The 60,644-nt window shown below is 31.8% G+C and overlaps 1 protein-coding gene and 3 long non-coding RNA genes across 4 annotated transcripts; all 4 read left to right on the top strand.

Annotated features, from left to right (window-relative positions):
- The first annotated feature begins 14,266 nt into the window (after positions 1-14,266).
- On the top strand, positions 14,267-16,544 carry LOC117688199 (uncharacterized). Its single transcript, XR_010712053.1, has 3 exons — positions 14,267-14,376; positions 14,596-14,665; positions 14,770-16,544. It is a non-coding gene; the product is annotated as an uncharacterized lncRNA (long non-coding RNA).
- A 16,581-nt stretch (positions 16,545-33,125) lies between these two features.
- On the top strand, positions 33,126-38,675 carry LOC136273805 (uncharacterized). Its single transcript, XR_010712054.1, has 3 exons — positions 33,126-33,255; positions 37,192-37,258; positions 38,439-38,675. It is a non-coding gene; the product is annotated as an uncharacterized lncRNA (long non-coding RNA).
- Positions 38,676-39,127: 452 nt separating this feature from the next.
- Positions 39,128-41,173, top strand: LOC136273806 (uncharacterized). Its single transcript, XR_010712055.1, has 3 exons — positions 39,128-39,374; positions 40,509-40,646; positions 41,046-41,173. It is a non-coding gene; the product is annotated as an uncharacterized lncRNA (long non-coding RNA).
- A 2,376-nt stretch (positions 41,174-43,549) lies between these two features.
- On the top strand, positions 43,550-56,030 carry LOC105344437 (receptor-type tyrosine-protein phosphatase T). Its single transcript, XM_066067357.1, has 20 exons — positions 43,550-43,679; positions 43,939-44,036; positions 44,849-44,964; positions 45,429-45,478; positions 46,021-46,289; positions 46,510-46,597; positions 46,884-46,957; positions 47,102-47,138; positions 48,085-48,182; positions 48,716-48,844; positions 49,189-49,334; positions 50,049-50,184; positions 50,532-50,678; positions 51,066-51,159; positions 51,460-51,533; positions 51,938-52,072; positions 52,439-52,558; positions 52,749-52,888; positions 53,410-53,545; positions 54,166-56,030. Exons 5-20 carry the CDS (start codon positions 46,023-46,025, stop codon positions 54,241-54,243), a joined length of 1,899 nt encoding a protein of 632 aa, XP_065923429.1. The 5' UTR covers positions 43,550-43,679; positions 43,939-44,036; positions 44,849-44,964; positions 45,429-45,478; positions 46,021-46,022; the 3' UTR covers positions 54,244-56,030.
- Positions 56,031-60,644: the final 4,614 nt, after the last annotated feature.

Genomic DNA, 60,644 nt, shown 5'->3' on the forward strand with positions numbered 1-60,644 from the left:
TACCGGGGCCACTAACAACAACATTTTTGGTTTAATATTGTTCAGAACATTATTTTGAACAACTTTTGTTCTACGTTGCTTTTTAAAATATTTATCCTTTTTCAGATATTAATGATCATAGTTTTGAGTTCTGGCCCCTTGAAACCCCTAATTACGTAATATATGACTTAGGTATGGTACTGTATAGATGAACAGCTGTACACTGAAAATTTTTGCTTCTGTAATTAATAACAAAATATTGTTCAGTAAAGAGTTATTGTAAAAAGACATTAGAGCCCTTTTGGCCCCTAATTTGTGGGGCCAGCCCCTTTTTCTTGATATCAAATAAAAGGTCTCGCTAATTTAAACATATTTTGTTCAACAAGTGTTCATGAAATGTCAACCGTTCTTGAGATATCTGTACGAATGTGTTTTAGGGGCCGACCCTTTAACTCCTAAATGGGGTCATAAACAAAAACATTTGAGGTAGCATATTGACAAGAACACCATTTTAAGCAAATTTTGTTCTACATTGCTTTTAAAAATATTTCTCCTTTTTCAGATATTAATGATCAAAGTTTTGAACTTCTGGCCCCTTTAAACCCCTAATTACGTAACATATGACTTAAATATGATACTGTATAGATAGACAGCTGTACAATGAACATTTTTGCTTATATAAGTATTAACAAATTATTGTTCAGTAAAGAGTTATTGTAAGAAGACTTTAGAGCCCTCTTGGCCCCTAATTTGAGAGGTCAATCCCTTTTTCTTGATATCAAAGGAAAGCTCGTGAAAATTAAAACAATTTTTGCATTACATATTTTAACAAATTATGTGCACATCGAAAGGTATTACAGAAAATGTGCAAAAATTTCGTGGAAAAATTTGGTGCTAATTTTCAGGTTCAGGCGAGCTTCGAGGCCTTGAGCAATTTTCATAATTGGAAGCATGGGGGTACATCTACAGACATTCATCTACAACCCCTGAAAATGTCAAGCTTCTATCTTGATTAGTTTCGGAGGAGATGCGTGGACAAAATGACCCTTAAAAATTTACAAAATCGTCTATATCTGAAACCGGAAGTGACGTCATCATGCGAAAATTTAATAACATGTAGCGACGACGATGTTCTATCACTCCTAAAAATTTCGTGCAAATCGGTTGGGTAGTTTTTGAGACATAGCGCTCCAAAAAAGTCAGAAAAAGAAAAAAAAGAATAATAAGAATAAAGAAAAAGAAACCGTAGAATAACAAGAGGGTCTTCCGTTGGAAAACGGAAGACCCTAAAAAATAATAATACTAGAGCAAAGCTCGTTGCAAAGCAACGAGTGGGTCTTCCGTTAATGTCGGAAGTAAAGCTGGAAGTTCCTGTAAGAAGCACATCTCTTAAACCAATAACAAGAGTAACTAAAATAAAAAGATGGAAAAAATCGAATTATACCTGGTACGACTTAACAAAATCCGAATGATTTTAAGTACGACTTAACAAAAACCTTTCTGATTTCAAGAACGACTTAACAAAAAAATCCGAATGTGTCCAAGTACGACTTAACAATTATTTTTGGTACGAGTTAACTTTACTTTGAACATTACGCTATTTTTTAAACCAAAGACGCGGAAACAAAATTTCCGGAAAAATCAATTTTTAAACCCCGATATCTCTTTCATGCATTGTCCGATTTTAAAACGGGTTTCAGTGTTAGATTCAGCTTGATAAGCTTTATAAAACACATATTCATTTTTGATTTGATCAGAAAATTCATTTTTTCGAAAAATTTGTTTCACTTCCGGTTTCGACCGGAAGTGATGGATTTTTATTTCCAGCCTTATTGCACATGTAAATTGCTAAATTCATAACCACAGAAAATTTCAAGACTCTATCTTAAAGCGTTTTTGAGAAATGTCGCGGACAAAATGACCTTTTTAAAAGTTTAAAAATGATGTAACGTCAAAACGGAAGTGATGTTGTTATGGAAACTTTAACATCTTTGAGGCATTATAATTGCACATAATCCCTGAAAGTTTCCTTTAAATAAGTTGAAAACTTTTTGAGTTATGAAGCCAAAAAGGAGCTCATAAAAAAATTAAATAGTAACTAAAATATAAAAGATGAAAAAAATCGAATTATTCCTGGTACGACTTAACAAAATACGAATGATTTTAAGTACGACTTAACAAACACCTTTCCGATTTCAAGAACGACTTAACAAAAACAATCCAAATGTGTTCAAGTACGACTTAACAATTATTTTTGGTACGAGTTGATTACGCTTTTTTAAACCAAGGACGCGGAATCAAAATTTCCGGAAAAATCAATTTTTGAACCCAAATATCTCTGTAATGCATCGTCCGATTTTAAAACGGATTTCGGTTTTAAATTAAGCTTAATAAAAGCTTCTTTGCTGCTTTATGATTAATATCAAATTATTGGTCAGAAAAGAGTTATCATAAAAAGACTTAGTAGCCCTTCTGGCCCCTAATTTGAGGGGTCAGTCCCTTTTTCTTGATATCAAATAAAAGGTCTCGCTAATATAAACATATTTTGTTCTACAACTGTTCATGAATTGTAAACCGTTCTCGAGATATCTGTACAAATGTGTTTTAGGGGCCGACCCTTTAACCCCTTACCGGGGCCACTAACAACAACATTTTTTGTATCATATTGTTAAGAACATTATTTTGAAGAACTTTTGTTCTACATTGCTTTTAAAAATATTACTCCTTTTTCAGATATTAATGATCAGAGTTTTGAGTTCTGGCCCCTTGAAACCTCTAATTACGTAATATATGACTTAGGTATGGTACTGTATATATGAACAGCTGTACAATGAACATTTTTGCTTCTATAATTAATAACACAATATTGTTCAGTAAAGATATATTATAAGAAGACATTAGAGCCCTCTTGACCCCTAATTTGAGGGGCCGGGCTTCATCAAATAAAAGGTCTTGTAAATATAAACATATTTTGTTTAACAAGTGTTCACAAAATGTTTACCGTTCTTGAGATATCTGTACAAATGTGTTTTAGGGGCCGACCCTTTAACTCCTAAATGGGGTCATCAACAAAAACATTTAAGGTAGCATATTGTACACAACATTATTTTGAACAACTTTTATTCCTACATTGCTTTAAAAAATATGTCTCCTTTTTCAGATATTAATGATCAACGTTTTGAACTTCTGGCCCCTTGAAACCCCTAATTACGTAATATATGACTTAAGTATGGTACTGTATAGATAAACAGCTGTACAATGAACATTTTTGCTTCTATAGTTGATAACAAATTATTGTTCACTAAAAAGTTATCGCAAATAGACTTTAGAGCCCTCTTGGCCCCTAATTTGAGGGGACAACCCCTTTTTCTTGATATCAAATAAAAGCCCGTGCAAATTGAAACAGCTTTTGCATTACATGTTTTAACAAAATATTTATACGTCAAAAGATATTACGGAAAATGTGCGGAAATTTTGTGAAAAAATTTGGTGCTAATTTTCAGGTTCAGGCGAGCTTCTAGGCCTTGCGCATTTTTCGCAATTGGAAGCATGGAGGGAAATCTACAGACATTCATCTACAATCCCTGCAAATTTCAAGCTTTTATCATGATTAGTTTCAGAGGAGATGCGTGGACAAAATGACCCTTAAAAATTTACAAAATCGTTCATATCTGAAACCGGAAGTGACGTAATCATTTGAAATTTTAATAATCAGTAGCAACATTGATGCTTTATAACTCCTAAAAATTTGGTGTAAATCGGTTGAATAGTTTCTGAGAAATAACGCTTCAAAAAAGTCAGAAAAAGAAAAAAAAGTATAACTAGAGCAAAGCTCGTTGCAAAGCAACGAGTGGGTCTTCCGATAATGTCGAAGGTAAAGCTAAAACTTGCTCTAAGAAGCAGAGTTCTTAAACTAATAAACATAAGTAAATGAAACAAAAAGAAAAAAATCGAATTATTTTTGGTACAAGTTCATAAAATGATTCTAGGTACGAATTAGCAATAACATTATCAATTTCAAGAATGACTTAGTAAATACAAATCCGAATGTGTTTAAGTACGATTTAACAATTATCGAAATAGTTTAGGTACGAGTTAATTAAACTATGAACATAACACTATTTTCTTTACCAAGAATGTGAAATCAAAATTTCCAGAAAAGTCAATTTTCAAACACCTATATCTTTGTAATGCATCGGCCGATTTTAAAACGGATTTCAGTTTTACATTAAACTTAATAAACTTTTATTTTTACTTTTATGATTTATAACAAATTATCGCTCTAAAAAAGGTTACTATAAAAAGACTTTGTAGCCCTCCTGGCCCCTAATTTGAGGGGTCAGTCCTTTCTCTTGATAACAAATTAAAGATCTCGCAAAAATAAACATATTTTGTTCAACAAGTGTTCACGAATTGTTAACCATTATAGAGATATCGGAACAACTGTGTTTTAGGGGCCGACCCTTCAACTCCTAACTGAGGCCACCACCGAACATTTTTTAGGTATCACATTGTTAACAACATTATTTTCAGCAACTTTTGTGATACAATGTTTTTCAAAATATTTCTCCTTTTCAAGATAATATTGATCAAAGTTTTGGACTTCTGGCCCCTTGAAACCCCTAATTATGTAACATATGACTTGAGTATGGTCCAGTATAGATGAACAGCTGTAAAATGAACATTTTTGCTTCTATAATTAATAACAAATTATTTTCAGTATAGAGTTATTATATAGAGACTTTAGAGCGCTCTTGGCCCCTAATTTGAAGGGCCAGTCCCTTTTTCTTAATATTAAATAAAAGATCTTATAAATATAAACATATTTTGTTTAAAGTGTTCAGAAATTGTTGACCGATTTGGAGATATCTGAACAGCAGTGTTTTAGGGGCCGACCCTTAAACTCCTTACTGGGGCCACAAACCATAAATTTTAAGGTACCATGTTCTAAAGAACATTATTTTAAGGAACTTTTGTTCAACATTGCCTTTCAAAATATTTCTCCTTTTCAAGATATTAATGATCAAAGTTTTGGTCTTCTGGCCCCTTGAAACCCCTAATTACGTAACAAATGTATAAAATAAGGTACTGTGTAGATAAACAGCTGTACAATGAACATTTTTGCTTCTATAATTAATGACAAAGTATTGCTCAGTAAAGAGTTAAAATTAAAAGACTTTAGAGCCCTTCTGGCCCCTAATTAAAGGGGCCAGCCCCTTTTTATTAAAACAAAACAAAAGCTCGTGTAAATCTTAACAACTTTTGCTTTACATGTTTTAGCAAATTATCTACAGGTTAAAAGATATTTTGCAAAACGTGTTAAAATTTTGCCAAAAATTTTGTTGCCAATTTTTGACCTCGGGCGAGCTTCAGCGCCGTGCGCATTTTCCACAATGTCAAATACAGAGGATCATCTACAGACATTCATCTACATATTCCTGAAAGTTTCACTTTTCTATACACTTTAGTTTCGGAAGAGTTACGTGGACAAAATGGTCCTTAAAAATTCACAAAATCTTCAAAATCTCAAACCGGAAGTGACGTCATCAGCTCAAAATTTTATATTTGCAAGCACGTTGTATGTTCTATCAGTCCTATAAATTTGGTGAAAATCGACCAAATAGTTTTAGAGTTATAGCTCTCGAAAAATGTCAGAGGAAAAATATAGAATAACTAGAGCAAAGCTCGTTGCAAAGCAACGAGTGGGTCTTCCGTTAATGTCGAGAGTAAAGCTTGATGTTCCTGCAAGAAGCAGAGTTTTTAAATCAATAACAAGAGCAACTTAAACAAAAAGATAAAAAAATGAATAATTCTTGGTACGACTTAACAAAATACGAATGATTCTATGTGGGAATTAACAAAAACCTTTACGATTCCAAGAACGACTTAACAAAAAATTCCGAATGTGTCAAAGTATGACTTAACATCAACCAAATTATTTTTGGTATGAGTTGAATTTTACGCTATTTTTTAAACCAAGAACGCGGAATCAAAATTTCCGAAAAAATCAATTTTAAACCCCTATATCTATTTAATGCATCGTCTGATTTAATAACGGATTTTAATTTCGTGTCCGAAGTAAAACAATAGTTCTATCTTCTCTGTTAATGTCATAACTTTATCTTTTATAAAAAATGAGAAAAGATCTGGACAAAATCACTTTTTAAAACGTGAAAAACGTCAAAATGTGAGGAATGTGATGACGTCATCAAATAATTTTCTTCATATCAGAGATCTTTTAAATACCCATAAAATCTGTAAATTTTAAAGCAATCGATGCAAGCGTTTTTAAAATATTTGAGTTGGAAAAAAATAATAAGACAAGAATTTAATACATAACTCTGCGATTACCTTAATCTTATGCCCATAAATATGGTTCAAGATCACTGCAAACCCTTTACCCAAAGGCACTCTGTGGATGAGTATGAACCAGATTGAGCCAAAGGGAGAGAATCTATGCTCCGGATAAGTAATCTTGACAGAGATCGGGCAGATAAATATGCCTTTCTATCTAACTATGAAATAGTTTTCGTGCTATCTGCTATCGGTGAATAGTCATCAAAACCGTTCACCAGCAGCATTTATTCAATTTCTCTCATTTTCAAACTCAGAACACCTCTGATGTAATCCGATCGCTGCATTAAATTCTTAGTCCGATAACTCTGAGTTGTTTATCATAGAAAAAATTCTGCATTGCCGACAAATAAAGTTTTTTTTGATAATAAAATACATATTTACTATTTGGACAATAGCAAGATTATTATCCCCCTCGACAGCAACTATTTCTCTCGGCTTGGCCTCATGATATAGTTGCTGTCTTGGTGGAAAATAAACTTGCTACATTCTCATAGCCAGTAAAAAGGTATATAATGTCCAATCCACCTACATTCCGAGTTATATAACCTGCAATATCACTGTGCAGTCAACACAACAGTCATAGCCGCAAGTTTCAAAATTTACTCCTGCTTTTCATGCACTTAACATTAGGAGCCTTCATATTGCATACCAATTCAAACAGGAGACACCCCTCTAACTAAAGATAATCATTAAAATTCATTTTATGAATCATTACAACACTCATAAGCCTTCAAGTACAGCAAATCTCAATTTTACAAAATTATTAACAGCCACTTTATTCGAAACTGTCCCTTGCTCCCTTTAACTTAGTACATTATCGTTTAATGAAAAGATGTTTTGTCTTAGGCTTAGAAAGCTAATGCAATTCTGAGAAAAAGTATACCAAAAAGTCCCAATTCCATTGAAGTTTAAGAAAAATATGGCCATTGAAGTGAACCCTCCATTTCAACTTTCCTCTATTCAACACAGCCTTATTGGGTTCTCCATTATAAAACATCTTTGCCTAACCTTTTAGAGGTCAATTGTTTATCAACCTCCTTCAATAAGAAACCTTTCTCAATACAACATACATCTACATGATATTATCATGATAAAAGCATCACATCACTTAGAAATGCCCTTACATGTACACTGTATACCCCCCCCCCCCAATCTTTTGATTTTCATAAAAAGTCATTGTTTGAAATTTTTTACCTAATTTTATGAAACTTGTGGCAATTTTCACACATATTTGAAAATAATCATCAATGATACTAAATTTTGATCTTTTTTTTTGTTTATTGAATTATCATTATAATTAACAAATAGACATGTATTCCTGCATGTGAATTCTTTAATCCATTAAAAAAAGTAAGCTAACAATCATATTAAGTGAATATTTAATCTATTCTGGTTTCTGGTCTCCTTTCAACTATGCTAAAACAGTAAGACCTACAAGTTCAACATCTGCCTTATAATAAAGTTAAATTCAAACACACCTGGGTAGCTGGAGACAAGGGAGACTTCCATTAAAAATGATCAAATTTTACTACAAGTTTTCCTACATTTGTATGCATGTATACATTATAAGGTAAGAGTTCTTTGTTTCTTATTCATTTCAAAAGTAATTATCATGGCAGATGTTATTTGAAGGTCAAATTTACATTCACATATCCTTCATGTAATCTTAATGGTGACAATTGGACCGGAAAGAGTGAGGTGATTTTTAAATTATAATTATAAAAAACAAAATAAAGGAAACATAATTGCATACTTTTATTGAAAACAAATTTTCACAGCTAACAATTGTAAATTACTTTAAACACTAATAAACAGCCTTAATTTTGTTTGTTATAATTTCTTATCAAACACAAACCACAACAAGGCATGATGCTTAACTTAGAGTTCCATTACAGTAACTGTTCATGAATTATCCGATTTAATTTGAATTACCGGTATTAAATAGTCTGTAGAACACAAGGAATATGCATGTGGGTAGAGGTGACAGGTTATCCTCAAGAGCTGAAAAGAATCAACAGGTAAAAATCCATGTGGCCACCAATTGCTGAAATAAAAAAAAAAATCAATAAGCTGTGTTAACATACATGTACTAATAATAGATGTGTTTATATTAACATATTCATAGTATTTCTGAAAAAATACACTGACCATGCAGTGTAATTTGTATGACATATCCCGATACATGACATTATCATTTAGTCACTACAAAAACAAAAAATTGCATATCAAGTCTTGATATACCATTTAAAAATTTTCTTAGGCATAGACATATATCAAATTGAGAGAGAGAGAGAGAGAGAGAGAGAGAGAGAGAGAGAGAGAGAGATAGAGAGTTTTTTTCTCATAGTCCAACAGTCAATTTTTCAATTCGTAAACTACAAAGAATATTGTAGATTGGCAAATAATCACGATGGTCTAAATTTCACTACGTTTGCGATTTAATATTTTCTTGCGAAATTAAAGGACCCAGCAAGAATAATATCATAAGTTTTAAAAAACGTTTAAATGCTTATATTCTGATCAATTGAATTTTTAAGCACCGTGAAATTAAAACCATCACAATTGGTACTTTAGTAGAAATCGTGAAATTTTAACACTGAGGAATTAAACGACTTACAGTATTTCATCCGAACATCGTCAAAGTATAATTTTCTGCTATACCATGCATTTCTTATTAAATGAATTCTACTGGGTTTTTGTTGAGGCACATGCAGTAAAAATTATTACATACATTTGTCGTACTGTAAAAATTGTTTAGATGTGTTATGCATGTAAAGTTTACCTAAAATGAATAAATGAAATTCAATATATATAAAAGATACCGGTAAACTAATCTTAAAAAAATACAATGTTTCTGTGAAATAATAAAATCTTGAGAAGAATATTTTATAAATATCAGGTAACATTAACCTAAAGTCTGAACTTGAAGTTCTTTTCATCTTGCACTCTGTTTTACATGCTCTTTCACAGACGATAACCACATATGACGGAGAGCCAGACGAAAGGTCTAAGTTTAATTAGATTGAATATCTACAATGTCAAATATATTTATTTAATTAAGCACAAGACTGTCTGAGTTTTTTAATTCATTAATTAAGTGAAGGCGATATGGAAAAGATCTGGTATATTCAAATATTTAGGGCTTAGTTATCATCATGCAAACATGCACTCTAATTACAACATTCTAATCTTTTGTACTTTAGGACCCCCACCCCCTTTAATTGCACTGTTTTACAGTGTGTGGAGTGTTGTGCAATACAAAATAAGACATGCATATACATAATAATAAATAGAAATTAAAGAGTGGTGTGCAAAACATACACGTGAAAATACACTGGACAGATAATATTCCGAGATTCCCCTGACTCTAACGCCCGCTTTTAAATTGTGCCGCACGTCAAAAGCAGAGGTCAGAGTCATCTCGGATTAGATTGAAAAGTGCAAATACTTTGAAAAGAAAAAGTCAATACGACATATCCTATATTGAAACATACCTTTATAATCTGTCATATGTTAGCTGAGCTGAAATTTCCACTATCGACGTCTTGCAGGCCATGCTTCTTTTAAAAATGTTGACACACCGCTATCAGCTGTTGTTCGCAGTCAAAACATGGCGAGTTGACATGAGGGATCGTACGATAATTATTTCGATTAAAACTTATAAGACTAACAAAAACTAACAACGTAATTATCGATCGAAGTAAGGAAATCGTTTCGATAAACACTCTGATTAACATTTTAAAAAAAGGAGTTCGGTTTAATGACATATACGAATTGTTTTCAGCAGGAGTTACTTTCAGTGAGAAGTTTGCACTATTTTTTAAACCAATAACGCGGAATCAAAATTTCCGGAAAAATCAATATTTAAACCCCGATATCTCTGCAATACATGATACGATTTTAAAACGAATTTCAGTTTTCTATTTAGCGTTGCAAACTCTACCATATGCATATACTTTTATGCTTTCTTATCAAGTTTTTTTGATCAGTACGAATCGTTTTCAGTACAAGTTACTTTCAGTGTGAATTTTGCACTATTTTTTAAACCAAGTGCGCGGCATCAAAATTTCCGTAAAACTCAATTTTTAAACCCCAATTTCTCTTTAATTCATCGTCCGATTTAAAACGGGTTTCAGTTTTAAATTAAGCTTAATAAAAGCTTCTTTGCTACTTTATGATTAATTTCAAATTATTGGTCAGAAAAGAGTTATTATGAAAAGACTTAGTAGCCCTTCTGGCCCCTAATTTGAGGGGTCAGCCCCTTTTTTTTTATATCAAATTAAAGGTCTTGCAAATATAAACATATATTGTTCAACAAGTGTTCACGAATTGTTAACCGTTATAAAGATATCGGAACAACTGTGTTTTAGGGGCCGACCCTTCAACTCCTTACTGGGGCCACCAACAAATTTTTTTTAGGTATCACATTGTTAACAACATTATTTTCAGCAACTTTTGTTATACAATGTTTTCAAAATATTTCTCCTTTTTAAGATAATATTGATCAAAGTTTTGGACTTCTGGCCTCTTAAAACTCCTAATTATGTAACATATGACTTTAGTATGGTCTAGTATAGATGAACAGCTGTACAATGAACATTTTTGCTTCTATAATTTATAACAAATTATTTTTCAGTAAAGAGTTATTATATAAAGACTTTAGAGCGCTCTTCGCCCCTAATTTGAGGGGCCAGCCACTTTTTCTTAATATTAAATAAAAGATCTTATTAATATAAACATATTTTGTTTAATAAGTGTTCAAAAATTGTTGACCGATTTGGAGATATCTGAACAACAGTGTTTTAGGGGCCGACCCTTAAACTCCTTACTGGGGCCACAAACCATAAATTTTAAGGTACCATTTTCTAAAGAACATTATTTTAAGCAACTTTTGTTCAACATTGCCTTTCAAAATATTTCTCCTTTTCAAGATATTAATGATCAAAGTTTTGGTCTTCTGGCCCCTTGAAACCCCTAATTACGTAACAAATGTTTAAAATAAGGTACTTTGTAGATAAACAGCTGTACAATAAATAGTTTTGCTTCTATAATTAATGACAAATTATTGCTCGGTAAAGAGTTAATATTAAAAGAGTTTAGAGCCCTCCTGGCCCCTAATTAAAGGGGCCAGGCCCTTTTTGTTAAAACAAAACAAAAGCTCGTGTAAATCTTAACAACTTTTGCATTACATATTTTAACAAATTATCTACAGGTTAAAAGATATTTTGCAAAACGTGTTAAAATTTTGCCAAAAATTTTTGGTGCCGATTTTTTACCTCGGGCGAGCTTCGGCGCCCTGCGCATTTCCACAATGTCAAATACAGAGGATCATCTACAGACATCCATCTACATATCCCTGAAAGTTTCACGTTTCTATACCATTTAGTTTCGGAGGAGTTACGTGGACAAAATAGTCCTTAAAAATTCACAAAATCTTCAAAATCTCAAACCGGAAGTGACGTCATCAGCTCAAAATTTTATATTCGCAAGCACGTTTTATGTTCTATCAGTCCTGTAAATTTGGTGAAAATCGACAAAATAGTTTTTGAGTTATAGCTCTCGAAAAATGTCAGAGGAAAAATATAGAATAATAATAAAAAGAAACCGTAGAATAACAAGAGGGTCTTCCGTTGGAAACGGAAGACCCTAATAATAAAAAGAAACCGTAGAATAACAAGAGGGTCTTCCGTTGGAAACGGAAGACCCTAATAATAAAGAAAAAGAAACCGTAGAATAACAGAAGGGTTTTCCGTTGAAAACGGAAAACCTTAAAAAGAAACCGAAGAATAACAAGAGGGTCTTCCGTTGGAAACGGAAGACCCTAATAATAAAAAGAAACCGAAGAATAACAAGAGGGTCTTCCGTTGGAAACGGAAGACCCTAATAAATTGTGTTAAATCTGAAATATGTGTTATTTAATAATTAAAAGACAATGTTTTGGGCGTTAAAATATTCTCAGTAATTATTAGCAATTCTCAGTACCAACAGTAAATCTCAGTAAATATCAGTAATTATCAGAGCTCACAGCAAAAGCATCAGTAAATATCAGTAAATATCAGAACCAACAGCAATTATCAGTAACAGCAGTAAAATTATCAGTAAATATCAGCAATTCTCAGCACTAACAGTACAATATCAGTAAATATCAGAAATTATCAGTAAAAAATGGCACTTTCAGTACTTTTTAGAGCCAGTAGTGAATTTTTGAGTTTATTATGCAGCATTCTATGATGTGTTGATTCTAAATTGTTGAAAAATCTTGACCTCTGGACCAATACTGATATGTTTTAATTTATAATTTATGAATATTTTAATAATCCTGCTAACAACAAAAGGCTCGAGATTAACCGGTTGGTAAATCTTAGGCAAGGCGGGGATTATTTTGCAAGCCATCAGGGCATGGTCCTTTAGCGCTCAGGAACACCAATTCTATTTTCACTGCGAAGTGAACGATATCAACGATAATGTTATTTATTGCAAGTGTATACGTGGCCGTGGTCAGAACATACACAACACACATGTAAATGTTCATGTTGTACTAGTGTTTTCTATACATGTAGGAGTAGAGAGAGAGAGAGAGAGAGAGAGAGAGAGAGAGAGAGAGAGAGAGAGAGAGAGAGAGAGAGAGAGAGAGAGAGAGAGAGAGAGAGAGAGAGAGAGAGAGAAAGAGAGAGAGAAAGAGAGAGAGAGAGAGAGAGAGAGAGAGAGAGAGTTTGCATTGATTTTGAATTAAAATTTACTAACAGTTTATCCGGGAATTAATTTCCTTAAAAGCTAACATGCAATCCAAATTTCTTTATTGCCAATTCTTTATCATTATATAGATTAATTTAGAGCGATCAAATTGATTTTTATCTACCAATGTTTTTTTTAACGCCAGATCAATTGATCAACAATTTTGAAAACATATGATTAACAACCTGTTGGTTGATGTTACAGTGTTTAAAGGAGGGCTGTTGACATGGGGTTTTTTTTATTCGGTCAGTAGTTATCTAATAACAACTGTACACAGCCCTTCTTTACAATTTGCAGTGCACGGTAGCGAGGTATGGAAAATGAGACACATTTGTACATGTATATACACACACTTCCTCAGATCTGGGTGGTCCCTCAGTGATGATTCAATAAATATTGTACACACCCCTTTTTGACAATTTTTTGTGTGCACGGTAGCGAGATTGGGAACAATGAGGTGACAGACACACGTGTACTTGTATATGAACACACTTCCTAAGATCTCAATGCTTGGTTGTGATAAACAATTATGCAATATGTTGTTAAAACACCCCATGTAAGTTTCTTTTACAGTCTGTCAAGTAAAGAAAACAGAAATAAAAAAAAAATGATTTATCAGTTCTAAAAATTTCAAACATTTAAATGTGAAACATTATTTTACACAGTCATATGAATTAAAATGTATTGCTCTCTTATATTTTATTTTTCATTTTTCAAATCAAATCTAAAAAACTGTAGAATATTTTTTTCTAATTTAAAAACCAGTACATTGTTTTAGGTTTATGCATGTGTGTCATTACGTTACCCGTTACAAGTATTCTATACAGGTATTAAAATGCATGAACTGTATCCTTGCGTTATATGTATGAGGATAATTCTACACATGTACAGTAATGCATATGAATTACAAAACTGAAATATGCACACTGAAAAAAGTTAAAAGTATAAAAGAACCGGACTTACACCCCCCACCGAAAACAATCAACAACTCTCTCTCTCTCTCTCTCTCTCTCTCTCTCTCTCTCTCTCTCTCAATTTATCAGAAAAGAAATAGAAACAATGGCTGACAGCAAATACCATTGATTGCGATGTGTTCCTTTTTGTATCACAAACTGCTAGATAATTATATTAAAAAAAAACCCGATAACATAATTAAAAACTTATTTTTAACTTTAGCAAGCAGTTAGAGACATTACAGACATTATGGACAGGGGTTTCCATACCCAGTAGTGTTATACATTGAGACATAGAGGAATAGGATTTGTCAGTTGATGCGTCTTAGATCTGAGATATGACGTCTAAAAAGTAAGCTTCGTTTTCTAAGGATTGTTCAAGGTATTGTCAAATATTGGAATACCTGAGACTTATATGATATTTTTAAAGAGTTTTATATTTAAACATTTTAAAATAGAATGATACAAGACTTATTGTGTAGGTAATCGATGTGGACCATGGGCCTCTCGTTTTTGTTTTTATTTCCTAAAATCATATAAAAATTACCATTGGATTTAATTATACATAAAGGGGTCAATTGGAAAAGAGACTTTGCTGCAAAATGTATCAGCCGCCGGCAGTACACCAAAGACATTTGCAGGTAGAACATATTTAAATATGTGTATATGATACTAATTCCAGAATACATTTTATACAGTTCTCTTTCTTTCATTTTTATCGTTTTATGTTCACCTTTTTTCTTAGGAAACCAATTGTAATTGAAGAACGGTTGTCTTTACCTGAACACAAATCTTTACTTAGAATAAACAATATATTAGTTTATACTTCTACACCAGAAGCCCTTGGAAGTTGGAAGTTTGGAGAGCAATTACAAAATATTCTGTGTGACCAATAACGGCCGTATTTCCAGACCGATGTGGACAGTATATTATCATCTTTTTTTCGTACATGTTTAGTTTAAGAGCAGCTGTGTATAGTTTCAATGATTATTTGCAGTATTTTAACTTGTTTGAACGTTTTGTAATAAAAAATGACTTTACAGAATAATGTTTATGTGTATTTAACACATATTCGTAATACACTTAATCTAACATTTTCTTGAATTTCTTAACGTCCTCTGGTAAAACTTTTTTTTTCAAATATCTTTGAATGATTGCCATTGTACACCTCCAATATGTAACATACATTTTATGCATGTGAAGCGGCAGCTAAGTTTATTTGTTTGTTTACACTTAATTTAGAAAAAAATAAAATGTGTCTCTTGTAAAAACCGCTGAATATATATTTAGTTGTTTTGGTAAAATGTTTTACCCCATGTGCTATTGCACATAAATTGAGTTTAATTAAAATTGCATTTGCTGACAAGCTCGTTGTATTGACAATAGAACTTACCAAAAGATGACGTCAATCGAGACTGTTCACATATGATCTGTTTTGTTTGTGATGTGACGTCAGAGCGCACGAGCAAGAAGACAAGTATCGCCTGCGAAAAGAAAACCGCTCTAACATTAGAGAGGAAAGACGCTTCTGAAACTTCAGTAATTTGACCATTGACCGTGTGGAAACTGACTGTAAACTGTTTCGCCAGGCACTCTATTTTTTCTGTGAACTGATATTGAACTTGTGATCCGCCAATGCGCATACCATTCCATCAAACTGTTCTGTATTATCGCACCAACCGCCTATCAGCTGCCAATGTTCAAGATCTTTAAGATTGCGTGATTTATATCTTTTTTTATCATTATTATTTGTTTATTTGTCTATACATGTAATCTGTTGAATATCTAAAAGTTAATCGGTTTTTTCACTAATGTCTTTCATACGTGTGTCTTTTTTAGATCTGAAAGTTACATAAACTATTTTTAGATTTCTGCTTTCGTTGCATGCTATATTTTTTTTTTCTCAAATTTTAATTTATATAATTGATTATTTTAATAGTTTGCAGAAAGTTTGCAAATTCAAATTATCTGAATGTTCATGTGTTGACCACCAATCCTCCATTGCACTACTATTTCTATCTGTCTTAAAATGTTTAAACATTGATATTTTGTCAGTTCAATGAAAATGACTTAAAATAACACCGGAAAAAGACCGCTAATCGTATAGAATTTAGTATATTTTTGACAAGTGTAGAGATAGAAAAACTTTTTATGGTCAATGGTGAACAATTTACGATATTTGAAAAATCATGTACTTAAATCCCTTCACCACATTCAGCCACAGGATGAATCTCTGCCATTCAGTCAATTAAAAGGTGACTGAATGGTAACTGAAATGTGACTGAATGACATATGTGTACCATTCAGTCATCTTTCAGTTATTATTCAGTTGATAGCAGAGATTCCTCCTGTGAGCATTACTATGACCAGAGTGAACAATACAGAAGTAACCTGCATCATTGTTCTAATAACATGTAAATCCTAGCTCACAATATTAGAATCGTCTGATAAATAATCTACTTACATCAGCTCTGTCAAATTACAAAGTATCTTTATGTCTTTTTAAAGTATATGGCACATGGACAATACGCTATCCAGTTTAGTTTATTGTAAATTAATATATTTGAAATATATATTTTGTTGGAAAGTTTTGAATAAATCAAATATAACGCAATATGAAGTGAATATTGTAATTCTCGGGAGACAAAAAAATAACATCATGGATATGTACATATAATACGTTTTTTAATGTGAAAGATGTTTATATCATCCAATGTAAAATTGTCATTCCCTTCAAGAACGTCCGTGTATAACAATGCGATTAGCGTTTATTTTAGAAGCATGTAGGTGAACACTTATTTTTTTTTTTTATTTGTGACGTTAAAATGAAAAATAGAGCATTACAAGGGTCAACCAGGTGATAAAATGAAACAACACAACAAACACATATGTTCATTTTTTTATTCTACAAGAAGGCAAACTAACATATATCTTGTTCCACAATTATTAGACTTGTTTACTCATTTTGAATACATTGTATGAATTAAATACACACAATAATTAATTAAAGAATAACCCTTAAAAAGAATATATGTTCAGCTCAAAAATGTCCTGTAAATATGCATTTACAGTGGGGCCCCAGTTATCTAAACGCATCGCTTCCAAGTTGTATCGTCCGGACAAGTGAAGCGTCCGGATATCTGAAATATGTCTATTGTTGTCATTAATGATATTTTGTTCATAATGGCCCGCAAAGTTTATACTGTTTTCGTTGCCTTCCATACTACATGTAAATAGCAATACATTAGAGTTATTTGTTAAAATGAACAATTCAAATATAAATAATCCGTTTTACTGTTTTATTTTGTCATGAATTATTAACCGAAGTAATAATCGAATCTAGCTAAATTATTTGTGTTCAAATGTATTATTTGCCCATAAAATTTACGCTATGTTTTTTAACTATCGTTTTCTAGAAAGGCCAATTTCAAAAAATAATTTAATTATTTAATTTTCTTTTCATTCCAAAAAAAAGTCAATTTAATTGAAAAAAATAACGTTCACTAGCTGGAAAATCGCAAAATACACCAATGCACTTTCGATGAGTTGATCCTCTTTCATTTTGTTTTCTTCCGGTTCTTCCGGTTTTGCGGTAATCTTACTAGGCCTTTATGAGACAATTTGATTTAAATAACATCTGAATACGGATGATAAACTACAAACTATGTAAATCTTCCAAGTTTTCTTGATTTAAAAAGCACATTCTTTATTTGAAATAAAACGGATTTTAAACAAGAGGCCTATAGTGAAAAATTGCTCACCTGGGAAACAATGACTTTATGTGGGCGTTCAAAGGATAATGTGCCATATGACCCCTCGGTAAAAAAAATAAAAATAAATACTGTAAAGTATCCGAATTTTACACTTATTTTTGCATACCCTTAATCTTTAAAATTGTATCTTTTTTTAATACATTTTAATCAAAAATAAGAAGATCATTTGCAAGATATAAATATAAACTTTTGGTAGGAGTACACTCCTATAATATTATTTACTTTATTTCTGTCCTGCTCACCACCTTTCCCCCACTTTATAAAGCAATCAAAATATTTTAGAGCATATAGGGACATTTCCTTCTCAACTAATTTCTATTTACTGTTTTTTTAAATATATTATAATAGTTGTTTATTTCATTAAAAGCAATCCTTTAAGAAAAAAAAAATGTTCTTCAATGCACTCAATTCCTCAAATTAAAAACATTCAAAAATTGAATAGGTTTTCCCCATTATAATTGATTGCAGTTTACCTGGCCTGAACTCGTGTGACATTTTACAATCTTACTCAACCCAGTCACCAGCATCAACCATTTCACCACCTACTGTGATAGATGTAGCTGATTCTCTCTGAATTTTGTCATTTTGGAGAGTGAATGTTGGAGGCCAGCAGGGAGAGCATCTCGTCAGTAATTTTCTCAGTCATTGCGTGTCTGTTTAACTGACGACATAGTTTTTGGACTGTACCATTCTGCATCTTTGTGTCTAAGATTACCGACTCTTCCATAAATTTCCGGATCTCTGTCATGCCTCCAAACTGCATAACATGTGATAGGGCATTTTTCCTGAAATAAAATATTTCTGGTGAACCATGTAACTTAATCCATTTGTCCTTTCAATTTTCTTGTAAATTAAATACTACCTAATACTAACCATTCTTCAGACTCCATAAAAAATCCCCCATACAAAATATGTTGGCATATTGTATGCTTTGTTAACTTTTTACAAATGTACCTGCTACGCGCCTTCTGATTCTGAAGGTATCCGCTATGTAGAATTTAGGGGGACAATGTTTTCTTATGTCATCAACCTAAGGCAACAATGTGTATAACGTACCGGTATTTGGAGAGAATCATAAAAATTATAACAAACATTCCTTTATACATTTAATTGAAAGTCCTGATCTACTTATATAAGCATCAATCATTATTACTAGTCTACGAGCAATGTAAGAACAGAATGCTTATTTAGCACATTTAATATATGATCTGATTTATCTCTCGGCTAACAATATCTTTGTGTATAATTGGGAGTAAGAACACGTGTGTCCTAATTAAACGGGTCTCCCATTAGCATTACACTCTAAGTTTACACAAGCATTCCATACACTCTTGTAAAAAGAGATAGTCTTTCTTCACTATGTGAAGAAGGAGATGTGACTTCGCTTTTTTTGGAGTTAAGGTGTATGAACTTTGACATAGGATAAATTTGTGTCAATGGTTGACGGTAGATACTGCAGGTCATCATTATCATCATCATCATCATCATCATCATCATCATCATCATCATCATCAAAGTTATCACTATGCAGTTGTAGCTGAATCCAAACATTATCCTTAAAGCAAATTTCATGTACATTTATTGCTAAAAGAAGAAAATATATGCTCCAGACAAGTGAGAATGGCAGAGAGACAGACTAATACAATATAGCTTGCCTGCAGAGCATGGACCAGGCTGATAAAATACCAGGAATCAATATTCATAAATTGGATTTACCAATGACAAGCAGGACATCATACTTACATGTTGTTGAGGAACTCCACCAAACATCATGTTGAAAATTGCAATCTGCAACTGTTATAATCATTAATGTAAAATACTTGAGACAATATGGATTGTAAATTAACTCAGTTTATAAAATTTTGGTACATGTATTTTTTCTTGAAAAATATATCACGTTCTCATACTATTTTAAACAATAATATATTGTAATTGATATACGATGACAAATATATAATCCCCTCAACCAGCCCCCCCCCCCCCCCAAAAAAAAAATAAAATAAACAAAACAAAAAACTAATATCCAAAAAATTAAACAAGAAACACTTACATAATACTAAAAGTATTTTCCTTGGCGACTATGCATGTTTTTGAAGAGTTCAAAAAATCAGCCATCAGGAACAACGGCATCAAGATGTGCAAACATCTTCTTAAATGTGTTGCTGTCCACACTGTAAACAATACATTTGTCAAGGTGTTTTTCTAATCCCAAAGGGATTAAATGGAGTAATCGTACAGGAATGTCACTGTAATCAAATGAAAAAAATAAAGACAACTGCTGGTTAATTCAAATATGATGACTGAAAAATATGGGTTCTTATAGAACAATAACCAAAACTATTCATCATTATCGAATAAGTTATAGATGAAAAAAAACTTTATTTTATTTTTCATACATCAGCAGAGAAAAGTTAATATTTCCATGAAAATCCACCCAAGTTAAAGTACATATTTGATACTATATTCAGGACGAATCCTCTTTTACAGTTACTCGAGGTACAGTTGTTCACAGGACTAGTATTTTCTTTTATTTATTTTTTTTATTTTTTTTTTGTAGCCGGGATATACTTTGGAGAAAATAATAATATTTGATATACATGTATCTGTGAGGATTTATGACATCCCAAAAGCAGTTGTCGTGCTCAATAATCCCTTTTCTGAACGAAGCATTTGCTTGTCCTTCTTTAAACTTCTCATATTCAGGATATTTAATGAGTGTTTTGTCTCATTGGTCTCTCTTTTTTGACAGATATGATCAAAATTGTCAGCATCTGCCTGAAATAATCAGTTAAGATCTTAACACTTGCTGATTTAGTTTAATGTCTGCATATAATGCACCTAGTGACCCTTGGTTATCTCTGATGATTTTCTGAATAGTGTCTGAAAATTAATACCCGGAAATGATTAGAGTAAGATAGGGGTGTCATTTTCATGTGTGATCAAGTTTCAGATTTTTTTTATCACAGGGGTCGGTGGTCAGCCAAAATGCGGTTTTTTTTCCTCACCTGAGCTGAACTCTCAAGTGAACTTTTCTTATCAAAATGTGTCCGTTGTCTGTCGTCGTTGGTGTTGTCGTTATCGTTGTTGTAAACGTTTCACATTTACATCTTCCTTTTAACAACCACTTGTCAGAACTCAACCAAACTTGACACAAAGCATCACTGGGTAAAGGGGATGCAAGTTTGTTCAAATGAAGGTCCACACCCTATTTTAAAAGGGAGATGATTTAGAGCTACTGAAAATATGTTGGTATTTTTCAAAAATCTTCTTCTCAAAAACAGAAAAGCTGTAATTTGTATGAAAAATGTTCAGGTTGTGTGAATTCAAGTTTGTTCAAATCATGGTGCCTATGGGTAGGGCGAGGCCACAATGGGGGGATGAATTTTTACATAGAAATGTATAGAGAAAATCTTTAAAAATCTTCTTCTTACAAACTATAAGGCTAAAGAAGTTCAAATTGGAGTGAAAGCATCTATAGATAGTGTTAATTCAAGTTTGTTCAAATCATGGTCACTAGGGGTAGGGCGGGCCCACAATGGGCGCATGAATTTTTACATAAGAATATATAGCGAGAATCTTTAAAATTATTCTTGGAAAGTTTTAGTCAAAAAAGCAGTAACTTTTGTGACAGCACGAATTTTGCAGGAAGGGGCATAAAGTGGCGGGGGGGGGGGGGGGGGTGGGTTATATAGGAATAGAAAAAAAATCTTCTTACAGGTACAACATCAAAAGGGGCTTGATATTTACCATAGAAAATGATCTACTGTACTAGTTGTCAAGATATTTTGATTTTTTGATACTGTGATGCTTATTTGATCAAAGTTAAGGCAATTGTTGCTGAGATGAGCAATGTGGCCCCTGGACCTGTTGTTTGCAAAAAGTATGGTTCCCAGAACTTTCTTACAACTTTAGGAGTATCTACATCATCTCTCAGGGACTGTCCTTGATGAGCAATACGGTTTTTATAAATTTAAATTTCTTCAAGGGATTCAAATAAAAAGCAGACAACTTTTTTTTGTCTTAAAATAAAAAAAACCCTTAAATTTATTTTTGGTCAGAAAAAAACAAAAAACAATCTTACATTTACTTTCATCTTAATTGTCAAAATGGTCTATAAAAATCAGAATATAGCTTGGGATCTAAAAAGTTTTATAAATTGGCAAACAATGTTTTTCTTTAAAAAAAATCAAAAACAAAAACAAAAAACAATCACACTTTGCATAATTGACAAATGATCTATTAAGATATGATCAGAAGTCTTATTTTCTACCTGGGGATCAAAAACTAATGTTAAAGTTAAACTATTTAACAATAAACGAGTAAAATGTCATCCATTCCTCCACACACCCCCTCCCCCCAAATCAAACCTGGTAGTAAAGATTTAGTCTCTAAATTTTTACATTTGTACAGAAACAAATTTTTAATCATTTCTTGATTGTTATTTTTCTCTAGACATGCTTGATACACATTAAGATTTTAAAAATTGCTCTATTAAGTTTTAACATAAACGAAATGTTATATGAATTTGGGGCAATTGTTAAGTCTCTTAAACAAGGCAGGGTCATAATTAGGCTAGGAAATATTAACCACATGGGCTATACACTACATATAGATAAGATAAAATACTTTATTATTTACAGTTCTGGAAAGTCAGGGTTTCTCCAGAGGGGCAGAACATATATACCACTTGATGTGCAAAGACACAAAGGTAAGAATATACATGGTTTAGGCAAACTTTAGGGATAGGGATCTCAAAACTTATCAAAATATATTTGTATACCATCATCTCCTATTTCGGGGGGTGGGGGGGCTTAGAGACAACTCCTTGGTCATGTACTTTAAACCATTTGTTTCATCATAATGACATTAGAAACAAGAATATACATGGTTTTCAAGATATTTTGTATTTTCCTGTTTCATGGGGTCAGAACAATCCCATAGGGCCATGGACTACGTTATATTTGATGCATCATGATACATTAGGAAAAAAAGGCCCTTTACCATTATTATGACTCATATAGACATCATAAGTCCCCAACACTTATTCACATGCAATACACAAATTTTTATACAAAATGTCAACGGCTCAAAACGGGGTCAACTCAATAGTGTAAGTGTGACAAGTAAAAAAAAAATTATAACTTTTGCAATAAAATGCCAGAAACTCCGCAAATGTGATCAGAAAGGTACCGATGATAAGCTTATTCAAAATTCAAAAGATGATGATACATGTGCAGTATGCTGGCAGAGGGGGATCACTTATTTAGAAAGTGAAAGTAATACTTATGTACACCGGTGTCTCATAATATTGTGCTACTACATGTATGATGCTTACCTGCATTGGTCATAATTTTAATCCAATTAGAGCAAACCATGATTCCCTTAATCTGATCACCACAAACAAACGGTTTATGCCTGTTAATTAATGCTATTCTGCATTTCAAAAACACATATGCACTTGTACACCACGTGAAACCCATTTAGCCTTGTGCTGGGTAGAACGAGGACCGGATGCTGTTGAGGTGCAAAGGCAAATATAGCGCCAAGTTTATACTAAATATTTATTTAGACCATAAAAGACCGGTAATGTGTATCTCATCCTATATGAAAATCAAATTATTTAAAAGGAACCAGAAATAGCATGTAGCCTTCTTTTCGACCAAAACTATTTTACAATAGTGTTATTGAGGGCCAAACATTTCGTGCAGATATTGCTGTCTAATAACAAAATCTAGTTAACATTTTAGAATTGCGCTGTGTTCACGTTTGAAAGTGGATTGACACTTGAAGTTTTATTCAGCATTGTCTAAATAATAATGTTTATGAAAAATCACACGCATTTTTAAACACTTAGTAACTATTTTTGTATGTGGAAGTCTTCTTAAATATCAAAAATGAAAATAAAATGAAAAAAAAAAAACAATCCGAAAAATATTTTTGAACCTGGTACATTTGGGATTTGTATTTACTGTCAATGAGATTTATCCACAAACCTAATAAAAAAAACCTATTATCTGTTTTTTTTTAACATAATTCATGTCAAGTTTCTAAACTAAAACGTAGTTCCAATTAACATTTTATCCTTTTATTCCACAGAAGTTTAATGATATCGTTGAAATTCATCGCCATGCGCTCTGACGATGACCTTACACAGGCAGTTCTTCTTTCAAACTGCTTCTACAATTCATGCACTGCTAGCCTCGCCATCGTATTGGACATCACTTGATTTGAGTGCAAAGCCAAACCGCTGGAACAGGCAGCTATATTTGGTGGCATCCTGTCAAATATGAGGATGGTTAATTATATAACAAGCATGTCTTGAACTGTTTTAAAAATTACTCCATAATAGTTATACCCCAAAAAACTTGTTGCTGAGGATAGATTGTTTTTTACATGTCCGTCAGTCGATCGGTCCTTTTTTCATGTGAGCGCAACTCATAAATTGTTACAAAGATTTGTCCGATACGTTGTAGGAAATTAGAACACACTATGCAGATGTGCATATTACCAGAAAATGCTGGTTCCATTTTTTTACGGGTAATTTGTCACCTTTGTTGATCTTAAAGGCAACATTTTATACATATGTGCATATTTCCTGGATGTAGAGCACGTGGTCACGAGCGTTAGGACAGTAACCGAAAGGTCGCTGGTTCAAACTCCGCGGTGGTCACTTGCTTTTTTCAGTTATGCACCCAGCTGAAATTGGGTACCGACTTACGAAGGCGGTTTACCTGCGATGAACTGGTGTACTATCCAGGGGGAGTTAATGACTTTCATCTGCTTAGCACCACGGAAACTGGGGATAAGAACCGGCCTTGTGCGCCTTCATGGCACTGAGAAGGATTTAACATAACTTTAAGAGCGAGCGCAGATTAAGGTTTGAATACACGTTCTAAGTACCGCACAAGCTTTGATGAGAACCAAGACATTTTTTACATGTTTCCATTACTTCGTATTAAGTGGACAAATGTAAAACAAATGATTCTAGATTTTAACGTATGACGTCACAGTGGCTCGTGCTATATTTCCCGAGGCGGATCAAACATCGGTAATGCGTGTACTAGCAATTTTTAAGGTAAAAACTTGACACCTGTCTCAGGTGATGTTTTTATTTTTTTATATTTTTCTTTTGGTATTGATAGACAGATTATATATATATACTAGCAAGAGCCATATTTTACTATCATATCGATCCAACGTTAAGCTAAATTTGCATGCATGTAGAGTAAGTATAATAAGGGGAAATTGAAAAATAGGTCATTTTGAACTCAATAAAAAAAAATATGAAGAACAAAAACAGTTAAAATATCTATACAGATATTGCATATTGTCGAACCATGAAATTAGAAAATAGGAAATTACACACTTACAAATAGCTAAGGACCGGGGGAACGGCTGCAACGTACATGTATGTAATTAGAATGCAAAAATAATTCAAAAAATTATAAACCAGGAAAAAAATAAATTCAGATAACAAAGTTACAAAACAAATAATGATACAGTATTCATCGTTAACAATTTTGACCAAATAAACACAGAATACGTTTGACAGACTGATCAAATCTCTTCAAAATTAAAGAATGGTTTTAGGTGTAAGCAAGCCTATGAAAATTGTAAAAATTTTAAAAATTATAAATCTTATAATTCTCTGTCTCAAAATTCTTTGTTGTTAGTTGATAAATAAATGACAGTAAGTTGACAATGATGCAATGCATGTGTAATTCTTGCTGCGCTCGCCGAAACGGTAGCATTGGAAGTTTTGTTCTGTTGGTTGTTTGGGAGTAATGCCCCTTTATTTACATGTAACTATTTCGTGTATTTTATGCTTACTTTGCAATTTATTATGTGTAGCAAATTCAACTATTTAATAATTTACTATTTACAACAAAAATGTGTGATGTATTTTTAATTTGCCTCGTATTATCTTAAGCCACTAAATGTTTCAGTTTTTATGTTTTGCATTTAAACACATAATTTTCAGAATGATTTGAAAAAGGCAGAAAAAAAAATGAAAAAAAGAAGATTATATGTATTTGTTTTGCTAAATAGGGTTCATAGTTCAACTTATCTAGTCAAATTTATAACAATGTTAATTGCTTCGTGGTGGCTTTTGATAAATGCATGTTTATATCATATTGGTGATTTGACTAGGACGGTCAAGAACATAACACGATTGAATATTGGCAATTTAATTTTAGGAATTAAGAAAAACAGACTGAGGGGAACGTCTTAACAGTAATTATATTTCTTAAGGTTGATCATCAGACATTGGATGTATAGATAATGTCGAATAAAGTACGAAATGTGACCTCCCCTGCACACAACTTGAATATAGCCTGTTTTTCTATTTTAAAGGTTAATAGGATAAACAACGTAACACTGAGCTTCGACCATAACGGAACGAATATCAACTTTTCATTAAACAGAAAGAAAACAGTTTATCCTAGGTAGTACTGCAAATGCAATCACTTTCATACATATGCACGCTTATGAAATGTTTTGTAATGTTCTAATGTAATGTTTACAATTTTAACTTACTTCGCATATTTTCTACCAAATTAAGACCAGTATATATCAAAGGCTAGAAAGTTGTTTCATGTGTTGATATTTGTAATTAAAACTAAATGTGTGACAATTTTGAATAGATTTAAAAAACATTCGAATTCAGATTTATATGTTTATATGTTGTAGTTCCATGTAACACTAATGTTTGTGCCTTATTGAAGTGTCATATGACGGCAATGTCTATTTTGCTCTTCCATATGTTTTTTTTCTTTTCTTTTTTTTTTTTGGAATGGGGGGGGGGGGGGGGGTTAACGGCATCAATTATTCCATTTACGCAGATCATTGCAAATAATATTTTGAATCAAAGGCGTTTTTCTTTAATGTTGAGAAATTTTAATTTTAATTGTTTGTGAGGAGTCTTATTTTTTATAATTATTTATTGTTTTAATTTTTCATTTTTGTCTTAATTTATATCGTTTTTATGGTGATAAATAACACAGTGTATTACAATTTGTCAAAATAATAATAATATTATTGCTGTAATATTGTAGGGATGGTTCTTTTAAGGCAGACTGGGATTGTTATTGATGCGGGAAGAATGTAGAACAATTTTAAAGGATATATTGATCAGGTAATCAAATCAAAGTTAATGCAATTTGTTTAAAAGAATGGTTTTATTTTATTCAGGAAATTTTATATTTTGGACGGTAGACAAAAAAAAATTGGAATGAATGAAATATTTTTTTCTTAGATGTGTATAATAATACAGAATGATGTTAACAAAATTTGGAGAAAAAAAATACAAGTTAAAGCTACACATGTGAATGTTGTATCAAACAGAATGTTGGCAATGTTTAAAATCATGTTTTGTATTTTGCTCTTGTAATGAATTATTGTAGCACCTGAGTTTTCAATGCATAGTTATTTCGGTATGTAAAGAGCTAGAGCCACGAAGCATCAAAAATTGCCCTATCATTAAAAATTACCATATTTTGGTATAATATAGGGTAGAATCTTAGCTTTTCATAACTGTTTTTCTTTTTTCGATATCTGTCATACTTTTTTATAAACGGAGTTTACAATATGGCATTGTTTTGATGAAAAATGTAGAACAGACGTCATTTTTGTTAAGTAACGTCACGAAATGATAAAACTACGTATGACTTGAATCTAATGAAATAAACAAAAAAAAACAAATAAAATTATCATGTAGACATTATAATTAATTTATGAAAATCAATTTATTGATGAAAATACCATGAAAAGCTTTTTTACAATAAAGTTTCAAAAATATTACAGGGACCAGTGCTGAAGGTCAATATAACAGCGGTACATTTAAATATGTCGGTGTGTTAAAAGTTCTTTTTTCTGCAATTTGAAACTGCCTGAAGTAATGCTGATGATGCGCAGTGTATAACTGAGGATTAATCATTGAATTCTACCAATGTAATAACAAATTATTAAAATTAAATATATATAAATATGACAGAGATACGGTAATTGAATTTAATAGAGATATATGTAATCTCGAATTTTGATCATTACTGTAAAAGTCTGTGTACATTATTTTCATGATTATTTTCCTTGTTTCAAGGCTTCAATATTTTCACCCAACCCTGGTGCTTTACAGCAGTTAGATGCCAGGGTTCAATCCTTTGAAATGTTTTATTTTCCCATTTCCCGTGGGATCACCGTGCGTTCATGTGCGCTCACCTTGCGTTCAGTTGCGCTCTCCGCTCCGCTCCCGCTCATCGTTCACAAAACGCCCACCGTGCGCTCACAAAGATTTCGCCATGCGCTCACTGCTTTCGTTTTGTGTTCACTTATTGTTTAGTCAGATAATATTATATTTAGGCTTATAACAATACAAACATGTAGTTTATTGTTATTATTTCCTGATTACCAACGAAAATTACCTCCCAGGGCACTCCGAATAAATCGTTTATCTTGCGTTCACATAGAGTACATATATCGTTCAACGTTCACTTTGCGCTTGCGTTTGCGCTCTGCGTTCGCTCACAGTTCACCGTTCATAAGCGCTATCCAAATTCGGCTCAGTGTGCACTCACTGCGTTCGTTTAGAGTGCACTCACTGTGCGCTCACCGTTCACGAACTGTTCAAGTGAAAAATAAAACCTTTTAGCGACTGTGTATGTGTAATGGATATACTAGTATGCCGAAAGCAGTTCTGTATGAAATAATATAAAACAGTTTCGAGGCCCGCTAGAGAACTGTGATATTTTTGATACATAAGTGTTTGAGGCATATATCGTACTTAAATCACTCTATTGAATATCATTGTTGATTCCTGAGACAGTCCGATTTTAAAGAATAACAGTATTATTAAGAAGCTCTTTAATAATCGGACTGTCACAAGTAAAAATTTTGACTGCTGGAACAAGGGAATGACATTACAGCAGTGTTTTAATGTTCATTAATTAACTGAAAAAAGAATATCGATTTCTTTAAAAATATTCTCATGAGTTAATTATTCCTTATAAATGCCATAACGTCTACTCATTCACATTTCATTTTTTCTAGTGATATTCATGTCTTTTGAGAATTGTTCCAAGTGATAAGGTATCCGTAAGAGAGAGAGAGAGAGAGAGAGAGAGAGAGAGAGAGAGAGAGAGAGAGAGAGAGAGAGAGAGAGAGAGAGAGAGAATGTGGGTTTACTATTTTGAAGCGAAGATAGGTTGAAATGAACATTTTTATTTAAAACATCAAGCAGTAGCACATAAATAATGTCGTAAAATTGTCTTGAAAAGTCGAATTCATAGCAAGCATGTAGAATTTGTGTTATCATTTATATAGATTTGTTAGTAATGAACCCGGCCGTAAATCCATTTTTTTCAGAGGGTAGGGAAGGGGGGGGGGGGTGGTTGAATGGAAACAAATACCGTTTTAAATCTCTCTGTACTCATCGCTTTTTTTTTTAAAGAAAGGGTCCGGCAATCTGAATTTATTTTTATATGCAATACAAGAAAAACTTTAATTAGATTTAATACGCATAAATTGATCAAAGATAATTTCAATCGAGAATTTTATAGGCAAAGGTAAGTCACCAATGTACACACGTTTAGGGTGTATTTTTTATTTTATTGGACAAATGATCAACAAAGACATCGCAATTAGGATTAGATTTCTATATAGTGCACATGCTAATAAAGTATTATAAGCTGTGTTTACCAAAAGCCGTCTTCATCGAAACGGACACAATCGATCTTTTTAGAAAGGAGTGTAACTGCATGTAACGGTTCACCGGAAATACATTGACCACGCGACGAATCAACACTGAGCAACAGTGGCTGACAAAGAAAAGACATATGGCATGCATTGGCAAAATGTTTTTATACAAGGGGCGATGGCTTAATATTCAATTACAGCTGTACTGAGGAATTAAATAATCAAGTTTTTTGACGGAATAAGTTAAGTTTATCATATATGTAGGCCTACATGTTTACCCGTGATGTCGACTGTCTTTCTCCCGCGGTATTCAGGAACACATACTTGTGTAAAAAAAATCGCTTGCATCTTTCCTTTCATTTAATGCATTTCACCGTTTGACAAAAAACCCACAACTAGCTACTTATACATGCTATCGCTTATTCTAAAATTATAAAGGTATATGAATATATATTTACTTACGTACGTACAATGTTAACTTTGCCAATTTAATTTTTTCTGTTTGTTAGCAATGTTCATGTATCTCATACTCTACTGAAATTGAATATTACCGTGGTACATAGAAATAATGCTTTTTAAAAATGCAGACTTTACTGGTAAATTCTATTGGCAAAATACTGAAAGAACTCAAGATTCCATGTACAGATTCAACTGACGTCGCAAACGTCAAACTATGACGTCATTGATGATGCACGTTGTAAGCATGAATCCACAGTATAAAATTACTAGATAAAACATGGTAAAGTTCAGTTTATATGCAATTCTTCCTCAAATATTTAATAAAATAAGGATTTTGTAAATAATCACAAATAATTCTTTATCATTATGAATTAGATTCTGCTATTTCAATAAAAAAGGAAGCAAATAATTACCCTAAAATAGAGTGGTCTGTTTTATTTTCTGTTACTAAAATTTTCAAAATTTGTAAAATACACATTGGCCACACTTGAGTACCTCTACGAAATTTTGCAGGCAGAAGCATTTATGCAATATCTCTCAGTTTTAAAAGTTTCAAAGAGGTACTCAAGTGTGGCCACATTCAAAATTGGGAAATACTGCAGTAAAATCTACAATTTTCAGCTATTTTTAACGATCATAGTATGTTTGATGATGCGCATGTGCTAAACGGTGGGGCCGAAGTGAAAAAAATTCATATGCATAGATGCAGAATATTGTGCCCTACATTATAAGTAATTACAATTTGTATTGTTTCAAACTTGAGTTTTGTGAAAATTTTAAGGCACATTTTGATGCTTCGTGGCTCTAGCTCTTTGTCTTGACCGATGAAGTAGCAGTAAATGATGTTTTCTTGTAAGAAACATTGAATCAAAAATAGATAGAAATGTCACAAGCGTGTAAACACATGTAAAAGCACAGTTAGTGTTCTTATGCTAAAAATTATCAGTTTTTTGTCAGCAGTATAGCATACAATTTTAAACGCGTTCATTGAATCGTGATAACAGTATTTGTGAGTTCGTGACGGTAGCACATAATTAGGGTTTTGTTTTACTTCTTACTGAAACTCTCATGGAACGGATGCATTTCTTTATAAACCCTTAACAAAATATTCTTTGTAGATCAGAATACATCATTGTGATGGAGACCTGCCGACAGAAATTGAGGAAGGATCATGACGACTTCTTTGCGCTGATTTTTTTTAATGTTTTTAAAGTTGATTTATAAACGAAAGACTAAATTTTCTATTTCAAAACTTAAAGGCTTGCTGTATTTCTATACGCTTTTATCTTTTAAAAAAAAACACATTTTTTGTTTGTTACTGATTAAGAAGTAAATTTGTGAACCGACAAAAAATAAATAGAAGTTAATTTATAAAAGTGTTGAATATTTCTTTAACTTTATATAGCATATCATTACTGTCTATTGATATTTTATACTTACAGGAAACTGTTTATGCATTTTGATGCAATTCTCGAATATTTTATTTATTTATGTTTATCATTGTCCAATATCTACTAAAAAGAACGTTATCAATGTACTTGAAACTACACCTTTGTCAAATAATAAAGGAAATATCAATTCAGTCTTAAGTGTCATATTTTACTTCCTTTTTCTGCCACAGTTTTCACTGCTCTAACCATCATCTTATTATAACCTACTTAATTGTACTCTAAGCCTATTAACGTCGTTAGAAAAAATGCAAGCACTTATGTACTCTCTTTTAATTGCTGTCTTAAGGAGTTCTTCATTAAAAACAAAGTAATGAATCAGCAAGAAATAGTATATCATGTGAAAGAGGGACAATCTAACACACGTACAAAAAGTAATAAAAAGCAAAAAAAAAAAAAAAGTTAGTAGCTCCACTCATCCACCCATTCCCCCCAAAACTGGATAATTATTTTTGTTTTAAAAAAAAAGAAGACACTATCTCAAAATTCCAATCATTATTTTTCCTTGGAAAAAGTGCACGAAGGTCAAATAAAGAATAAGAAGACTTTGACTGTCTATCATATACTTTTTAAAATAGTTATAACTAACATTAATGTATGCACCAACACTTATTTGATTGATCTATGAAGTTTAATTCTATTTGATGAAAAGGTATTTTGATAACCGATTTTGAAAACAACATGTTTTGTCCTCACGCCGTACGGTAACGTTGAAAACATGACGTCAAGATGACGTGCACAGTTAATAGAAATACCCAATCTTGGTATCACCCTGAGTATTTTGTACTTTTTACCATACAATTGAAACTAGCACTGTGTCACTTGACATCTAATTTGTTCACGTTTGATCTTAAGTTAGTTCCTCCATTCTTTTTAATTGTTTTACCGCATGTCTCTTCGTTTACTGTAAAAAAAAACAAAAAAACCTTTAACGTCAGATGACGTTGTTTATTCTTTTGAGCAAATATTTACAACTATTCTACTCTCTTTCGCACTTTGATTTTCAAAATACAAATACCATCACCACCAAGCAATTAATACAGTTAAACAAAAACGTGCAAATAATTTTTCTCTCAATATGCAATGGTCATTCACTACAACAAGGGAATGGCTAATAATGCTACAATTGTAAAATTAAGAAATAAACTCAATGTCTACCCAAGTTATACGAGTATAACCTGGGTTGGGGCATTTTTTGCATTATGATCCGCGAAGCAGATTATAAAAAAAAACCGTAAATTGCACCAACCCAGGTTATACTTGTATAACTTGGTGAGATATTGGGTTTATTCCTTATAATTTAATTTGTTGTAATTTGCTGTATAAATTGAGTCCGTTTTACTTGTATAAATGATATAAATCTGTTCAAAATTCAAACGTAACGTCAAACGGATTAGTACGTTTTTCACTTTGGTGCATTGTGACGTGTCTTGTGACGTGCAAACAACGTTGTACAAATTTAACTTATTTTTTCTATCAAATCAATGCTACCTTACAACCAGAATTAAATTATTACATAACAATGCACAATATAATGAAAGTCGCCAGACCCTAGGTAAACAATCGATTTAATAAAAACTTTTTTAAAAAGATCAACAGAAATTAGCTCATATATGTAAAGAATTATTGAAGCACTTGTTATCGTTCTAAGTATGTACTGTGGAATTATTTTGTGTTCCTCCTTTGTTGGTTATATTTCAGTAAGTTATCTAATGGTGTGTGGGGAAATTGTTTGAGGGTTATACATGTTAGAAAGAATAGTGCTTCCTGGTCTAGTAAAACGCTTCTTCACCAGGGGATCTCAGTTGTGATTTTCTTCGTCTTAAAATTTCAATTTTGGATGATTTAACCAATGCAAAGGTGAGTCCAGTTTCTTAGTTGTATTTTACTGAAAGTTTTACTCAATTCATTTCAGATTTGTTATAAAGACCCTTCTCATAAGCAGATGAAATATATCAAGGAAACAATTGTTTTTATAAGCAGTGATTTTCATTATTGTTCTATGTTTTTTATTGTTAAAGCTGACTGAGTAATTACCTAACATATATATTAGGCACGTAATACAAGTAATATACGATCAAGAATATTTCAATTCAATAAGAAGGGCAATATGATACAGACAGGAATGATATATATATATATATATATATGTTATGTGTTCATATCTGATCGCTGGCAGTCTGCATGAAAAAATGAAAAAAATTTCGTGATATTATAGTATTATACTTAAGGACAAAGAGAGATTCGAAATATAGAATGTAAAACCTACTCGCTATGAATATGAAATGTATGCATATTCACTCAATCTGTAAAATGGTAATTTGAGTTTATCAACCAATTTAAGAAAAATTAAAGTCCATCTGATAGAACTTATATTGTGTTAAAAATTCATGTTGCGTTACATGTAGCAGAGTCGATTAACGTCCTCAATCCCAAAATTTTACAAAAATCAATAACATAAACATTTACGACTTTTCTACACTTCATTCAAATGGAAATCAGGACTTCAAATAAGCTGTTGGAATAGCCATTGGTACCAATTGCGCTCCATTGTTAGCAGACCTATCTTTGCATTCATATGAAGCAGAGTTTATTATAATAAACTTTTACGTGAAAAAAGAAAACATTTGCCGTGTCCTCAACTCAACATTCAGGTATATTGACGACGCATTATACATCAACATCTGGTACAGCCATATTCACGTCGACTCAAAATACCCCAGTGAGCTTGAAATAAAAAATACCACAGAGTCAGTGTAATCTGTTTGTGTCATATGTTTTACTTGAAAGGGGCATTAACGGTAACCTAACAACAAAACTTTATGATAGACGTGATGGTTTTATTTTTTCTAAAGTCAAACTTCCTTACCTATGTAGCATTATAACTTCATTACCTGCATATATAGAGTATATATCTCTCGGTTTATTCGATTTGCAAGGACATGCTCTACATATGAACAGTTTCAAGGCAAGAGACTGACATATTGTCCTCTAGGAAACAGTTCTTTTTTACAGGAAACAGTTATATTGCCCTTCCGAAATCTTTACATGTGAATCACCATCGTGTGCAATAATGTTGCATATTATTGACGTCCGGTTCAAAATTAAGCTAATCAAACGTATACAGTTCCTCGAAAATCAAAATATCAGAACAGCGTCAGCTATTCAGAGGACCTAATTTAAATTGTTTATTCTAAAGAAAAAAATATCATTTTGTGAATCTAGTGTCTTCTATAGCGTCGTCTTTGCGTAAAATAATGACGGTAACAAAACATATCATATTGATTTTTAAAATATGAAGATTAATTAAATGCACTTTATAATGAGGAAAATATGTTCTTCGACTGATTTTTTTAAATGTTATGTATTAACACATTTTACATGTCTTTCCGAGTGAATACCAGGAACTCTGTGGCTCGGTGACGGTAGAGTCTTCAGAATTGGGCGACATAACACGTCAGGACTTTCATGTTACCTCTGGTAAATATTTTGGTATGTCGCCCTCGAAGCCATGAAATATATGTATATTATTTGCCCATTGAATCCTAGTGTTATCTAAAATATTATGTAGCTGGAGCGCGCTCGATATGCATATATTAAACGCAAACTTGCTGATACGTTTCCGACCTTGCTCAATATAACAATATACAGTATTAGTTGAATACTACTATATACTATTACTTCAGATTTACATTCCTTGTTTGGAGTTAGAGTTTAATGGAGAGATCTCTCTCTCTCTCTCTCTATCTCTCTCTCTCTCTCTCTCTCAATATAAAGGGAACTATTCACATTACACACTCTGTTCTCTGTTTTTCTTTTTACGGTAATTTTTATACATACGTTCTTGCCAGAAATTCTAAGAATACTACGCATGATCACATAATGCTTTTTTTTTAAACTGAATACTTGTGAGATGAAAAGAATCTGTCATTTAAATCAAACCTATCTTTAATCTTTATCATCAAACGAAAACAACAGAAGATTTGTTAATCCTACTTGATTTATTTATGATTTGAATTCGTTAATAAATGCGTTTTGTTACCAAAATGTTTTATCTAGTTGACAAAAATATAGATATAAAGAAGGGATACATGTTGGGATTCAGATTTTTTTTCCAGGCGGGAGGGGGGGGGACAGGTATTTGAGTTTCCCGGGGGATGGTGGTGGTGGTTTCGAGGTATATTTTGGGCATTTTTATATTGTAATTTAAAGAATTTGATTTTCGAAGAGATGGTCTGCCCTCTACCCTATATCTAGATCCGCACTCCGGATAAATGTTAGTTTTCTTTTACTATTTGACTACCAGGATTAGATTCATTTTTTCAAAACTTTTTGCATATCTATAGGACAACTCCTATCATATCCAAAGGTGTGACGGGTCTTTTTATTAAATCATACGAATAGTTTTGGTATCTAGAATTTTTATTATTTTTTGGAAGTAAAAAACGTTCATTTTTCCTATTATTTGACTTCCTCGATGCTATTTAAATTTTTAAAACCTTGTTGCACATCTACATGGCAGTCCCTATCATATTCCAAGATATGATGTGTTTATTCATTACATCATAAGAGAAGTTCTGGGATCTAGGTTTTTTAAAGGGATAAACGTCAATTGTTTGCTATTTTTTGACTCCCTGGATGAAATCCCTGGGTGAAATTTTAATTTTTAAAACCTTATTGCATATCTATATGGCAGCCCTTTCATATCTTTCGTATGATGTGTCTATTCATTAAATCATAAGAGATTTTCTGGGATCTATGTTTCGGTAAACGTCCATTTTATACTTTTTTGACTCCCTAAATGAATTTCTTTTAAACCTTATTGCACATCTAAATTACAGCACCTATCATATCTAGAGAGATGGCGTAGCTACTTCAAAAGGTGTAAGAGGAGTTCTTGGAACCATACTTTTTTTGGAAAAAAAGGCAAAAAAAAGTCTTTTACTTTTGCCAATTGATCCCCGTAATAACCTTATAAATGACACCCCAATCATATTCTTTCTTAAAGATCATTTGGCTACTGCAATGAAATGTTGACTTTTTTGAAACCAGAATATTGGAAGAAGAAAAAGTCATATTTATGCCACCAATTGGACCTGAGAACAAAATTGAAACTTCTGAAACCTTATTGCGCATCTATAGAGCACCCCAAATCATATTCCAAAAGATAATTTTCTATTGTAGAAAATGAAGGAGGAGTTGGAGGAAGAAGGTTTTTTGTGAAAAAAAACACGTTATTTTTACCAATTATTTGACCTCGAGGACTACCAGAACATTTTTGATTTTTTTTACATAACAACGTGACTTATATGTAAGAGTAGTTTGAAAAAGTAAAACGTGACAGGCGGACGAACAGAGGGAGGGACGGACGGACATACGGAACAGGGTAACACCAATATACCAGAACTCTCTGGGTATAACAAATCATCTGAGGTACCGGTAGGTATCACAGAGCATACTGAAATAGCAAGTACACGCAATACCAATGGTTGATCCTCCATTAAATTAATCGCAGGAAGTATAGTGCGAGGTCGATATGACGTCATAGGTTACAACTATAATCAGTTGTTTACCTATCTCAATAAGAAGGAATGGAAAAGCGTTTAAAAAAAATATTTTGGGTCAAGCTTGTGCGCTACTCAAAAATTCTCTCTCTCTCTTTCTCTCTCTCTCTCTCTCTCTCTCTCTCTCTCTCTCTCTCTCTCTCTCTCTCTCTCTCTCTCTCTCTCTCTCTACAATATGTTTCTTTCCGCACATGTCTGTTTATTTCATGTTAACTTTTGTTTTTATTTGCAGGTATTTTCGAAAACGATGATAAATTCAATATTTCTATTGACACTTCCATTGATGGCATTTACTTATGGTACGTTTATAAGGTTTATGGACTTTTAATTAAACATACTGAGGAATCTTTAACGCGATAGTCATTCGCATGAAAAGGATGTAATTGATTAGACCACCAACTTTTCGAATCAAATAAGAGCAATACTCAGAGACATTCAATGACCTTCGAAATGTTCATATCAATAATAAGTAACCTCATTTTATTAAAATAACCAATGTATTTTGATAACATAACTTCATAGTACCTAAACACGACACAAATACATGATATTATGATTTCCGTAACAAAAAAGTAAACACGTTCTACAAAAAGGAAACAACCAAACATTTGTATACATCGATACAGTGTCTCAAATGTTGGCATATAAGAAAATAAAAGTGTTCTTTTTTTAAATCTTCAAAATTCATATCTAACAATAATGAACTGAGGAATGTGATAATGCACGACTCGGGAGTATCAACTCAAATAGGTACTGTACAGATAAAATGCCAATTGCCATTTTGTCTATACAATGCCCATTAGAATAAGAATTATTAAGATAAATGAATACTATTAAAATAGTATAGTGCAAAATACTCTTTAATCATATACCGTTTAGCTATATACTATATCTATTTTTCGTTGTTTTAAAACTGCTATCGATAGCCTACTTTGTTCTTTGTGTGTGTCATAAAGAGACAAATGACTTCATAGTAAGCCGTGCAGCGAAATCGGCCTCTCGATTTATTCAGTGTGTAGGGTTTTTAAAACTGATGACAGTGTAGTAAAAATGTCATTCGCTGGTTTAGTAATTAAGATAGGGATAACACAATGTTTGTTAATCAATGTGTTACAGTGTAATAAGTATTTTAAAGGACTGTATATTATTTTTACGTCAAAACGTTCATGTCCCTAACTTGTTTGTTTAAACTACTTTAATGACACCAATAACTGTACTGCGATTGATTATACAATTTAAATATCATGGACTTTATCGTAGGTTGATATCTGGTTATATATATCATATGATATCGGCCTCAGACACAAAAAACGTTTGATACGTTTACGTTTAATATAACGGAATTGTTGATGTGCTAAAGGTCATTGACCATTGTTTTATAGGTTATGCAATATCTGTCCGGTAGGGATTGACACTTAAATATGAGTTATAGGAACGTTTCTTTGAAGAAATGTGATTGATGGTTTTTGTTTTCTCCAGAAAACATTGCTTTACACAAGAATGCCACCCAGTCACATCCGTATAACAATCCATCCGTCTCTGCAGCGATTGTGGACGCGTCAAATGCGGTTGATGGATTAAAATCAGACCTGTCTATTTTTGGAGAACAGTGCGTTGTGTCTGCAGATTATCAAAATGAAGCTCTGTGGCGTGTTGACCTTGGAGAAGTTTTGGGCATTCATCACATCACAATATATTACAGAACAGACCATGTACCTTGGGGTAAAAATCAAATGCTGTTTTGTATAACATAACAGGCGGTGTTTTAGGGGGTATGACTAGTTCTCTCTCTCTTAATTGTGCAAATTTTATATTTCTTTTTTTTACATGTATGTACGTATAGTCAGGGAACAGTGCTTGTAAAGAATCTCATTTTTTTTTCTTGATTTTTTTCTTTGGATACCGACAACCAACAAAATGACACCTTCACAAACAGTGCTTCACCTAAAAAAATTAAAAGAAGACTACAATGATAGGTCACTTGGTACATCAGTATTTGGTTATCCAACGCATTGCATTTAAACATTTACATCTTATTAATATTTTTTTCCCATAAATTTCAAAGGCTCAAACAATGGTTTCGTCTACAGATTTCTGGGATTCTCTGTTTACATATCGTCCTCTTTCTTTAAAAATGAATGGCATATTTTCTTCATTACTAAGGCTCGACTCATGGATATGTACCTAGATTTCTAGGATTCTCTGTGTACATATCAAACACGACGGACAAAAAACAAGGAGTTCTCTGTTTTAAGGACGACTATTTTACCAAATTTACAATTCCACCCGTGATAACATTGAACTGTACTCATCACGGTAGATACGTCATCTACTACAACGACAGGACATCAAGACATCTACCACCGGACTACTCACAATATGCTTACAACGAACTGTGCGAATTTGAAGTATATGGTGCGTTATCTTTCCGGATATTATATTACATATTACAGACAGTTATTTTTGCCTTTCTTTAACGATGTTTCCTTTACTCTTTGATAGTTTCAAAAACCTTATGTTGTCTATATAAATAGTGCCTGTTTGGGAGGCTAACAGTTGAAATTGACACCCCTAGAAAACCATTGTCAACCGGCGCTAAGCAGATGTTGACAATGATTGTCGAGGGGTGTCAATTATAACTGTTACTCTCCCAAACAGACAGTTTAATTTATTATACTGAATGTCATAGTTTTAGAGAACAATTAACTGCTTTTATATAGAAATGATATGGATTCTACGACGAACCGTACACGTATAATTTACGCGCATGTAACAATTCCTTGTGTTAACCAATAGAACGGATTGTCAACTGCGTCTCATCCAACCAAATTTCAGTATTTCACATGAAAGTATAATAAAATATGTTATCATATCTAATAACACTTGTTTAAACCGAATATCAAATTTGATTTTTCCCTTCTTTATATAACCATACATTTGGAACATTTCTTTTGCATTTAAAAAATGAAGATTCAGGGACATTTGTAAACGTTTGTGATGATAAGTATCGAATTGTTAACTTCATTGCAAAGAGGACATTTCGGTACAAAAATCAGTTGTGATTTACATATTTTTTCATTAAAATTACATTCGCTAAAACTATAGATAGGTAACAAAATTAGTACCCTCGTTTGAAATCAAAACAGTACGCATTTATGTTAACAACTTACTGCATTTAGTAGTGACATGCAAGTTGTCTTTTGACAGAATTAGTTTTAACATAATTAGTATAATGGCTTTATTATGACATACAATATAGTCCTTAAGGAAAATTAGACAAAAAGAAAATAGATTATCATGACATATGGAAAAGAGTATAGAAATACAAAAAGAAGTAATTTCTTCATTCAACTGTCGGTTTTTATATTTTTATGTGCCTGATTAATTTTTTTCATATTAATTGTTAACGACCATGCGATGAATGACGCTATCAATTACTTTAAGCTGAAAAAAGACAGACAAAACTTCTTTCATTGATCTTTTGGTGTGAAAATATGTATTCAGAATGTTTCAAGCAAAATGTCTGATAAGTGATCGTTTATTCCATAGGATGTCCTAAACCTATATATTACGGAAAGAGCTGTAACCTGTCCTGTCCAACTGCATGTAAAAATCGTCGTTGTCACATAGAAACGGGTAAATGTTTTGGGTGTGAAGATGGATATCTTGGCTCAACATGCAACATTAGTAAGTACTGATGTTGACATCTATAATCAGATTCAGAGCATTATCAGTATAATTATTCAATAAAAATACCAGTATTATGACAATTCTTACAGATTTTGTTCTTTAAAAATATTTCCCCATGGTAAGTACACTTGATTTTGTAAAAGTGGAGTGTAGAGGGAGTGGGGAGGGGTTGGTCACACGGAATCTAATTATAGAAAAACTATTTTCCTTGTTGCATTTAATTCATCTGGAAAGTGCTGCCAAATTGCATTTCAAATTACTAATCCGGATGTTTTTGTAAACCTCATCATTTGGATTTCATGGGTGATGAAGCACATAACAAGGCAAATTGGTAAAAATGTAACTTAGTAACACATGAAAACACATTGTAGTGTACATAATTACATACACTTGCAGAATGTCAGTCTAACACGTATGGAGCTGCATGTTTAAAGATGTGTGGACATTGTGCTTATGGAAAACAGTGTGACCATGTCAACGGGGCTTGTTACAATGGGTGTGAGGATGGATATTATACAACTCTGATGTGTGAAAAAAGTAAATACAGCAACACAATATGTGAAAAAATAATTGTAATTTTTAATATAAAAAATACTTTCTCAAAACGTTCCTTAGCTCATTAAAATAGAAAATTACAAATGTTATCGAAAATTTTTATAATTTTTTTTTTCCAAATATTGTTGTTGAATATATTACATAATAACATGATTAGTTTAAAATTACATTTTTTCAGCTGTAAAACCGTTGTGAAAGAAGACTTTGCTGTAAACATTGTAAACATGTTTTCATTTGATACAGTTATTTATGCTTTCATTTTTATTTTGGGGACTCACTTAGAATGTCCTTTAGGGTCATACGGAAGAAACTGTTCGCAAACATGCAGTAAAAAATGTTACATGTTCAGGACATGTGACAAAAAGACCGGAAGCTGCCATGGTGGTTGTGTACAGGGATGGAAACCTCCTCTGTGTGATAAAGGTATTTGTATTACCATTTTTCGAGCAAGAATTTTTTAAACATTTATCTCTTCGTTTTTAATATAAAATGGAATTATAACTTTTAATTGATGCAATAATGTCATGGTCATTAGTTGTAGCCCTATAATATAATTGTCTATATACTTTTTGTATATATAAATATTGACAAGCATATTTAACTTGCCATGTATAGAGTGGGATTGTCTTTGTATCATACACTTTAAGTAATAGTTATGGGCTCGACTACAATTATATAAATCAACGTAATCGTAAAACTAACTAAAGATAGTAACATGTTTTAACACGTGATATTTTAATATATTATTCTGAGAAAAAGTAATTTTCCTATTTCCATATTGTTTTGATCGAAATAAAAGGATTTTAAATTTTGTGTTGCTTTCTTGATAGAAAGTTATTACGGTTATCCATTTGTTTTGTTTATTTAGTAGCCACTTTTGGTGTTAAATTTCATTATATAATACAGAAAAGTAATCACCATTATTACATAGCAACTCGTCTATATGGTTGATACAGGGTGTGACATAAAAACGTATATATTTATCCATTTAACTACGTATCAGATGACTGTATTGTTTAATCAAAGTACTGGAGTACTGATGGGAGTTGATTTTATCGATTATCATTTATTTTAAAATCAATTTATCTTGCATGGCAATTAGTTTCTAGTTTGTAAATGAATTACGCACTTTTTTATAACATGAATTTTTAGACTTTTCCGACAAGAATTTCGAGAATCCCCATATGAATCATGTTGTGTTATATTTAAAGATAGATTTAAACTACTAGTATTTATTAGTTATCGAAACAATTTTTAAAAATGTTATAGATCCAAGCACTATTGGTATCGAACTCTAGTCTCGTTTAACTAGACGCTCGGCTGTCTCCGTTAATATCCGACAAGAAAGAGAGCCCCCCTCTGCTTGTCGCAGATTTACGGTGACAGCCGAGCGTCTTGTTAAACGAGACTATATTAACTCTGGCGTAGGAATACATGAGACTACAAAAAATATTTAAATTGTTCGTAGTATATAAAATTTGACTATTTTCAAAGTGTTTATAGATAAGTTTCCTTGAAAAACAATGCTTCAGCATACATTACATCGAATTTTTTTTATTATTTTCGAGAACTTAGTCTTGTCAGCGGTGATGATTTGTGCTTAGGTCCAAACATGTTCACTTTCGGTTTACCAGAGTAACTGCATAGGAGAGTTGATTAAAATCAACTCCCAATTGTTCAATGCAACAAATCTAAACGTCACATTCAGCTGTCAAAATGTATCTTCACGTTGGGCTTCATTTCCTTATGTAAGGTAACTTGTAGGAAAAAAATATTTTTATGCAGATTATTGCAAGGGTTAGATTAACGCTTTCCAAGCTCCGGTAAATATTGCAAGGGTTGGATTAACGCTTTTCACGCTCCGGCATGAAGGGGTTTTTTTTTTTAAAGATAAAGTTGCAATTAACGACAAGTAGTGAAATTAAATCTATTTTCATTTAATTGCAAATGAATTTTATTAGCGGTAAAATGCCTTTAACAATTTTGATTTAAATAAATCTAATGTTTGATAAAAAGTGTCAGTTTTTGCACAATTTTTTCGATTTGTAAATTCAAGTTTCTATAAAGCAACAGTTTAAAATTAAATGCAATAAACATGTATATATTTATTTAGGGAAACAGTATAAAAACCACAGTGTGTTGCTTGTTTAACACATTGCCAATTTTAATCATTGGACTTATACATGTACAACATGTATACGGTACTGAAGATATATATATCACATGAAAAATTAATTTAAAAAAAAGTATCAAATAGTATCATATTTCTAATCAAAAACCGTATAAAGTGTATTTTATTGAACTGAATCAAATAGTTTTTTTTTCTTATGCTAGAATGTGATGACTTCAGTTATGGAAGAAATTGTATCAAATCGTGTGGTCACTGTCAAAATGGAGTGCCTTGTAGCAAGACAACAGGACGGTGTCCCTCGGGGGGGTGTGCACCTGGGTTTGAAAAAATCTACTGCAACAAACGTAAATAGTAAAAATTCTTTCAACTAATATGCGCAAAAATGTATAAATCATGCATATCTAATTAAATGTGAACAAATTAGACTAAGTATTATTATTCTAAACATCCTCATGTAAAACGATCGTAATGAAAGCACAATTTTGACAATAATTTTTTATATCAATATTGTGTTAGAGAAAAAACCATCACTACTTGTCCATGTATATTTGATATAATAGAAATATAATTAATAATGTAATAATGATTAAAATATACCTGCAGCATGTGACCATAAATACTACGGACCTAACTGCAACTTGACTTGCAGCACGACCTGTGTCAACCAGTCATGTAACGCTACGAACGGAAAGTGTCTAAAGGTAACATTTTGAAGTCCAGTGACATACTTAAAGTACAATTTCGAGTTATACAAATATGTAATTGTTTTACTTATCTATTTATTTAAAAAAGCCCACCTTAGTACAATGAGTTTTAGTGGATTTTTTTTCATCGATACAAGTAAAATTAATTTCATCAATAAATAACCAGTTCAATTTGATAAGAATTCAAGTAAAATTGATCATCAATCAATGTGATATTTAAGCGTTATATTGTTTACGTAAGTCGGTATGATCAATAATAATTAAAAAAATATACATTTACATAAAAAAAAACATATAAAATGCCTCTATTGTCTCACATGGAATATAGCTGTTGCGAGGAATGCATGCTACTGTGGATAACTGCTAGAGTGTCACAGAAAGAAACTTTCAACCATTTTTTGGTTGTTTTTTTTCCAGAATGTGTGTTCCTTTGCTTTAAATGATGATAGCAGATGTATAATGTATAACTTCTTAGAATGTCACTTCTTTCTTCGTTTTTTTTCTTTGCTTTTTTTTAATGAAGTTATTTTTACGATATATAATTTCTATAAGCTTTCACACACAATACATGTAGTACCTGATAATAAAACATGGTTTAGGAGTCAGTCTTACACTATTACACGACAGTTTCCCGATACATGGGCATTCAAGGAAAAAAAAAATCCTCTTCAAACTCATAATTTGTAATGATGTAAATTTCATTGGAATTTGTTTTTACCATCATAAAACTTTAAGAATATTTCAGATAATGTTTTACATATCCGTTTAAAAATAAACTAAATACAATTATTTTTTTTCCAACACTGTAGGAGTCAGCTCAAGCCAATGAAGAAAAAAGACACAATACGCCTGTTGCCATTGGTCTGTGCTTTGGGATCGTGGTTGTTTTAACAACAGCTGTTGTTGTAATCATTGTGTATAAAAGGTAAGTTTTTTGGAATGAATTGTTTTTGATATTTTTTGTTGTTATAGTTGTTGTTTTATTGCTATAGGTATACGTGTTTCTTATGTGTTTGTTTGTTTTGTTTTCTATTTCTTTTCCTTTTTCCTTCAAAAGGTGTTTTTGAATCAATTTTTTTTTAATAATAACACAATTTAGTACAATTGCATCACACATAGAACATTAATCATATTTTTATTTTAGACTTTTTAATAATTAACAAAAAAGTATTTAATTACTTAATTTTCAGATTTTTGGAGCACTTTAAAGTTTCTGAACTATCATAATGATGATGATATTTTCGTATAAACGCATTTTGAATTATCAGACTTATGATGTTATTGCTACTAAAAATTTGTTTCAGTGTTTCGTCATTGTGTTATATATATAAATGCAGTCACAAAGTATAGGTTTTCGACCAATCTTTATATCTTTACCTTTCAATATAGAAAAAGACGACAGGATCAGAATCAGCTTCCCCCACACAAACCTAAAAGATGTAAGTGTTAAAATTGAGATCAGTTTTCTTTTCTATATCTAGGGAATAAGGAATCATTCTTTGAGTATAATGAGGTGATATTTTTGGTCGGGGGTGTGATCAAATCCAATAAAGCCGGAAGCCATCGTACGATTAAATATTTAAACATATGAATAAGCAAATCCTTCTGGCGCCTCAATTTGGTGTCATTTGAAGTAATGGGTAATATAGTACAACATCGATTCGTAATGTTATCACAGGCAAAGACAAATGAAAATTCGTGAAGATATAATTTGTTTATAAAATTACTAAATTAACAGAGTTTTAAATGTAATTAAAAATAAAAGTTGTATTCGCTAATATTTTTCATGTCTGAGTATATGAGAAGACAAGAACATTGTTGATGTTGAAACTGCAAATTAATAGAATTACAAAGTGTAAAACTGTAATTTTTCGTAAACATTCTTTTTGAAAACAATTTTTATGTATCTTTTTTTAATCTAATATCGAAAAACAAATGCCTGATTGCAATCGAGTTTATTTTTTTATTTTTTTTTTGCTAGGTATGCAGTACGAAAATACTGATTTGCATTTATCAAATCTCAACAAAAACAAGCAAGGTGCCGAAAGCTCAGCAAGAACTGAAACGGATAAAGCCTATGTTGACTTGCCTCCTGATGTTGACATCGACGAGAAAATCCACCAAGAGAATCCTTATGGGGATATGTATGTTAATGAGCTATATTGCCCCGACTTCTTAACCAAGGACATCGGTTCTGTCATTATGAAAAAGAAAAAGGCTGAAAATGATGGATTCAAAAGAGAGTATGCTGTAAGTTTTTCAAACAGTCATGCTTATATCTTGTAAGTAGTTTATGATATGTTGTCATAATTTGTTAAATAGTTGCTTAAATGTCTACAGTAAATATAGTAAGTTACACAATGTTGTTAATAAAAAGTGTCCTTTGTGACACAATAGGAATAATGAAAGATGATATCGGACTTGTTTGTTTTTTGTTTTAATTTTCATCGTAAAAGTTGTCGTTTTTTAGTCTCTACCATACGGTGAAAGATACCCATGTGACATCGGGAAATTCAACGTCAACGTTCCCAAAAACAGATTTAAGGCGACTTTTCCCTGTAAGTAATTGTAAAACAAAATTTCTAAAAACTTAGCCATAAAATACATGTACCTAGTATACTTATAATCTAAAAGCTCCTGATTGGTCAATATGGTAAACATTTTTTTTTTCAGTTATGTATCTGTTTTCCTGATTGATTCTATTTCATGGTGTGACATTTTTATACATTAAAAATTAAATAACAAATTGAATAACTTGATAAAAAAAACTGAACTCTGAAAATTAAAAAAAATGAATATCACTGATCCTTCTATCATTATAATTGTCATTTTTAATCAATTTAGATGATCATTCAAGAGTGATTCTAAGGAGGAATGCAGGATCAGCTGACGATTATATAAACGCTAATTACCTTGATGTAAGCATACATGTACTTTTTATTTTATTTTTTTTGTTATTTTAAAGATAAATCAGTAAGTATTGTGAGTAATTCATTCAATTGTCATCAATGCATGACATAGTTTGTCCCAATTATAAATATATATATATATATATTTTATAGGGAAATGAACGCAAAAACGAATACATTGCATCACAAGGTAAAACATGCATTAATTATGCATTGTATTGATAATAGGGATAATTATAAAAATTAGCAGCTGTCAGTATTTTACGCTCTCTTAAAGACAGTACCGACCTAACGAAACGTAAACTCCAACAAAACCCTGTGTTTACTTTTGGGGGTCTACTCTGGGTTTACTCCGGGCTGACTAGAGTGGACCCACAGTAAACTCAGGGTAAACCCAAAGTAAACCCAGAGTGAACATAGAGAGTAAACCTCAGTCAAAAGTATACCCCTGAAAACAGACGCTACATGTGTATTTGCAATAAATACAGGCGGTGAGATAGAAGACGGGTCTGCTTCACACTGCCGTGCGTATGTAACAGATACACTTATTGCCTCCGCTCTGGCATGCCAATCCAGCACTCTACCGATCGAGCTATAGGGTTAACCCGCTAGCCAGAGCTAGTAGGAATGCCATATACCTTGACTCTACCACATTGTCCCCCTCCAGGAAAAGAGGCGTACCGACTCTCCTGGAGTGCCAATGCCGGTGGGGCAAAGTTCTGGAAACAATCTCTCTCACCCGCCAGAGAATACCCAGGTCCCAACGTGGACGCCAAATGTAAAAAAGACACTTATTGCCTCTGCTGGAGTTTGAACCCGGGTCCTCTGGCATGCCAAACCAGCACTCTACCGATCGAGCTAAAGGGTTAACCCACTAGCCAGAGCTAGTAGGAATGCCATATACCTGACTCTAATACACGTACACTGGACGCCAAAAGCAAAATCCAAGTAAACCCAAAGTAAACCTCGAGTGGACTCAACGTAAAACCCTAGTGGACGCAAATTTTCAAAAAGTACACCCAGAGAATACCCCTATGAACCTGGGGTTAAGTTGGGGTCTGCTCTTATGTTAGGTTGGGTACTGTTTGAATTGTCTTTTCATTTTACTAATCGAGCAAATGTTATTTAAATTACAGGACCCAAGGAAAGTACTTTGGCCGATTTCTGGGAAATGGTTTGCCAAGATAAAGTCAAGCAAATAATCATGTTAACAAATCTAAGGGAGGGAAGAAAGGTGCTAAAACATGATAAATTAATGTTAGAATGGTCTATTTTTCAACTCTATTTTTCTCTTGGCTCTTAAAAATTGATTGATTAAATTGATAATAAACCACAAGAAAAATATATACATTTTGGAAGTAATTTGTGTTTTCCAAATTAATCCACCATATCTTAAGATAATTTGTTTTCTTCAAAAGAGGTACTGTGGAATCATTAAAATTCGTGGGGGCCAATTTTCGTGGATTGCCTAAATTTTACAGGTTCGTGGGGAGGTAATTTCGTGTATTTTCTTATACCTACAAAAGGGAATATGACTTTAAAGCCCTAATTTATTAATTCGGGGAGGATGTTAATTCGTAGATGAGAGGTAACCACGAATTCCACAAAAATTGAGCCAACACGAAATCTAATGATTCCACATTATATGTGAATTCTGCCAATAAGGAAATTAGTTGAAATGGTCATGTTACTATTTACATTTGAATCAGCATGAACAACTTCAGTTTACTTTTGATATTTTTTTAAGAAGTATTTTACTTTGTTTAGTTGAAATGTCATCAATATTGGCCGAACCTTGGTAATAAAGAAACATATGGCACGGTCTCTGTCAAATCGATGCAGGAAAAACACTATGCCTTTTATATTGTCAGAAAATTTCAAGTGTTTCAAAAACCGGTAAGTCCTTGTCTTTTGCACTACTTTTCATTTTTTCATTAAAATAATCAAATAATTAAATGCATTAAAATGATGTCATTTCTTTCACAGTCTAGAAATGCAGTTTGATCGACAATGTCATTAAATTTTCATTTGATTGATATTAAAACTCAGTGGTTGCTATAAACCTCATATGTACTTGTCATTAACCATTAATTGATACATATTTTAGGATACATTGACAAAGTATACTTGAAAAAGTCAATATTTCATGTCACATGTTTTCTGCAAATGTAATTTGATGTAGCATGTCATCTAATGGAACATAAATGCGGGTACGGTAGAGATGTAACTTCTTTTTATAGATGAACCCATTCATGGTGACCCAGTTCCACTATACCACGTGGCCTGATCACGGAGTCCCAGATCCTCTGTGTTTGGTTATATTCCATAGCAACGTTTCTCATGAAAAATCAAATGAAGACCTTGCACCTACTTTAGTTCATTGCAGGTAAGTGAAACTAACTTAAATGGTTTCACAAAATCGCGTTCATTGACAGTAAACTAAGTTTTTTGTGTAAACAGTTGTTTACTGAAAAGGTTATGGGAAGGATTTAAATTATGAATAGTTTGATATTAATTTTAAAAACCAGCACATTATCCACATTAAATCTAAAATTTAAAAGTTTCATGCCGAGATTTTATAACTACCTCGGCCTAAGTTTTACAAACTATCCCGAACGTCATCAGCGAATTAGATTAGAAAAAGCCTCTCAATTGTTATGAAAGTCTAAATTCCGGTCAAAACGATTTTATCTCTTTAATAAGCTCAATGCGTTTCAATGGCAGCCCTGGTGCACATCGTGTTTTATATAAATTTATTGAAGAGTAGGATTATAAATCATATTAAACAACATTAGAATATAGGGAATATGACTAAACAAATTGTTTTGAATAAGACAAGTGTATTTAATAATCAACAAACAAAGAGCTCTTAGTAGAAGAAAAAATAATGCCAGTTTTGAAATGTTTTTGAAATATCATCTTACGTGTTTGCTTAAATATTTCAAAACATATCTCGATTTCGGATGTTATTCTGCTACATTAATGAAAATTCGTACTTTTTTTCAAATAGAAGAAGAAAATTGAATCCATATTTGTATGCATATTTTATTCTATGTACATCAGACTCTTTTCTTTTTTAACCATTGTTTTTACATTGTAGTGCAGGTATAGGCCGCACTGGTACATATATTGCCTTGGACTCCCTCTATCATGCAGGAAAAAGGTCCGGAAGAGTCAACGTTGCAGAGTATGTGAAAACAATGAGGGCCAACAGAATGAACATGATACAAACTTATGTAAGTAAATTAATGCTCGATTCTTTAAACATGCATGATTGTGAATTTGTGAATTTGTAATATTGTGATTTGCTTTTCATTTTTAACATTTTTTTTGAAAAATGTGTCATTCATATAGGAACATGAAAAAGGCGCATTATCTAAAGCCAGATGTATCCCTTAACTTCTTTTAAATCAATCACTAAGTTTTCGAACAATTTTTACGTATTTGCTACTCATGTGATAAAAAATCATGCAATATAAAATCTTCATCAAACAATATCTTCCACAAAAAGTCCGACTGCATTACTAATTTACGCTGACGATAGATGCATGGAAGACATCCAATATTTTTTTTTCACTTTTAGGAGCAATATATGACCGTTTTCTTGGCATTACACGAAGCTTTTAAGGCTACGCCGGATCCTCAAGCCACTGTCAAGTTTCGTCAAAGAGTTTCACAAATGCTAAAAGATGTTCCTGCAAACTATTCCGGGCTTAGAAAGGAATATGAAGTTAGGAACATTCGGATTTTTATAATTTATTAATTAATAATTATAAATGAATTAATTTATAATTTTTGTAGTGCATTTTTAATAGGAGTTCAACATGCGTGATAGAGAAAAATTGTTTCACCATTAACTAGTCACATTTAAGCAAATGAAATATTTTAGTTGTGTTTTAGTTGTATTTCACATCGAAGAAATCAATTTCCTTCAAAATATATCGACTGAAATTAATTTTTTAAATTAGAAATCTTAATTAAGAAATTTCTTATACACAAATAGTTAAAAACTATGTATAAATGTTCAATATTGATATTGCATTCATTTTACTTTGTATGTTATTTTAATTTGGTTATTTTTTTTTCTCTTTGTTATGTATACTCTCTTTTTTGAAAGCTTTTAAGAAAGATATGTCCGGTGTTTACTAATGATGATTACAAACTCGCCAAACAAAGCATGCCGAAGTTGAGGAAAGATGCTATTTTACCTCGTAAGTTTACTTTTTTTATTTTAACGAATTGTTGTCATGTAATAAGCATTTATTAATCAATGTGCTTAAAATGTGCATGATGAGATCATTTTGTTTTTTTTTTAATTTAAACAGCTTATAATGTTTAAATAAATATCATCAGTAAATTAAAAATTGTTTGCTTACTTATCTTTTATTATGTTAAAAAATAATAACGACATATACTTGAAATTAAATTAACCTCGTCTTGTTGCAGAGAAGATTTAAACTTCATTTCCAAATGCAAATGTTACAAATAATTTTTTCATTTTTTGTTAAAAGTTGATAAGTATGGACTGTATCTTTCATCGAACGTTCCTACAAGGGGGAGTTTTATCAACGCTATCGTTGCTTCCGTAAGTTTCCCAGAAAGGCAAACAGTTGAGATCCGTTTTTAAAATGAATTAGGGATGCCATGTGTGTTAAAATAAAGATCAAACATTAGTCAGTACACTGCAAATCGACAATTGTTCTCAGTATTTCAATTCAAAAAGAAGTTTTGACTTTGTTTTAAGTCATAATTTACAATCAATTCAATAAAAAAACCTGTATTTCAATACTTTTATATAGCTGGATCCAAAAATACCTCGCATTGAATTTTTATTGTATTAATGCGTAAATTAAAAAAACAAATAAGTAAGCAAATGTTAAATAGTTAATTCATACTACGATTTTTTTTTATTTTCGTATTTACACTAGACACTTTAAAATCAATAAAGTTTCTTAATTGTTCAACTTTAAATGATATTATTTTTTAAAGTCATACATCAGGGATAGTGCGTTCATTGTTACACATTATCCGCCACAAGAGGACGCTGTTGATTTTTTGCGCCTGATTACTGATCATGAAAGCAGTACCGTGATTTGCATGGATCCTTTGAATACAATTAACTCGGTTGGTTTCTTCAGTTTTAATCTTATTTGGCAATGCATACAAAGTTCCTTAAAAACTGTTTGATAAAAAAAAAATCAATTTTACTGCGGTGTTTTTCCTATTAAAACAATTCGTTTGGGTGGTTTCGCCTTTTTATTTTGGTATCAAACATTAATGATGATGTATAATACATTGAAATATCAACGTAAATAAACTTCCACTTTCCAGGTTTTAGAATTAATGACAGATATAAAAATTAAGAACTGCTTTTATCTTATATCCAAAACATTAAAGTTTAAAGTATAATAAAATGAAAGGTAACAGAAATACTTATTCTGATAAAAAATATTGATTTGCAGGTAATAAACACTTTTTTCATTGTTTTAGAGTAAGTCTTGGTTGCCCTTGCCTTCGTCAGAAAAGATCGTTTCTCCCTACAAAGTGGTTAATAATTCCAGCAAAGACAATAACGTCAAGACATCAGTTATTTCTATTCATAAAAAAGGGGTAAGATAACAATTGCAATTTGAAGAAAGGCAATTTACCATGAAATTTTAAACATATAATGTTGATTTTTTATTATTTAATGCATAAGAATCAAGAATAAAAAAAGGGAAGCAATATGAACTCATTTTGAAAATCGAAGATAGCGGACTATACAGGACTATACAGTTTTTACAAATATTTTTTTTTTTAGGAAAAGTCACGCGATGTTATGATAGCTGAGCCCAAATCTGACCCGAAGTCCCAAAATGTAAATGGCACTTCCTCCCTTCGGAGCTTGGTCTCGTTCGCACTGAGTTGTCCTGATGAAAGCCCAATTACTGTCGTCAGCAAGTTAGTACTTCACCTTTTTATAAATATTAATTACCATATAATTAACTGATAGTTATTATTAGTTGTTTTTCTTTGGTGATTGTCTGAACTATCTAGAAAACAAGTGATTAATATACATATTTTATTTTTGATGTAAGTTTGGTTTTTGGGCTGAGCTTTATATTGAAAAAAAATCATATTCGCTGACTCAAAGATTCTAAATCAATAACATCTTCCGAGGGTTCTGAACTTTAATATTCTCCAATATTATCACCAGGGTTTTAAAATAGCTATATATGCAATATCTGTCTAATCATTGTCGAAAAGTAAAACAAAATAAATGATTGCATTGAGCAGGGAATCCAAGTAAATGTAAGGTGCATAGTCAGGGCACAAACGATAGATGATCTTGTTAACTAACACGCATTCAAGTATTTTTCAGCTTAGTATTTAAGAAAAATGATAATTGAATCATAAATTTTCTGTAAATTCTTATATTAATTATGGGACTGTATTAAGTGGCCGTATTAATATCGAATCAGGGACGGTGCTTCAATGTGTGGTGTCTTCTGTGCTGTGTTTAACTCCATACAACAAATCACTATGGATGACAACATTGATGTGTTTACAACAGTCCGACAACTACAGACAAGGAGACCAGAGTTCTGTTCGACACAGGTACGTTGTTGTTATAATGTAAAATTTTACATTCATTTTCCACAAAATACATGTTAATAAAAAATTCCTTAATATTAAAATACCAACTTGAAGTGTATTTAATTTCAGATTTTTTTTTCTCCACATTTGGAAATGTCATATTACAGTATAACTGTTTGTGCTTTGTGATAGCGATGAGTCCATAATTGTAGACATGTTGCACACTATCAATGGCATGCTTCAATATAATCAGTTACATATAAAGAGAAAATTGTGATTTTTTTTTAAATCTAAGTTTCTCTTGATTTTCTTGTTATACATGTATATGTGATAAAACCTATAGTTTTCATGGAAATAAATAGATATATTCACTCACTGATAAATTTTCTTGTAAACTATTTCCTAAAACGCAGTTTTCTAGAATCATAAGATTCATTATTATCCTTTATATCAGTAACTTATGTTCAAGGACCAAAAAAAAAACAACACAATTCGTTTTTTCCAAAGTGTAGTTAATTGTGTGGGAGAAATGTTTCTCAAACCTGGTGGTTTGCAAATTATGATGAAGCCAGAATATTCCACTTCACTTTGTTTCTGTTTATCTTAATTCAATTGAACTTCCAATCCTCTTCTTTTTTCAGGATGAATATGGTTTGATCTACCAGACAGTTTACGACCATCTGCTAGCTGTGTCAGATAATGTTTACTATAACCAGTGATCATTTTTGGCAACAAGAAAAGAAATGAAGATGATGAGCACTGACATTATTTAATTTTTTATTATTATTTTTTTTTTCTTTTTTTGTTCTGTTTATCTACTGTTCTAGCCATTTTAAATATTGTGTATTCGTTGTTTTCTTTGCTTGTGATGGTGATGATAACAGTGATGAGGAGGAGAGTGATGTTGAAGTACAGTGAAAATTCATTCTTGTATATTTTTTTTTATTCAAAACTAATTTTTAAACAGTTTAGATATTTTTCACTTTAAATGAATGTTTACTATAACCAGTGACCATTTTGGCAACAGGAGGATATATGATGAAGATGTGCAATGACGTTTTAAATTTTTGCTTTTCTTGTTTAGTTTATTGACTGTTTTAGTCTGTTTCAATATCGTATATTTGTTGGTTTTTTAGCTTGTCGTGGTGATAAAGAGGATGGATTATAATGACAATTCTTATATTTTCTTTAACTCAATAACTAATTTTCAAATCAGTTCAGATTTTGTTTACGAGGGTTGATCCAAAAGTAATGTCACAGATACGATAAAATCGTGAAAAAACCGCGTAAAATGACAAAAATTCGTGCTTTAAAGTATTTACCTAATTCAATTCAGACCTGAAGATTTTAATGCATTGTAATTATTATTTCTGAAGATATTATATTTTGTAGAGCATTAGGTAACGATAGTCGCCGCACGCTAGCGACGTCAGATCTAGATCGTTGGCGTTCTGGTAGAATTTCGTAATTTAATACTCTATATAAATTTGCCCCGGTGGTCCAGCACATTTTTTTCATCAATTGTTTTCATAAATTTTTTTATATAACTTATTAATATATAACTAATTAATCTTTTTCTAATCGATGAAGTAGTATATCGGATTATTTAATGTGCGATCAGTTTGTCAAGGTCTCTTCAAGAAGTCATAAACGTAGCTTTATTTATTTATCAACATGGCATATGCTTTTATCAGGTATTTGAACCACGTTTAAGGTACCCTGTTCACTTATTCTCAATTTTAGGTTGATATATCAATTCCAGTACATTTCTAGTGATTTCTATCCATCGAAGTATAAAATGCACCATATCACTATTCGCAGGTCCAGCCTTTTTATCCCTTCATCTAGAGACAAAAGGCATTGGGTAGATATCCGAAATGGACAGTAACGGTCCCAAATTTTTCAAAACAGTTAGAAACATAATAAAAGTTAATAACATATCTGTTTTGAAATAGTGTGTTGTTTGGAAGATTTTCAAATTTTGAAGCATGTAATTTATTCATATAAACAAACCTTTAAAAAGGCGTAAATTCATGACGCGGCGATGTCACGTATATACCATGCATCTAACATCAATATCGTGTTAAGTGTTCAACGAAATTTCATAAAAAATTTAATGAGAATTTAATTTTTGATAAGGAAAATGTTGAATGCATCATTTTATACAATACAGCGCCAATGAGAATTGCAGTGCATAGTATGACATTACTTTTGGATTAACCCTTGTAATATTTTGTTTTCTACATATACATAAATTGATAATATATTATTCATTTTTTTTTTAATTTATTTTAGCCATTAATTTATGTTGTATAATCTTTAACTTATATGCATGCTTTTTTTAACAGTTTAACTTAGAATATATATATATGCACGCTTTATTACCAGTTAAACATATATTATACAACTATTTTGCATGTTTGATTAACGTCTTTGTTCATTACTTAACGTGTTATACAATTGCTTTTATGCTGCTTTTATCCAAACCCATTTTAGCTTTTAAGTCAGTAAATAAAAATAGCCACTTATATACTTTTTGGTCAATATTCCTTCTTATTAAAAAAAATAAAGATTTAAAGGTTATATATAATGTGAAGTATACATCTATTTTGAATTAACGTCTGTTAAAGCAATATTTTGAGCCCCTGAAATAGTAATTTGAAATTTCTGAGGTCCTTTGCTTTTGGCCTGAAGTGCAAGTGTTCTATAAAAAAGCTTTGAAAAAATCTACTAGACCACCAGGCCATCAGTTATTTTAAGATCAAATTCCAATATTGAAAGGGAAAATGGAAAAAAAAATATAGAAAAAAATTGTATTAAGGATGGCGTTTACTCAGAATGAAAAAAATTAAATGAGTAAACAACACCGATAAATTTACAATAAAGAATATAATACACATATAACACTTTCCGTCTATATATATATATTTTTTTCTTGTCAACTAAGCATTTTATAAATGTGCTTCTGTTTTTGGTAATAGTCTTAAACTATTTTTTTTCACATCATATCTATTTTACTCAATCAGTGCAAGCACGAGTCAATTCATAATATTATTCAATCAAAACCAAACAAATTGGATCACAGAAAAATAGTTACAATACTTTTTCCCAACTCGTATTGCTGTCTTCCATGATATGTTGTGGTAACGAACAGTGTTAAGACTCAACAGTCTAGAGGAAAAAATACAAAACAGGAGGCGAGCAAAGACGAAACTCCTAAAATAAAGAAGTAGGACCAGGTGTAATGGAGGAGTAAGCATCCCCTATATCTGCCTACCGGTCACATCCGCTGTGTGCCCAATGTCATATCAGTAAAAATGTATTTATCGGGGAAATTGTCTTAATTTTGGAAAAATATCATGATCGGGAAAACGGATTTATGTTGTTAGGTTACCCTCAATATGATGTCCGTTTCCGGTAAAATATCCAAATATCAAACATGTGACGCAAACTCTGTGGTATCTTTTATTTCAAGTTCACTTGGATATATCGAGTCGACGTCAGTATGGAAGTAACAATTGAAAATACGTCGACATAAGTGTATGTTGAGTTGAAGGCCACAGCGAGCGATTTTTCACGTACAAGTTTTTGAATTAATTCTGCTTCATATGAATACAAAATTAAGCAATTCTGTGTATAAAGTAATAGTAATCTATAATATATTTTTATTCCCCTTTCCACTTTTTCATATTTTTAATTTTTATTTCTCGGAAGAATCTATCACCTTAAACAAAGTATAAAACTGCATTGTTCTTAAATTACTTCTTGACTGTACAGTAACATCTATAAGTATACAAGATTTTGCATTGCTATGATAGACACTAGTAGGAATATTTGACTTGCATGCTCAAACTTGTAAATCATTTATCAGATTGAATATAGGGATAATTTGAAATTCGCATTTCATTATTTGCCAAAGTATCTTTTAACGTTATGTTTTTTAACACTCTATTTCTAGTCAATTTTCCACAAATACACTTCCGATCAGTTGATTTTTTTTCTCTTGTTTTTCTTCCTATACTTCCGGTTTTGACTTAATCCTACAGTAAAATCGCCAGATTCTTCATTAAAATAACTTTTTTGAATATAAAAAAACACTACGTTATGTATAACATCCCTAATTAATTAAGCACATTCTTCCTCTGAAATAGAGGGGTATTTTAAACAGGGATTGCACGCGGGGGTGTTAAGGAAGCATATGGAATCTGAGTTACATGTAATTCGGTGAAATCACAAATCTTACTAATTATGTACATATTCAAATATCTAAGCAACGAAACGTAGACTAAAAACTAATTTAAAATACTGAAGACAATTTTTTTCCAGAAATTAGTTTGTATTACGTAGATTTACACATTGATGACGTCATGACTAAAAGTTGAATTTCGTGTGAATTTGATCGGAAAGCATTGTAAACATAGTCAAAATATAACTAATCCAAGAACTCTAATAAAGTTTTGTGGTGTGATTTATTGAGAATTGAACATAAGAATACTGGGAAAGAAGTTAGTTTCATCATTCATTCGCGAAAAGGTATGTAAATTTGCTTTTATTTATCGGCCAGGCTCTCCTCTGTCGTTGTTAACGATATAAAAATCCGCCTAGAACAACACTAACCCGTATATATTGAACTTGAAATGTTATACGTATCGTTAGTTTGATCAATGCTTTATTTGAAAAGTGCTGCTATAATCCCATGTTTTGTGTTGTTTTGATGGAACATACCATTTTCCGTGCAAACTTTATAAAAGTTGGGAAGGTTTTACGAGAGCCGGATGAATAACTATTTAATCAAGAAGAACATAGAATTCTAGCAGCGGTTTTTATTAAACTGAGATGTTTGCCTTCACTTGGTATGTTTATTTTATTGTAGAAACCGCGGGGTAGTGTTGTTCTGTCACATTTTATGTGAAGGAATATACGTAAGCTATTTATAACTGTCACGTGATAATGCACCAATGTGGCAGTAATGTACTACCCGATTTTATTGCACGGACATCTGTTTTAAAGGATAATACTAAGTTTTTGATCTTATTCAAAATATTTATTTAATTTCACGATTTTGAATATAACAGTCAAAATAAGACGCGAAATTGTCCATATGCTTCCTTAACACCCCCGCGCACTTGACAGGTGCATATTATAAAGATATCCAAGCCAAGTGATGTAAGGCGTGTCTTATCCTGTGTAACAAGCACTGTCGGTAATATTTGAAAAAAATTGATAATCAGAGTGTTTATACCAGCTTGTCATGAGGATCTACTCATGAGGGTCTAGCAGGTGAAAAAGGCTTGACAATCAACTCTAAAAGGTGTAATCATTCTATTGTATTAAGCGAAGAATCATTTTTTTTTACCGCCAAGTTAAATAAAGATTTAACATTCAACAGTAAATGACAATTTGTTTGTGTTAAGAACAGACTGTCCTCAACCGAAATCTGAACTGGACAAAATAACATAAAAAAATTGTTCCAAAATAAAATAGTCGGTACACTGAAGAGTCCGGATATCTGGAATCCGGAAATCTGAAGCCCCATCTTATTTTGATATGTATACATTAAAGAAATGTATAGGGTGTGTCAAAATTTTTGAAAAAAAATACTTATTTACTCAATTATCTCGTGTAGCCTACAAACGCTAGCATCAGCAAAAAAAAAGCGAGAATCTGTGTTTAACTAATGGTTAACAAACTTAACCCAGCTCTGAATAATGGTTTATTATAGCCAAAAGTTAAACATTGCTTAAGCAATCAAACCCGTGGTAAACTGTTAACTAGTATTTTGAACAATCCTGTTTTACAAGTTCACTTTCATGTTACTGTTCTATTTTGATTTTAATTTCCCTCTGTCAGCATTGCAGCTTGTGCATGCTTACGTAATATCACCATAACAGCTGCTGAGAGAGTTCAGCGATATTTTTAATTCTAAAAGTTTAGGGAACTTGAATATCATAAAACTACTTACATCTGGTAATAATTTTCAGAATGTCATGTCGCGGGATTTTAATATACATCATAGACCTGGACAACCTTCCTGAATTTTGAATTTAAAAAATTCGAAAATGGGAATTAAAACAAAATAATGTCTTATTGAGAAACAAACAAAACTGTCAAATCTTAAAAAAAAAAAGTAGTATATATCCAGAATATCATTTTTGTACTAAAATTAGAAAAAAAAAAATTAAAAAATGTTTTTTACAAATATTTTTTTCGAAATAAGCGATGCAAACAATTGAATGAGACTGCCGTCCTCCAGATCTAAACTAAGATTTTAGTCTGACGTCTGGTAAAAATGAATGCTTATTTTTAGCGTTTAATAAAAACATTTTGATAAAAAAATTCTTGCAATCGAGAAGTTTGAAATTTAAATTCATTTAAGACATTCATTGCACCTTCTCCATCGTCTTATCAACTGAAATTATTGGTTTATCAATAAAACCTTAGATGGTTATACATGTATCTTTTGTAAACTTGTTGTATGTAATCAAGCAAGATAAATTGAATATGTATTGCATAAAACTTTCATTGGATTATTAAAATTCATGCCAGTCAATAAAAGCCATTTAAAGAGGGTTTTTAATGAAATACCATTGTACTGCAAACTGATTCGTTTAAAAGCATTATTAGTATTATTAAAAGTATTATTAGCACCTCCTCTTTAGTAATTAAAAACTTTGGAGACTTATGCTTTACAATATATTTTATAACTTTAACTAAAGGTTTACCTCGTGTTGCATAATAGCAATACGGATGATGTCTTTTAAAGAGAACATTTCCTTCCTGGTTATTAATATATAAGGATATACAATTGTAACAGTTATAGCAGTGAGTTTTGTAAAACCGTCCTTGAATCAAATAAGGAGAGCCATCAGGTATCAGTTGCTTTTATAGATTACATACGTATATGGTATTTTGATAAAACATGCATGAGAGTTTGCGATACATTTGATCGTCATTACTTTTCTAAAGTATGTTTGATTCTAAATCCAACGAAAAAAAAGTGCAGATTTTCTAAATGACAATATTACCTTTTAATTAGTTCAAGGTTTAATTGGAGCTACATTTTAACTGGAAGAAATAAATGTGTTTTTGGTATATAAACTCAAAACAAATGTCAAATTAA

This window comes from Magallana gigas, chromosome 1 (assembly GCF_963853765.1).
Source record: "Magallana gigas chromosome 1, xbMagGiga1.1, whole genome shotgun sequence".
Taxonomy (NCBI): Eukaryota; Metazoa; Mollusca; class Bivalvia; order Ostreida; family Ostreidae; genus Magallana; species Magallana gigas.

What these genes read in the sequence shown, in the direction of transcription:
- LOC105344437 (XM_066067357.1), top strand. Translation starts at nt 46,023, where the DNA reads ATGCAGTACGAAAATACTGATTTGCATTTATCAAATCTCAACAAAAAC. An exon ending in TTCAAGTGTTTCAAAAACCG is followed by an intron (nt 48,845 to 49,188) that starts GTAAGTCCTTGT and finishes TTCTTTTTATAG; the next exon opens with ATGAACCCATTCATGGTGAC. An exon ending in TTTCTATTCATAAAAAAGGG is followed by an intron (nt 52,559 to 52,748) that starts GTAAGATAACAA and finishes TTTTTTTTTTAG; the next exon opens with GAAAAGTCACGCGATGTTAT.